Raw genomic sequence first — 71,007 nt, forward strand, 5'->3', positions numbered from 1 at the left:
CCTTCTCAGGTGGGGGTTGTCCTTGACAGTGCTGCCAGAGCCTTCGGGGGGGACGGCAGAGGTACCCAGAGCACGTCGTTCTCACCCTGCTGGACTTGCAGTGCAGTCGGCCCTGGGATGAACCCAACTTTTTCCTTGGCATTCTCTCACCCAGCAGGGCTCCAGGCCCCATTCCCAGGCCATGCATGATGCTCCTAATGGCTGGGGGCTTGGGTTGCTCTAAGCACCCAGTCTAACAAGCCCCCAGCCTCAGGCAGGCCCCACCTGAGCACTTAGCCCACGGCTATGGTCACTTGGCTTTTCTCCCTGGCTCAGACCTGTCAGAGGGGTGGAGAGTTATGGGGGTGTGGCCCCCACCCCACAGCCCATATCTAGAAAAGCCCTATGGAAAACCTAATACCTCAGTGGCCCCAAGGCAGAAGATAGGCTCAGACCCTTCCAGCTCCCACACCCCAAGATTCTCCATGTTGAGGCTGTGGGGGTGGCCCTCAGGTACCCTGTACTTCCAAGTCCAGAGACTTATGCTCTAGGCCCCTCTGAGGCTCTCTGCACCCCAGGCAGGGTCTGGCATCTGCATCAACAGACTAGCAGTCACAGGAGAACAGACAAGATGTTTACGGGTTTATTCATTCCTTCAGCCGACAGTTACTGAGCAACTACGTATGCTGGGAGCTGGGTATGCGGGCTCTCCTGGAGCTGTCTAGTGCTGGAGACCGATGTCTAAATGGACATGACAACACGACAAGTCCACGCTGTGGGAAACCAGAGTGAGTACCTTCTCCAGCCTGGGGGGCTTCCTGGAGGAGGTGCTGGGTAAGCCAAGTAGGCAGGAGAAAAGGTGAAGGTGTTCTTCAGAGAACTGCTTGTGTGGATAGACCCACAATGACACAGTGTCTGCAAGAAGAGGGTACAGGAAAGGGGCCCCCTTAGCACGGCATTCAAGACCCAGGTGCCATGTGGTCCCTGTGCCTCTGAGGGTCCCAGTCCTACCACTTCTAATTTTTGTACAAAGACATGTGAATTGCAATCTGTGTCTATCTCACCTAAGAGGCTGGAAGGTCCCTGAGTGACAGGATTCGGTCTTCTTCCTCATTCCATTCCAGTGCTTCCTGCAGGTCTGCACACAGCAGGTACTCCATGATGCTACTCCAAGTAGCCTTCCCCATCCCACAAGTCCATCCCTGGAGACTGAGCTGTGTGCTCCTGCAGCCCTTTGCAGTAGTCAGAGCTCACATTGGCCCAGCACTTTTCAGTTGCCAAAGCCCTTTTATACATTTGCTGCTCACACAAGCCCTGTGCAAAAAGTGTCATTATCATCACCATCATTTTCGTCATCAGCATGACTTGCCAGGAGACAGCTCAGCGTGGTGCTTTAAGTGTGTGGGCTCTGCATCTGGGCTGCCTGAGCTCAAGTCCTGGCTCTATGATTTACTAGCTGTGTGACCTTGAGCGAGTAGCTTAACCTCTCTGTGCTTCAATTTTCCCTCTGTGCTTCAAGACTGGAGTGACATAGAGTACGAAGAACACTACCTACCACATGGTCAGCACTTAATAATAATGGTGGCTATTATCATCCTATTCATACATAAGGACATAGAAGGTCAAAGTCAAGGCCACCCAGCTGTCTGGTGGAGCAGGGTTTTATCTCTAAGTCTTCAGACTTCCAATCTGGTATTTTGGGGTCATCACCTCACATTACCCCCTCTCCCCATATCTCCCTTTTCACCCTGTCTCCTAATTTATTTGTTAATGCATCTATCTGTCCTTCTAGGTAGAAGGCTCCTCCAGGGCAGGGACCTGGAATTCTTCGTCTGTATTAGCACTGTGGTTCCCTGCTGTCTCCCCAGTGCCTGGAACAGTGCCTGGCCACTGGAAAGCTGTATTGCAGGAAGAATGCCCTCCAGGCACCAAGCATCCTGCTGAGGGTTTCCCCATGAATTATCTCATTGAAGCTTTTAGACTCTTCTATGAGGTGCGTACAAACTCTCTGAGGTACAATCAACTGCACATAATATCAGTTTGGATATATGCATACACCCCGAGCCCATCACCACGGTGAAGATGACAAACACTTGATCACCCCAAATGCTTTCCTGTGCCTCTTTGAAATTCCTCCCTCTGTACAATTTGTAGATTTCTTCCCAATTTATAGAGGGGAACACTGAGGCACAGAAAGGTTAAATAACCTTCAAGAGACACTCAGCCAGCAAGTGGCCAGGATCTGAATCAAGGTAACCTGAGCCCAGCCTGCCTCTTAGCCACTGTGCCAAGCTGCCTAGGCAGTAATGGGGGGCCCTCCTCCACTTCACGTTTTATGAAGAGATAGTGGGTCTGACTGGCTCAGTGTCTAAGGGCGTGAGGAGTGAGCTGACACCCAAAGGGATGCATTTGGGTACCAAGGGCAGATGACAGAGACAGTGCAAGGGGGCGAGACAAAGGTGCCTTAATGCCAGGTGAGCAAGTGAGTTGGTGAGCCTTCGGGTCTTGTGGTGTGTGCTGGGTGCAGTGGGCGTGTGTGTGTGACTCCCTGACTGTGACAGTGTGACTGCTAAAGGCAGGGACGTAGCACCTCCCTCAGTTGGGCGTGGGAGGCGTGAACTGTGTCAGTGCTGGTTGGGGGGTGTGGGCCCCTGGGCCTCTGCTGAGGGAGGTAGTAAGCATCGGGGTGGCTGGAGGATCATGATGGCGGTCCCTGAGGATGCTGCAGGGCTGTGGGGGTTTGTGTGACTTTGCAGTTCAACGAATTCAAATTTGGCTAAGCCAGCACTGCCTGTTGTGTGCCAGGCAACCAGCTAGGAGGAGGAGACAGGGACTCAGCATGCTACAGGCTGCAGAGCTTGGTGTGTTCACCTTGTGGCTGGCTTGGCCTGGTGCTTTGTGCCCGCAATGGCATTTAATCCTTACTTAGAGGCTGGAAGGAGGCACACAGAAGGTAAGTGACTTGCCCAAGGTGACCCAGCTGCTTCTCACCCCAGCAGGATCTGAAGCCAAGCTGTCAGGAAAGCCAGAATTCTTCCACCATCCCTGTGCGTGGTGCAAATGTCTGGTCCTGCAGATGTCCGGCTGGAAGGGACCCCAGGCCCGTGGCCCTGGAGACATCCCCCCAATCACGTGGTCTTGAATCCAGTTCACGGTCACTGCGCTGAGCGGCGGGGTGGCTGGCCGCTGCTAGTTCTCCCTTTCTCTGGGCTAGATCCTTGGGCAGAGGGGCTGCCCAGCTCTAGGAGCCCCTAGCTCTCTGCCGCGCCCCAGGCCCTCCATGTGCTCCCGCTTCCCTCCCCTCCCTGTCAGCGCTGACTCCTGGCCAGAAGAGGAAAGGCTGTCTCCACCCACCTCTCGCACTCGCCGTCTCCTTTATAAAGGCCGGAACAGCTGAAAGGGTGGCAACTTCTCCTCCTGCCGCCGGGAGCGGCCGCCTGCCTCCCTGCCTGCCTCCCTGCGAGCCCGCAGCCTCCCCCGCCGCCTCCCCGAGGGCTCTCCTCAGGCCGCCAGCGCCCATCTTTTCATTCCCGAGATAGAGGTATTTTGCGCACACACGTAGACACGCGCAAAAAGGAAAAAAAAAAAAAAAGCCCACCCTCCAGCCTAGTCGCAAAGAGGAAGCCGGAGCAGCCACAGCTCACAGCACGCAGAGGACCCCCACAGCAGCAGCCAGACTGACCGACGGACTCGCGCCGCGTCCACCTGTCGGCGGGGCCGGGCTGAGCGCGCACACCGCGCGCGCGGTGCAGCCGTGCCCGCCGCCCAGGTCCCGCGCCAGGGCGCACACGCTCCGGCACCCCCACCCGGCCGGGGCGGGAGTTTGCACCTTTCCCTGCCTGGGTGCTCGGGCCGCCGCTGCAAAGCCAACTTTGGAAAAAGTTTTCTGGAGGAAGCTTGGGCTTTGAGGTGCCCAGCCCTGCGCTTTCCGATTTGGAGGACCATCCCAGAAAATGTTGCAAAAAAGATAAGCCGGCGGGCAGAGGAAAACGCCTTTAGCCGGCGAGTGAAGACGAACCATCGGCTGCCGTGTTCCTTTTCCTCTTGGAGGTTGGAGTCCCCTGGGCGCCCCCACACGGCTAGACGCCTCGGCTGGTTCGCGACGCAGCCCCCCGGTCGTGGATGCTCGCTCGGGCTCGGGATCCGCCCAGGTAGCGGCCGCGTACCCTGGTCCCGCGCCCAGGCCCTCCCCAACCCCCCAACGACGGAGCCCGGGCCGGGGGCGGCGGCGCCCGGGGGCCATGCGGGTGAGCCGCGGCGGCGGCTGCAGCGGCCTGAGCTCCTGATCATCGCAGACCCGCATCAAGCCCACCCCCTTCCTCAGCCCCCGCCCCCCGCCCTGGCCGCGGGGGCGGCGCGCTCGGTCCACGCGTCCGGGGCCCCGCGGGGCCGGGCCGGGAGTCGGTATGAATCGCTGCTGGGCGCTCTTCCTGTCTCTCTGCTGTTACCTGCGTCTGGTCAGCGCCGAGGTGAGTTGCGACGGCGGCTGGGGGCAGGTCGCTTCATTCATTACCCCACCCCCACCGGACGCCCCCTCCTTTCCATGCAGTGAACTTTGGACCCTTGCAGCCCTTGGGTCTGGCACCGAGCGCTGGGTGACCTCCGAGGGCTGGGACGCGAGGCCCGGAGAGTACCAGGTTCTCAGGGGAGGGGGCAGCGGTGGCTTTCTTTCTCAGGGGCGATTCCAGATTCCCCAGTCTTTCAGCGTTCGCGGAGGGTGTGTGTGGCCCTGCCCCCACGCCTCAGGAACCCAAGAATAAGCCCCCACCCAGCCGAGGGGAGAGGAGGTGGGGTGGTGCCTAGGGCGCAGAAGACAGGACGTCCCCCCAAGCCCACCTAGGCTTCTGCTTGGGTTTATGGGATGTCCAGGACCTGGCTCCCCCGGGAGGTGTGATCTCGCTCTCCACGCCGACCTTTGGCAGGGGTTCGGGCCCCACTCCGGTTCCCGCTCCGGGTTAGGGTGGGCGCCCTTGGTCCGCGGAGACCATGACCCGCCCTGGAGCGTGGAACACGAGCAGCTCGTGTCAGGGGCGCGGGGAGCCGAGAGAGACAGAGAGCAAGGTCTCAGGCACTCGGCCGCTTGGGGTAGGGGGAGAAGAGGGGTTCTGGAGGCATCCAGCCCCTGGGGCCGTGAGTGCCTGAGGCCTCACCATACCTGCGCCCGCACCCTGTCAGAGGAAGCACCTCTCTCCCCCGCTGCAGGGTGCGGAGCGCGTCCCCTGCAAAGGCCTCGCTGCAGGGGAGGTGGGGTATAAAAACGTCTGCGGGAACTATCAGGTTGGCTCCCTCTCCTCACCCCTCCCAGCCTCACGTAGCAGTGAGTTGGCAAGTCTATCCGGAATCCAGGTGGGAAAGGGGGCGGGGCAGAGAGGAGGCGCGAGGTGGAGGGAGGAGAGGGCAGCGGGAAGCGCGGCGCGCCTGGGTCCCGTCCCACCTCCACTCGGCCCCTGCCCGGAGACCTCACCTCGCCGCGCCTGGGGAAGCCGGCCCCTTCTTGGCCTCCCGCGAGGCGCAGGAAGGAGGCGGCGGCGGCGGCAAAGGGGTTAAGGCAGAGGACTCTCAGGCCGCGGCCGGGCCTTGGGCCGCCGCCAGCGCAGGTTGTTTTGACCACAGAGGAACCGTCGCCGTCTCCTTTTGTTCTCGGGGCTCCTCGAGGGCCGCCGACCGCCCGCCCTGGGGCCCCGCCCTTCCGCGGCCGCCCCCCGCGGCCCGCACACGGGAGGGAGGGCGCAGGATCGGCTGGCCGGCCTGCAGGCCCCTCCCGACGCCCCCTTCTCGCCTTGCCCACAGCCCCCCGGGCCGGGGCCAGCTGTTGGGGAGGGGGACCGGCCGGCCACAGCTGCCGCCTCGTCTCGCCGGGGGCCTGGGGGCTGGGCCCGGTGCCAAGACGTCCTGGGAACGGCGGCGCCCCCGCCGCTGCTCTCCGCAGCCCACCCCGCCCGGCCCCCCGACTCGCTCACTCACCCCACGCATGCACACTCCTGGCCAGAGGCAATGCTGCGCTTGGGCGGGCGGCGGGCGCGCAGAACAGCGGGCACGCACTACCGCGTTCGGGTCGCGCGCCCGCCGCCGCCACACCCGTGCACACGCGGGGCACCCGCGCGCGCTCCGCACACAAACGCACGCACGGCCCCTGCACACGCGACTGAGCACACGTGCACGCACACCCACGCACGTGCACAGGCACGCAAGCCGGCGCCAAGTGCCCGCCCTCGCGCAACAGGTGGGCCGCGGTGGCCCTTGGAACCTTTGCGACCCCATTGCCTTCCGGGGGGCCTATGAGGGAGGGGAAAGGGGCACCCACATAAAAAGCGCCGCAGCACCTCCACTCCCTACCCCCCCTTTTTTTTTGATCGTGGCAGCTCCATGCCCGGCAAACGTGTGTGAATGCTTTTTTTTCAACCAGCCTCATATGGCCTAAAATGGAGCCCTGCGATGTCAGAGCTATTTCTTCCTCCGAGATGGGAGACGCCTCGCACCAAGGAGGGCTCCGGGGGTACCTGGCTCCCAGCACCGAATATGGCGTTGCTGATAGAAGCACGCAGCTGGCGGCTGGAGGCGTTCTCAGGCCTCCCCTTACCATTTCGAGCTTCATCCAGCACCCTTCCCGTTTTCTACAACTCTGGGGGCCTGTGCGCTTGGAGGGGAGGTGATGGCACAGAACCACCGCCTGTCTCCTCACTTTAATCACGGCACCCTGAACATATGGCCCGCAGGAACCCGCCATGGATGGCGTGTGGTGCTTCGCAGTTTACAGAGCACTTTTTTGCTAAGTCTGAGTGAGCCCCTGGCCAGCTCCGGGGGAGGAGACCTTGGGAGGGAATGAAAGCCTTAGGGCTGTGAGTCGGAATCCAGGAATCCAATGGCAACTAACAACAATAACAACAACATCAATATGGGGGCCAGTCCAGGAAGGAGCTCTTAGTTGCCAGTGCAGGGATAGTTGGAGAGGGCTTGCTAGTGATAGAGCCCTGGTGGCACAGTGGTTAAGAGCTCAGGCTGCTGATGGTCAGCAGTTTGAATCCAGCAGCCGCTCCTTGGAAACCTTATGGAGCAGTTCTACTCTGTCCTATTGGGCCTCTATGAGTCGGAATTGACATGACAGCAACGGGTTTGGCTTGGTTTTGCTAGTGACAGTGGCTTTGGGGCAGACGGTGTCCCTGGGCATGCCTGGGCTGAGCCTTAGGTGGAGGCTTAGGTGACAGGGAAGGAGGGGTGGGCTGAGGGTCTCCTGAGGCCTCTGAGGGCCCTTTCCATCCGCTGAGCTGGCTTTCTGGTGGGTGACTCCTGTGGTCATGTGATGCTCTGGGCTTCACCCCCTTCTGGCGGGAAGGAGGAGAGGGCAGCCACAGCCTTTTCACCACCCAGCTCCCCCCAGTTTGCTAATGGCCTTGGGAAGTGGGAGAAGGACTTGCCGGAATCACTCAGCCCTGGAGGTGTGCAAGGTCAGGATCAAACTGAATTTGGAAGCTCTGCTACAAGAGCTGGGAACTGTGTGTCCGCACACAGATGTCTGCTCCATTGATTGATTAAGCAGGATCAGTGAGGAAACGTTTACCCTCCCTTCTCTCCCATTGTAGTGCCTTTTCCATGGCAACCAAGTTCAGTTTCTGGTTTATTTAGTTTTTTAGTGGTTTATTATCTGTCTTCCCCTCTGGAGTGTAAGCTCCATTGGAAAGCTTTGTATTGGTCACCACTGTCCCCCATGTGCAGAACGTGTTTATGGAAGGAGCAGACACATGTGCAGCGCCTGCTAGGTGCTTTGCCATCGTGGCCTCCTTCAATTCTCACTCTCAAGGGCAGCCAGGATGGCCGCCTGGCCCCCCAGCAGCCATCTGTCTTTCCAGGTCCCCCCACCCTGAGAGACAAACATGTCTTTCTCTTTGCTGTCTTGGAACTTGGACAGGACAGAGGGGAAGAAACAGAAGGAAAATCAGGCTGCAAAGGCTCTGTGTATCTTAAGCAAATCCTGTTCCCTTTCTGAGCCTCAGTTTCCCTACCTAAAAAAAATGAGGTTGGAGTTGCTCCAAGTTCCTTAGGAGCTACAGAATTGGCAATGCAGATTCCTGGGCTCTGCCCAGTGCTGGGAGTCAGGATGGGGGCTGTGATTCCAATGGACTGCCAGGATTGTAAACTGCTGGGCTGGCTGCTGCCTTCCTGCTCGGTGTGGGCCAGGCCAACATCAAGGAGGGGAGGCTGGCAGGAGGGTCCCTGGAGCAATAAGGGAGAGAAGTGCTAGGTGGGAAAGGCTGGTTCTAAATGGCTTCTGTGGTCAGCTCAGAGTGGCTTCTTCAAAGGGATTGGCTTTGGCATCTGATCTAAATAAGGCCTGAGCAGGCAGGCGCTGAGCGGCCTTTTTAGCTTCTTTCCCTGCCAGCCACGGACAACGCCCCTGGTTGCTTGGACAGAGCCTGTGTCTTCCTCTCAGCCTCTCAGCGGGAGTGGTGGGCGGGGTGTGGAGTGTCTATCTATGTGTGCGCTGGGGCCCAGGCGGAGGGTGGGGTTCACGCCCTTTTGATCTGCCAGCTGAGCTGGGAGCAGGTAATTCACCTGGCCTCACGCTCGTGCCCTTCCTACCTTCTGCAGCTGGCGTGGGGGGTGGGGTAGGGAGGCGGCTGTTTGCCTTGGCTGCCATGGCTGGCTTTGCCCCAGCTGCCTCCTAGCCACACCCGCGCCCTGCCAGGAACCCCAGGCCTGGGATCTGGGGCAGCTTCATCAGAGTGCCAGATCTCCTTACCTGTCTTCCAGGGACAGGAGCAGGGCCAGAGAGAGGAAGGGGAGCTGCTCACCTAAGGAAACTTCTAGAACCTGTGTGCAGGAAAACTAGGCTCTTGGCCTCTTACCCTTCCAGGCCAAGAGGAGCCACTGACCCCAAGCAGGTGTCCATGCAAGCCTCTCCCAGGGCATTGCATCCTAGAGCCGACCTCAGGCTGAAGTCCCCCACTCTCACCCACCTCCAGTACCGGATGGGACCCGCCAGCCCACACGGCCCCCAGCAGTGCCATTTCCTGTGGCCTAGCACAGGGGACAATGCAAAGTCACATTCTCACCAGGGGCAGGCTGCTCTCCACCCACCTGTTGCCATCCTCAGAAATGTCCTGTGTCTGTGTGCCCCTCGCTGCTGCCCTCGGGGGATCACATTGAAAGAATTAATGATGATGGCAATGACAACTCGTTGTGTGCCATCAAGTCCATTCGGGCTCCTAGCGAACCTATAGGACAGAGCGAAACTGCCCCATGGGGTTCCTAGGTTGTAATCCTTACAGGAGTACTTAACCATTGTGGCACCAGGGCTCCTTGACAGTTTGTTAACTCGCTGCCGTCGAGTCAATTCCAACTCATAGCAATCCTATAGGGCAGAGGAGAACTGCCCCATAGAGTTTCCAAGGAGCGCCTGGCGGATTCGAACTGCCCACCCTTTGGTTAGCAGCCGTAGCACTTAACCACTGCACCACCAGGGTTTCCTGACAGCTCAATATTTGCTGGCTGCTCTGCTAGGCACAATCACGCCTCCCAATCACTCCTGGGTGAGGTATTATTAGTTACCAAAACCAAACCAAACCCAGTGCCGTCCAGCTGTATCTTTGGATTGTTAAACAACTTGCTTAAGGCCACACAAAGGCAGGACCACAATGCACAGTCCATCAATAGCCACAGTCCTTGCTCTTTCTCTGCTACCGGGTTTCTCCACCCCGGCACTATTGACACTGGGGATATGGGAGGCAGTCCTGTGCCTTGTAGGATATTGAGCAACATCCCTGGCCTCTACCTACTAGATGCCAGTAACCAGTAACACTTTCCTAGCTGAGGCAACCAGAAATGTCTCCAGACACTGCAGCGTCCCCTAGGGGCCATAGCACTCTCAGCTGGGAACCTGTGCTCTCTATAACCTGTGCTCAGGGATAAAGAGTCAACGCGAACCACCACATGCCTGAAGGGCAGAACAGAGGAGTGGGGAAGTGGAGACCCTCCATGGGGGGGTGGGGCGATGTGGGTGTTCTGGAGCCTGGGTGCAACCCAGCTGTGCTGCTTACTAGCCCTGTGGCTCTGTGCCCACTTACTTAACCTTTCTAAGCCTCAGTTTCCGCATCTGGAAGGTGGGCACGAAAATAGTGTCAGGCCCTTGGGTTTGGTGGTTGGTAAAGCACATAGCTCAGTGTCTTGCTCGTAGGCGGCACTTAATATGAGTTAGCTGCTGTGTTGTTTTCAATCCCAGGGGCTGGTAGTGAGTCCTGGGTCTCTAGTGGCCACATTACCAGAAGTATATGAAGCAGTGATCTCCCAGCTTCAAATAAACTGGACCCTTCAGGAGGCAATTTGCTTGTGGGGTGTGGAGAGAATATCCCAGGTGGCCCTTCTGGTGGAGGAGGTGGGAGAATCATACCCAAGAGAACCCCAGGGAGAAGGGGGGTATCCTTCATGCATTTGGCCAATATTTATTGAGCACCTACCGCATGGTTCTCCAACTCTCCAGTCTCTATCCTGGGCTCTTCCGCACCCAGCCTGGTAGGGTCTGGATTCGCTTCTATAAGATGTCATCTGGACCTGGGTCTGGGGCGTCTGCTTTGGTCCAGTGGGGGTCTGCCTATGCCGCCACGTTGGCAGCTACAGGCCAGCTCCCCAGTGGGTCCAGGAGAGCGTGACACAAGCACCAAATGCCATTTGGTACTCTGTCTTTGGGCCCTTCCCTTTGGGGGTTACCTGAATCATCACTTCACAAAATTTACTGCTCCTTCTTTCTGAAGGAAACCGCGGTGGCATAGTGGTTAAGTGCTACGGCTGCTAACCTAAAGGTCAGCAGTTCAAATCTGCCAGGTGCTCCTTGGAAACTCTATGGGGCAGTTCTGCTCTGTCCTATAGGGTCGCTATGAGCTGAAATCGACTTGAGGGCAACGGGTTTTTTTCTTTCTGAAACCCTGGTGGCGTAGCGGTTAAGAGCTATGGCTGGTAACCAAAGGGTCGGCAGTTCGAATCCACCAGGTGCTCCTTGGAAACTCCATGGGGCAGTTCTACTTTGTCCTGTAGGGTCTCTATAAGTTGGAATCAACTCGACGGCACTGGGTTTGGTTTTTTTTCTTTTTGTTTTTTTTTCTGTGCCTGAGCTGGCAGGCACTTTCCTCCTCAGCTGTCCTTGCTGCCTCTCCTGCTGCTTCCAGGCAGAACTAGAATCGAATCAAATGCTCTTCAACTCCCTCCATTCACAAGTGAGAGTCAGGCCCAGCGAGGGCAAGGGACTAGCCTGAGGTCACACAGCAGTCAATAGCCATGCACGCAGTGGAATCCAGTTCTTGGCAATAATTCTGGATTTGCCAAAACTCACAGGGGGAGTGGCTTTCCTTGGTCTTAGTCGAGACCAGCCTCTCTATGGGTTGTGAACTGTGCGCACATTTAGAGGTCGCCAAAGGCTTGTCTCTCCTCTGGGGTTGGAGGAGTCAGCTTGCTTGGAGATGAGAGAGGAAGGTGAGGGCAGCTAAGCCGAGGAGCCCCCCGCCACTTCCTTGTGCATGCAGCCTCTGGCTACCGCTTGCTAGCTGTGCCACAAAGACACAGAAGGAGGGACCCCTACACTCATCCACGCCACTGCTGGGCCCCCAACCCAGCCTTTCCTCCCTTGAACCACCCATCAACCCAAGACACCAGCGGGCTCCTAAGCTCCATGTTCAGCCAAAGAAACAGGTTCGGGGGTCTCAAGGGACTAGCTTTAAAAGTAGAGTCCCTGGGTGGTGCAAATGGTTAACTTGTTTGGCCGCTGACTGAAAAGTTGGCAGTTCAAGTCCACCAGAGGTGCCTTGGAAGAACGTCTTGGTGATCTGCTTCTGAAAAATTGAGCTTTTGAAAACCCTGTGAAGCACAATTCTACTCTGACACACGTGGGGTCACTGTGAGTCAGAACTGCGGTCACCGTGAGTCAGAACTGGCTTGACGGCAACTGGTTGACTGTTAGTCAAGGGGAAACTGAGGCACAGAGTGGTTTAACCCAAGGCTTGACAGTGAGTAAATCAAGTCAGCTGATGCCCTGTCCTGGGCTCTTTTCACCATTTGTGTTGTCCTGAGTGTGTGCACGTGCACATGTGTGTGTTTGCATGTGTGTGTGTATGTTTGCAGGTGTGAGTATGGGTCTCAGCCCTTGGACACGTGGTGGCATCTGACCCAGTTTCTTGGCCTCTCGGCGGCTGGCTGTTGGATGGTGTGTCCCAGCCTCTCACCTGCTCCCCCTCTTTCTCGAGACCTTGACATCAGCCCCTCGCTCTCTGAGGCCCGGGAGGTTGTGGCAGTGACCTTCCAATCAGGCCGCTGTCATTTCGCTGTAGGACCTGTGGCTTCCCTGGAGGAAGCCTGGCTCTGAGTGGAGCCCGTTAAAGCTCTTACTAAGTTTCAAGTGTTTCTGGTAACAGGCCAGAGGGCCTCTAAAAATAGGGTTTGGCTGGGCATGGGGCATGGGGCATGGGTAAGCTTTCAGGTTTTCCGGCCCTGTCTGAGGATTCCCTTCACTCCTCGTTCTTGCGAGAGACTAAATAGATCTTGTTCATATGTGTGGCCTCCAGGGACCATCCAACTCTGCAAGCGTTTATTAAGCATCTGTCATACCTAGGCGGAAACCCTGGTGGAATAGTGGTTATGTATTATGGCTGCTAACCAAGAGGTCCGCAGTTCGAATCTGCCAGGCGCCCCTTGGAAACTATGGGGCAGATCTACTCTGTCCTATATGGTTGCTGTGAGGTCAGACTCGATGGTAGTGGGTTTGTTTGTTTGTTTGTTTTTGGTACCCAGGAGGCTGGGAGTACAGGCCCTGCAGTCAAAAGAACTTGGGTGGGAAGACAGCTTCTGCTGATAGTCAGCTGTAGGACCTTGGGCAAATGACGTTACCTCTTTCTCAGGCTCTGTTTTCTCATCTATAAAATGGGGATGAGAAGATCTGTCCTGATAAATGTCAGCTGTTATCAGCTGTCAGGTGCAGAGGGAGAAGCAGAGAGAAAGCAGACCGTTGGAGCCTTCTGGGAACCCGTAGTTTGACAGGGGGAACAGACATACAAAATCAAGTCTAACTTAAAGCAAGCCGGGGTTCTTGCTTGGAGGTGGGGGTGGGGTGCAGCATCTGGGCTGGGTCCTAAAGGCTGCCCTTGTGCTCCTGGTTGTCAGGCCCCATGTTGACCTCTGTCCTCACCCTGGCTGTGACCTAGAGGCCCTGTGGAACAGAAGGTTGGGAGTGTGTGGAGGTGGGTGAGGGGAGTGGACCAGGGCTGGGAAGCCCCGCTCCTGGCTCACTTGACCCCCGCCCCATGTCCTCCTGCAGGGAGACCCCATTCCCGAGGAGCTCTACGAGATGCTGAGTGACCACTCGATCCGCTCCTTTGATGACCTCCAGCGTCTGCTGCACGGAGACTCTGGAGGTAAGCTGTGTCCTGTTTAGTGCTCTGGCCCTCTGTGAGCCTGTGGCAAGCTGGGGGCACAGGGCAGGGGCATCCCTTCTTCCTTGACAACCAGAGAACTCGAGGCCCCTGGCAGCCCAGGAGGGCCTGGCTACACCTATCCAGGGCAGGGCTGAGAAGGCGAATGGGTTGGTGCCTGGGGCGTGGGGCGTGGCAGGAGAAGCACCCACTTGTGGCTCTGGCTGGTTGCAGAGGTTGGAGTATGGAAGGAGGGCGGGCGGGGAGAGGGTGCCCAGGGCATCTGCCGAGTGTGTATCCAGGTGTGGACCCTGCTGGGGAGGGCAGGGATGGAGGAGCCTTCTCCCTGCCCCCTTGGCTGAGGGCCTGCCTCTGAGGTCTCCCAGGGACACCTGGCCAGGACCAGCGGACCGCCCTGCCCGTGCCCGTGGGCGCTTTTGGCGGTGGGCACGTGCTCGGCACACACGTGGCAAGGCTGGCAGGCCAGGTCGGGAATGTATTTATAAACGCTGTCTTCAGAGCAAATTCCATTCTATTCTAACCTCTGGCCTGTTCCCTGGAGCCCTGGTCAGCACCCCCCCCGCACCCCTTCCCTCTGGGGTTTTGTCTCTTTGTCACTTTGTAATCCTTGCCCAGACGCTATCTACGGGGGACAGTATTTCCTGCCTTTGTTTTCTCTCCCCGTTGGGCCCTGGCTCCCTCTCAAAAGCATTCCCGGGCCCTTTCAAACCCAACTGTGCTGGAGGGTCGCGAGGCTGGCGGGAGGGGGCCCTAGCTGGGCCCACCTATTGTTCACTAGGCCCCCCACCCCACGTCTCCCACACCCCCACCCCATGCCCGGCTGGCCAGCCCTGGCCACACAATGGGGCAACTTCCAAATTTAGCCTTGCTACCGTTTCTTTCCAAGGCCCTGGTCCCCACCCTCCAGCAGCCCCTCCACACCCCGGGTGGGGGTCGGGATCTGCCAGAGAGGTTTTCAATAGCGTGCCTGTTTCGAGGCAACCATGTGGCTATTTTCTCCTAATCGACTTAACCTTTCCACAAAGCACATCTCTTCCCCATCTCCTCCCCACCAGGGACATTCCAGAGATGGCACGGAGAGAGGAAGGGAGCGAGAGGGACAGACGCACTGACGTGGGAGCAGTTAGGCTAGCTCGAAATGCATCAGCCACTACTCCCAGATGGGCCGCATGCTGCGAGCCAGAGCCTTTGTCTTTTCATAGGGGAGGGTGACAGGGGGCTCATTTCCCTGTACCCCTTCATTTATTTGCTGGCTCTGCACCCACCACAAAGATCTGTCCATGAAGTCAACATCAAGTTCAAAGTCCTCCTCCCCAACCTCACCTCTAGGCAGCCAGCTTAGGGCTGATCTCTCGAGAGGGGACAGGTCTCCAAGGAGAGCTGGTGGCGCTGACCCAGCTGCAGAGCCGCCCAGGCCTGAGAAGAGGACTGTCATTTGTGATCTCAGGATAAATGGATAGCTTGGGTCAGGCATGGGGCAAAGGTTAGAGAGCGGAGACACACAGAGACGCAATGAGAGGTGGAAAGATAGAGGGGAATGGGCCCAGGGCCTCCCCAGAGCAGGCCCATTCCCACCCCTCTCCTCTGCCTTCAGCTCCACGCCCACTGGCCAGCCCCCACCCTACAGGGCCATTGTTCAGCTCCAGAGGGGCTGCGGCCAGGGCAGGCTGGTCCCCCCGGGGATTCTGGGAAATTCTCCATTCAGCACTTCCTATGGGAAAGCTGGGTGGAAGGGGCATGGAGCCTGGCCTTGAGCTCACTGGGCCTCACCCCGCCCTGTGAGCCGAGGAGGGTTCCCTTACAGTAGCAAAGGGGAAGGCCTATTTTTAACTCCATTGACATGGGTTCTGGCCAAAAACGTGGCTGAAGAGCCCAGAGTGGGGCTGGGGATGCAGCCTACTACCCTTGAGCCCCATGGCTGCTGTGGGGTTGCCTGGAGGCCCCCTCTTCAGAGCCAGAACCTCAGGCTTACAGGGGGCTGGGAGGGCAGGCTGTTCTCTGGAGTGGGGTGCCAGTGGGGAGCTCGAGGCATGATCTCCCCACCCGTCAGACCCTCCACCCCATGGCTGGGCCAGCCAGCAGTTGCCCGCAGTGAGTCTGACCATGGCTCTTTTTTTTAGATGAAGACGGGGCTGAGTTGGACCTGAATTTGACCCGGTCCCATCCCGGAGGCGAGCCCGAGAGCTTATCCCGTGGGAGGAGAAGCCTGGGTAGGACTGAGAGTAAGAACGGCGGCCCCTCCCGAAATGGAATCCAGGGAAGGGAGGATTAGGGTGTACGGGGTGTACTGGGGCATACAGGTCCACTGGGACCAGCTCCATGGGTCATCTTAAAACTCCCCTTCCCCCCACACTTAGGGCTGTGTTGAACTAAGAGAACCTTCTTTACCCTATATTGAGGAGCTGAGTCATCACACTCCACCCCCAACATACACTATCTGATTTCTAAATATAGTGCTTTTCAACTCATTTGTTCCTTAATCCAACCCTGGAGGTAGAGATTATTAACCCCATTTGACAGAGTTGAAAACTGAGGCACAGAGACGGTAAAGAACAAGTCCAGGGTCACACAGCTAGGATGTAGGGGGCTGAACTCACAACCAGCTCTTCTCACCTGAACCCAGTGCTGTCCTTGGTGGACTGTGTGGCTCTGCTTGTGGCTAAGGGCTGTGGCCTGGTACATAGGAATAGGGCGAAGCCCGGGACCTGCCTCCAGCTTCATAGCAGGGAAAGCAGGAGGAGTAGGATGCGTCTTGAGGTACCAGGGGTGCCTTCCCAGTCCAGGCAAGTGGCCACTGTAAACCCCTCTGCTCTTTGCAGAGCTGCAGCCCCCTAACACTAGACAGAGTGGCAGGGGGAACCTCTGGACCAGACCAGGGTGATCTGAGCCCCAGCCTTTGCTCCATGAATGTGGACAGCCGAGTTAGTTTTCAGAGCCTCAGTTTCTCCATACGTGAAAGATGACAGCTGCCTGCTACATTGACTGAGTGCTTGCAGTAGGCCAGGCTTTGCTTGTATGACCCCTTTGGTCCCTACGCACACGTGTGAGGCGCAGGCACTGTTATCATCTCATTTCATAGATGAGGAACTGAGGCTCTGAATGAAGCAACGATGTAAACAGAAATCACAGTGTAAAACAAGCAGTATGCGAGTGGTTGCAAGGTAATATCCAGTGAAGGGCCACGTGGAGGGCAAACCTGTAGGTGTCTGAAACCACAGAATAAAATGCTTGTGGGCTACTGGAAGGAAATGAACCTTTTTTTTTTTTTTTTTTAATTGTGGTGAAAATATCATACATAGCAAAACACAAGGCGTCTCAACAATTTCTACTTGTACAATTCAGTGACATTGATGACATTCTTTAAGTTGTGCAAATCTCACCATCGTTTTCCAAATCATAGCACTACCACTGATATGAACTGAGTGCCCCCTAAGCAAAAACTTCCCCTTTCTCCCTCCCTCATGCCCCTGGTAACCACAAACAAGCCTTGGTTTCTGTATTATTTCATGTTAGTGAGAACATACAGTATTTGTCCATTTGAGACTGACTTATTTACTCAGCACAATGAGGACATGAATCTTTATTGGACATTTCCACTCTCTGAATGATCTCACATGACATTTTGGGTAGAGAGCTCATCATTCCCATTTTGCAGATGGGGAAACTGAGGTTTTGAGCTGCTCAGCCACCTGCCCATGTCCCAGGTTGAAACCTCACAGGGCAGCTCCAGGGGCTGGCCTCCTAGCCTCCATCCTAGGGGTTTCCATCTTTCTGCCAAGTGGGGGCTCTAGGCAGGCCTGCCCTCCTTACGGGTGCCCCCTCTTCTCCAGACCCCCTGGCCGTCGCCGAGCCAGCCATGATCGCCGAGTGCAAGACACGCACTGAGGTGTTTGAGATCTCCCGACGCCTCATAGACCGCACCAATGCCAACTTCCTGGTGTGGCCGCCCTGCGTGGAGGTGCAGCGCTGCTCTGGCTGCTGCAACAACCGCAATGTGCAGTGCCGCCCCGCCCAGGTGCAGCTGCGGCATGTCCAGGTGAGCAGACCCCACTGCCCTCTAGGCTGGGCCCGGCTGTGGGCAGAGGCGCCCTCCTGGGCTTGTAACTCTGACCAGGCTTCCACCAGGATTGGGGCAGGAGGACGGAAGGTGTCCCTGGAGTGCTCCTGGGCTCTGTCCAGATCAGGCCACTCTTGGGAAGCTCGTGTGGGCAGGTGTGCTGAGGCCTACCCTGAGTCCTTTCAGGCCGCCCAGATAGATATTCTCCAGGCAGGGCTGGGTGGGGGATGGGAAGGATGCTGTGTCCTTTACAGGATAAAACCCAGTGCCCCTTGAAGAGACATGTCTGCAAGCATTTCTTTGAGGCTTGGGATGTTCTGGGCACCTACTGGGTTTCCCTGAAGCGCTCCCCTATTCGGGCCCCTCAGTTCAGTTCTCTCCTGGTCCACGGAGAGAACAGCTCAGTTAGGTGCCTGTTTGTCTTTAACACCTGTTCCCACCCTTGACAGCACTGGGTACTGGGTTTTTTTTTCCACCCTTGATAAGCTGTGTCTTTAACCTGGAGGGTCCATAGAGACCCACCAGGTGACAGACATACCAGAGATGGGGCAACTCTCTTCCAAATAGCCAGAATGCTGAATACTCATCTTTTCCATAAGGGTTGGGTTTTCGTTCCGACTAAAGGGGAATTTTAGGGTCGAGGTGATCCCAGGATCTCCCCAGTCTCCTGCTGGGCAGGGTAGGGCCAGAGAAGCCTCAGCTATTGCTGATTCATGTGGAAAGGTCTGCACCCCTTGGGCTGGCCTCGCCCACACGCCGACTTGGGATGGCCCAAGCTACCGGGCACTTGGCACAGCTTCTTAGGGCCCAACGCCAGCTGGGAAGCACGGCCCTTGCCGAACACTCTGCCTGCCCTTCCCTGGTCAGCTCCAGGCCTTTCCTCCTGGTCACCTTCCCCACACCCACCAACTTCTATCCTGGCCTGGGTCCCATACCTGTGATTACAAGGTCACCCTCTCCAGCTGTCATGGTATCTCCTGCCCCCAGCGCTCCCAGCTCCATGGATGGCTGGCCACCCGACAGCTGACCTCACCCTTCCCGCCTCCCTTTCGATAAAGCCTGTCCCCACTTCCTTCCAGACAGCCATCTCCCGCCCTTGTCACAGACCCTGACCTTGGCTGGCGCTCCAGGAATGAGGACACCACAGGCCCCCAGCTCAACCGGAAATGCCTTCCTCCCCCTCCTGGGGGCACTGAGGGGGGCTGTGGCCAAGCAGGAGGCCAGGTCCAGAGGGTTGTTTTGATGGAAAAGCTAAGGGAAGGTCAGAGGGCAAGGTCCTGCTATTGTCTGGGCCAAAGTATTTGCCCTGCAGGCTGTCCTCTGGGCTTTCGAGGAAAGATTGACACCGGGGACTCTGAGGCTGAAAGGGTAGGTGGGATGGCTCCCTTGTGGCCCAGTGTGTCCTCTACAGAGGTGGTTTGGTGGTTCTGTCCTCCAGGTGAGAAAGATCGAGATTGTGCGGAAGAAGCCGACCTTTAAGAAGGCCACGGTGACCCTGGAGGACCACCTATCATGCAAGTGTGAGACAGTGGTGGCAGCCAGGCCTGTGACCCGGAGCCCAGGGAGTTCCCAGGAGCAGCGAGGTAACTGTCTTCCCACAGCCTGCCTCCTAACTGCTCAGCCTGTAGCTCCCTCCTCCTGCCGCATTGTGCAGGGGTCTGTTAGAAAATGAAAATTGGCTCAGTGCTCACCCGTGGTTCAATTTATCTGAGGTTTTCCACCTCAGAGAACAAGCCAGATTCCTCCCCAGCTTGCGAAGCCCCATATGATATATTCCCAGCCGCTAAGGGAAACCAATGCCCCTCATGTATGCTGTTCCAGCCAGGGCGCCCTCCTTGAGTGGCTGAACAAACTTCTGCCTCAGGGCCTTTGCACATGCCCTTCCTTCTGTCTGAGCCCACTTATCCCAGCTCTTCACAAGCCTGCCTCCTTTTCAGAAGTTGCCTCTTCCTAGAGATCTGCCCTGACTGTTCCTGTCCAAAGAAGCAGCCCCATCCCAGTCTCGCTAGCATGTACTCGTATTTTGTCATGTCAACTGAGTATGTGAAATGCGGGAGGGTCCAGGGCCTAGACAAAAAAAGGCACCATGCACATTATCTTCAAAAATTCGCAGACTTGTCCTGGGGCTGAGTAATCAAACTACAGTAAAACCTACGAAAGCTGGAGCCTGTGTAAGGCAGAAACCTGTCAGAGAAGGAAAACTCGAATACACTATTTCCCACTAAAACAAGTGATAAAAAAGCGGTAAGACCGCACTGTATCAAAGGCAGAAAACTTTCGAGACCCGGAAAACGAGGCAGTCCCACTGAGTTCCGGCTCTCACAGATTTCACTGTAATTTCTGTGATCTGTGGGAAGAACTCTAGGACCAGTGGGGAAGAGCCACCTGGAGAGAGATTTTGGCTTCATGTATGGAAAAGCTGGTGATGAGTTCTCAGATGGAATTTGCTGCCTTGTGAGGTAGTGAGCTCTCTGTCACTGGAGGTGTGCAAGTGAAGGCTGGGCAATCATGCAGCAGGGATGTGACAGATGAGGCTCTAAAGGCAGTTCCGCTCCTGTCCTTCGATTTCATGAATTCAGTCTCAGGGACACAGTTCGACTTAAAGAGAATAGGAAGAAGCCTTAAAAACATTTTTGTCCAACTGCCTCCCGTCATTTTATAGAGGAGGTGACCGAGGTCCAGAGAGGCTAAGGTCTTGCCCAGGGTCATATAGGAGTTCCAGGCAGGGGGTGGCTGGAATCCAGGTGTCCTGAAGTTCTGTACTTGACTCTTCTCTCACTCGACAGCTGCCACTGGCTGCCACCTGCCTTGTCATTTTTTAAAAATAATTTTTAAGTTTTAGAGCTAGAATGGACCAGAGATGGTCTTGCAACTCAACCCTTCAGTATTACTAACAGGACTGCTGGAGCACAGAGAGGTTAAGTGACTTAATGGAGGTTGCGCAGCTGCAAAACCCAGCCTGGAGCCTAGTTCTTGTAACGTCTAGTCCTGGGTTCTTTTGGCTGTATCTTGCTACCTTCTTTCTCCAATGTTTGCAGTGAGGATCAAAAGAAAAATATTAGATGAGAATAAGAAAAATCACACAGTGATAGTTTTGATTTTTCAGTAACTTTCTGTTGTCAGGGAACAGAATAATTTTCATTGTCTTCTCCTATTACCCCCCTGAGGACAGGGCCATTTCTGAGCCTCTTTGTCCCTTTCTCAGGGTGGAGCTCAAGCACCGGATGCGCTGGGAAGGCTGATAGTTCGACAGCTTCCAACCAACGTGTCGTAAATCATTTATAAAGTGTTAACATGGAGAACGATTTTCCTATCGAGGAGCAGGGATTTTCTTCTTTGCGTTTAGAGTAGGGCGACCTCGTACGTGTTTGGTTCATGCAGTTTTCCAAGCCACATTACTTGGGAGGCTCGTTAAACTGACTGATCTTTAGATACCATGCAAGTTCCTCCACTGCCATCTCAGCATATTGGCCCAGCATGATGAGACCTGTGGCAGCCGTCAGTGAGCCTGGTGAAGCCTCGGTGGTGTGACCCATGTGATATGGTCACGGTCGGACAGCCTGGGCTTATATCTCCACTCTGTCACTCATGGGCTGTGTAACCTTGAGCTTGTTTTGTCTTTGCTCAGCCCAGCATCCGGCTGGTGGCCTGGGCTCTGCGGTGGAAACTCCCTGGGCCCTTCAGTGGCCTTCCCAGGTGCCCTCCCCATGAGGGGGACCTGAGACCCAACCAAGTCCCTGAACTGCTAGAAAACAGGCCCATTTGCAGAGATGAGATAGCTGTGTCAAGGGAAGTCATGTGTGAGAGCTGCCAGGTTAGGTACCAACCCCAGAAGGCCCAGCAGGCTGGAGAGGGCTCGACAGTCTCCCATACAGAGGCTGGGGAGAGCCGGGCAGGGCCAGACTCATCGCCAGGGCGTCTAGCTGGAAGCTCAGAAGGGAGAAGAACACAAGAGCTAACCTTGACTAAGGCTCACTGGCACCCATCACTTACACCAGAGTGGCTGAAAGTATAGACTCTATAGGCAGATCTCTGGGTTCAAATCCCAGTCTCTCTGCCTCAATTTCCTCACCTGTAAAATATAGATAATAGTATCTGCTGTGAGATAAATCAGCTTAGAACGGCGCCAGGGGCCTGCTAAATGCCATCTAAGGATTTGTGACTGTTTCTACATTTTATCTCTAGACCCTAGGAGGCCAGGCTGCTGCTATCTCTGTCTTAAAGATGTAGAAACTGAGGCACAGAGGGTTTAAGTAACTTGCCCCAAAGCACACAACCAGTAAGTGGGAGAGCCAAGACTTGAACCCAGGTGGTCTGATCCACAACCCACTCTCTGGCCCGTTCCACTGTACCACCCCTCACAGTGGCGAATGGCAGATGGCCCATAGGCACAATCTGTGCTTAATGGCCCAAGCTCCATGGTGGGGAGTGTGGCTCAGGCCTGAAGTCTAATCACCCTCCCATCATGGGACCAGAAGGTGCTGGGAGACTGATGGGAGGAAATCCCAACTGGAGTCAAGCTGAGGAAGTAAGAAACAAGTGAGTCATAGCAGCTGCCGTTTGTTGGTAACTTCTTACTTGGAGTTTAGTGGCTTAAAACAGCCACCATTTTATCATCTTTTATGGGTCTGTGAGTTGACTGGGCTCAGCTGGGTGGTTTTATTGGTCCAGATGGTGGCTGGAACTCTAATCATCTGGAGGCTTATCTGGGACAGTGGGCCTCTTCTCCTCCCCCTGAGTCCCGGGGTCTCTCCTCCCCTGTGAGGCTCCTCCAGGGCAGCACAGGGCTCCCCGGAGTGCAGAGGTGGGAGCTGCCGGGACTTCTTAAGCCTTAGGCCTAAAACTGGTGCAACATCGTGCCTTTTACTGGTTGTTGCTCTTGTTGTTGTTAGGTGCTGTTCAGTTGATTCCAACTCATAGTGACCCCATGTGACAGAGTAGAACTGCCCCATAGGCTTTTCTTGGCTGTAATCTTTATGAAAGCAGAGTGCCAGGCCTTTCTCCTGTGGAGCTGCTGGGTGGGTTCAAACCGACAACCTTTTGGTTAGCAACCGAGCATTTAACTGTTGTGCCACCGGGGCTTTTTAAAAAATTGTTTAAACAGGCCCAATTCTACCCAGATTCAACATGTGGGGAAATAAACTCCATCTCTCGGAGGGATGATGACAAAGAATTTGAGGCCACATTTAATCTGTCACGATACTTTGTGCTAGGTACCATGCAAAGATCTTTGCAAGCATATTGTCATTTACTTCTCCCTGGGACACAGAGTGGGTCAGTGATTGTCCCCAAGACACACACAGCTAAGATTTAAGCCCAGAAAGTCTGACCCCAGAGCTCCTTCCTGCCCCTTCCCTTAGTCTAGAGGGTCTGGAGTGTTCTGTGGCAGGCCGTGGTCAAGAAGGACGGACCCCTAGTGGTTGTCCAGGTGCTGACAAGACCTTTCTTCTCTTGAGCAGCCAGGACACCCCAAACTCGGGTGACCATCCGGACGGTTCGAGTCCGCCGACCCCCCAAGGGGAAGCACCGGAAATTCAAGCACACGCATGACAAGGAGACACTGAAGGAGACCCTTGGAGCCTAGGGCCATCTGCAGGAGAGCGTGGGCAGGTGAGAGCCAGGCAGGGAAACTGAGGCCAGAACCTGTGTTTTCTTCTCCCTGATCTGTGGCTTGGGCTATGGATGGGGCTGGGGGAAAGACATTTTCACATACACAATCCAGGCTCTAAGCCTTGACCACTCTGCCCAGTCATCAGCTGAGGTCTCCCATGGCACAGGTTGGGTGGGGGCTTTGAAGTCCCCAGCCCAGCTGTGTCCCAGCATGTCCTAATAGAATGAGAGGCCTAAAGCTCAAATCTCTCAGCCCACTTCAGCTCCCCCAGTGCTGGTGGAAACCAGGATGGCTGGTTGACCCCAGCTCCCTGCCCCTGGCATGGGAAGCACAGAAGTGGGTGGACCCCCCCCCCAACCACCGGGCTGTCTCTGACTCCTGTGTCCCTCTCTGCTTGGCCTACAGGGTTATTTAATATGGTATTTGCTGTATCGCCCCCATGGGGTCCTTGGAGTGATAATATTGTTCCCCTCGTCCGTCTGTCTCGATGCCTGATTCGGACGGCCAATGGTGCTTCCCCCACCCCTCTATGCCATCTGTCCACCCTCTGCCAGTGCGTCTTCTCCGAGCGGCCTCCGGAGTCTTGCCCAGCAGCTCGAGAAGGACACGAATGACTTGAGCTCCGTCCCTGTCTTCCTCTTGGCTCTCGAGGATCTGGGATAAGAATGCAAGAGAGACTGCTGAGGCCACTGTTCAGGGAAAGGGGCTTCTCCCCACATCCAGCCTGACCACCCTGAGCGCTGTGGACTGGCTGAGGAGCCCTGCACACGGCCCGAGGACCTCTCAGCGTGGCCTGCCTGGTCCCTGAACCTCTGGCCAGCTCTCAGGGAGACATACCCAGGCAGACTGGAGTACTTCCTGTGGCTTAGGCCATGTGGGGGAGCACAGACTGGAGAAAACCCCTTCCGCGATGTCCATGCCCAGCCACCCCCTCTCCCTGGTTACTCCACTCGCAATGGCTTCTTTTCATTTTCAACGTATGAAATCTTTGAAGACGTGGACTCCTCAAGGCGGGTGAGGCCGGAGCAGCAGGCAGCCGAGTGCCCTCACGGGCGGGTTAGAGATGAAGCTCTCACTCTCAGGGTGGATGTAGATGGTGACCTGGGCACCCCCTGTCTCCTCTTGGCCTCTCTTCCTTCACTTCTTCCTGTGTCATCTCTCTACCTCCACCCAGTACCTTCCTCTAGTTCTGGCCATTCAGTTCACTCCACCAAGGCACTTTTGGACCCCTTATGCAGCCCCAGAAGACCCCAGTCACTGCTCTGTAGGGCAGAAGACCAGGGGCCAGGACAGCCACCCATCATATTCCAGCCCAGCCAAGACTTCCATGGATGGTTGTGCAGGGTGTGCACTGCACAAGGGCTCCACATGCAGGGGACCCTGTTCACAACAGAGACACGGTGATTCGTCTATTTATTATGATGGCTTTCTGGCAGATGGAAGTAAGGTGTCTTGAGGAAGGGGACCCTTTTTTTTAACTCTCATAAAGACTCCCTGTGGAATGGTTGGGTCCCTGCCCCAGCTGTGGCTTGGAGTGGTCCCACAGGAGTGAGCCCGTGGTGGGGGGTGGGGGAGGCAGTACTGTTGTCTGTCTGCCCTCCATTTCCCAGAGTCCTCAGCTCCAGCAGCCCACCTTCCAGGCAGGGGTGAGAAACCCAAGAGAAGACCCCCAAGGGAGGGGGCAGGCCCTTGCCCCACAGCCTGCACACCTCCTATCTTAGACACTTTCCAGGCTCACCTCTGGTGGCTTCTCCCAGAGCACCAGCTCATGGGCTGGGAGGGGGAGGAAAGGGAAAGGGTCCCTGGGGCTCTCTGTCGGGGGGGGGGGGTCTGAGCTCCTGCCTCCTTTCGCACCTTCCGCTGCACTTTCTCCCTTCCCCCTCTCCAAAATCTGCTTCCATCAGTTTGTAAAGTCGGTGATTATATTTTTGGGGGCTTTCCTTTTATTTTTTAAATGTAAAATTTATTTATATTCCGTATTTAAAGTTGTAAAAAAAAGATAACCACAAAACAAAACCAAACGAATCCGCCGGAGGTCTGTCTGTTGGCATCGCGCATGGCAATTAACCTTTCCACATTGGCAGGATTTGCCAACAGCTTGCTACGTGTTCCTCGCGCTCCGGGAGGCTCCGGCGGCGCGATCACACACACCCCTGCACCCACACTCTCACACATATACGTGTGCACACATGCACACAGACCCGCAGCTCTGGCTGCTCTGAGGGGGGAAGAGCCATACGGCAGCTCCTAAGGCACAGACCCTGTGTCCGAGCCCTGTGTCCATCCCTGGAGGTGACAAGAGGTAGAGTTCTCCAGCCTGAGGGTCTCCATAGGGAAGTGGACCTCCAGCATTGTGGGGTGGGACAGGCTGGGGGAGAGGCACGGAGTATGGGGAAGGTGGGATGAGGTCCCAGAGGGGCTGTGGGCTTTAGAAGGAAGCACAGCAGGAAGTTGGAGTGCCAGGTCTGGTCTTGGCACAGCCCATAGCCAGCTGTGTGACTTTGAGCAAGTAACCTCCCCTCTCTTCTAGAAACTCCTCCAAAACATGATAGGATGCCCAGGAGGCTTCTGGACTCCAAGGTTCAGCCCTGGGGATTTGTGCTCTCCCTCACTCATGAAGACTTGGGGACCATTCCATAGAAAAGATGTTAAATGTGCCTGGGTCCCACCTGCAGATGGACTGGGACCGATGGTGGAAGCCCAGGAGGTGGAGGACCTGATTTATCCCAAGGATGATGTTCTAAAACAAACCATTTTGCCACTGGAGGTAGCGACCTCCCTGTCACTGGAAGTGTGTAAGGGGAGGCTGGGTGAAAACTTGACTGAAGTTAGGCTAAATGACATTTGGGTTACCCACTGATTGATATTGATTCAGTCATTCAATTACTCACCTTCTTGGGCCCCTGATAAGGGTGTGGGGGAAACTGTTATCATCAAGTCAATTCTGACTCATAGTGACCCTAGAGGAGAGAGTAGAACTGCCCCGTAGGGATTCCAAGGCTGCAGTCTTTATGGAAGCAGACTGCCACATCTTTCTCCCATGGAGTGCTGGTGGGTTTGAACCACCGACCTTTCAGTTAGCAGCCAAGTGCTTAACCACTGCAACACCAGGGCTCTTTTCTCGCGTCCCTACCATGTGTCTTTCCCTGCCGGCATATTTCACAAGAATTCGATTTAAATTCATTCTGAAATTTCTAGCCCTACACTGGAGGAAGCAGAGTTCACCCATGGTGGTGGTGGTAAGGGAGTGCAGATCAAAAGAACTTACTGGAAATTCCTGTCCCTGCCTGCCTGCCTAACTGTTTGGCAAGACCCTCCCCTTTTCCCCGAATGCCTAGTGCCCAGTTCCCACGGTGCCAGGGAAGACTGGCTGGGAGCAGCAGGGGGACATCTCCACTAGGAGATGAAAACTAGAGGGTGGCCGAGGGCCCAGTATATGCAGCAACTCTGCAGCTACCAATAGCTGGGCTGATTCACAGACGGCTGCACAGACTTCCCAGGGGAAACAGAGGCAAAGCTGCCAACATTCCCCCCTTCCCTGGGTACCATCCTAGGCAGCCACAGTATTGAGTCTGTTGGCCTTCCAGGGATCTGATAGACCCTCTCTGGGTCTTAGAATCACCAGGCCAAAATGGCATTCTCCAAGAAACTCCTCTTCTGAGGAGAAGGCACCCCCCTTCTTTATCCCTTTCTCCACTGTGTAATAGAGAAATGATGTCTGGCACTCAGGCAGCTATTGTGAACCAAGAAGTGAAAGCCAAATACTGAGGTCAATGGAGCAAAATGTCCCGGACGGTGTGGAGCTGCTATACCAGCCCTGGACTCCCTAGCTCAGGAATTTTTTTTTTTAAAGTAATTTATTTATTTTTGTTGGGGGTATATACAGCAAGAAATATACCGATTCAAGTTTCTACATGTACAATCAGTGACATTGTTTACATTCTTGAAGTTGTGCAACCATTCTCACCCTCCTTTTCTGAGTTGTTCCTCCCCCATTAACATAAACTCACTGTCCTCTAAGGTTCCTATCTATCCTTTCGAGTTGCTGTTGTCAATGTGATCCCGTGTAGATAGACCTGAAAAGGGCATAATGCTCAAGGCAGACATTCTTTATTACTTAAGCTATTGTTTTGTTTTAGGAAGACATCAGGGGACGTTTTTGGTTCAAGGTTGAAAGATTATCTTAGGGCAAAGAGTTTCAGGGGTTCATCCAGTCTCCATGGCTCCAGAAAATCTGAATTCCAGGAGAATTTGAAATTCTGTTCTACATTTTTTGGTTTTTGCTCAGAATTCTTCTATAGAATCTTTGATCAAAATTTTGGTAATAGTAGCTGGGCACCATCCAGTTCTTCTGGTCTCATGGCAAAGGAGACAGTTGTTCATGGAGGCAATTAGCCACACATTCCATTTCCTCCTTCTCTTCCTGACTTTCTTCTTCCTCTGTTGCTCCAGGCAAATAGAGACCAATTGCTGTGTCTCGGATGTCCTCTTGCAGTAAGTAGCTCAGAATTTTTTTTGTGTAAGAAAGAAAGAAATTTCTTTCGTTCGAGTTACTCTTGTTTTGCATTTTTGATCACGGGCAACTGAACCAAATCCTAATAGACAGCCCTGGTCACTTTGGGGCCGTTTATGCTTCCGTAACCCTTGGGTGTTCAGCCTCTCCTTATGAACTCTTCCCTGCTGTCCAGTGTCTGGCTCACATCTCATCTGTCTGAGGAGGCTTCTCTGACTGTCCCCATCCTCAGCCTTCTAGTCCTCCAACCTCCACAAGAACGCGTAACTCTCTGTAGCCCTCTTTATAAGCTCAGCATTTGCAGCCTCCGTAAAATAACAAAACAATGAATATTTAGAGCTTATAAAGCAAAATATCCATGGGCTGTTAATACAAGACTGCTTTAAGGACAAGAGGAGACAATGAACAGCAAAAATGATGGCAAAGGAGCTAAGTGAGGGTGAGGACCTGCCTGAGATCTCGCAGCTGTTGTGTTCCTGGCGCCCAACTGCATTTCTCCACTGCTGATGCCATGTCTGGTGCATTTCTACTATTTTACAGTGTCGGGTCAGGAACCTCAGAACCCCAATGCCTTGTCTGTACATAGACCTGGGTTATAGTCCCAATTTAGCAGGGAGTGACTGTGTGATCTAGAAGTTATTCTCCTTCCAGATCTCTACCAGACTTGCCTCTGTGCTTTCTGTAGGCCTCCATTCAAGTGTTGACTCACCAGCAAATCCTGCTTGGTCCAGCCTTTCCAAAAGAGTAGACTCTTGCCCCTAAGCCCCCCCCCCCCTTTTTTTTACCTGTTCCATTTATCTGCATAACACTATTCCCATCTGGCTCACTAAATATGTCTCTTGTCTTCCTCCTCCCGATGGAAGCTCCATGTGGAGTTGTTTCATTCACTATTGTCCCCAGAGCCTAGAACAATGCCTGGTACATAATAGGCACTCAATAAATGCCTGTTGAATGAATGAATGAACACAAAGGTTTGTTATTGGTAGTCACAGCTTGTCTGGCTGGTCTTTTTCACACACACACACACACACACACACACACACACACACACACTATAGCGTGGCTGGAAAATTGCTAACTCTGACGGTGACACTAATTACCGACTGGGTATTTCTCAACTTCCAGGAGAGTTCCTTGGCTAGCATAGCATATTCCTTGATTGTAAGCTCCTCAAGGGTTGGGATCATGTTGAATCCATCTTCTAAGACTATCTGCCATTCATCTCTTCATGCTTCCGTATCTGTAGTTATCCATGCATCCATCCATGCATCCATCCATCCACCCACCCACCCACCCAACCACCCACCCACCCATCCATCCGTCCGTCCGTCCATCCGTCCGTCCGTCCATCCATCCATCCATCCCTCCATTCATGCATTCATTCATCCATCCATCAGTTCATGTATCCATCCGCCCAGCTACCCATCTAGCTATCCACCTATTCATCTATGCATCCATTCATCTGTCAATTCATCCATCTATACATCCTTCCCCCCACCCCCGCCACCAACCTGGCTAACAACCCATCCATCCATCCATCAGTTCATACTTTCATCCATGCACCCGTTTATCCATCAGTTCATGCACCCATGTATCCAAGCATCCATTCATCCATGAATTCATGCATCCATGCATCCGTTCATCCATCCATGCATCCATCCATCAATTCATGCATCTATCCATCCATCCATCCACCCACCCACTTAGCTATCAAGCCATCTATCCATCCATCCATCCATGTATCTGCCCACCTACCCACCCACCTATCCACCCATCCATCCACCTCCTTTATTCCCTCTCTATTTATCACCCTCATCATGTCAAGGCCCTGTACTCACCACTTCACCTTATTAATCTTTGATGAGGTTGGTGGCATAGTGGAAAGACCACGGGTTATTGGCAGAACACATCAAGGTCCCCGTCCCAGCATTGCTACCTCCCGCTTTGTGACCTTACAGAGCTATTTCATAAATTAGAGAGTGGTGTGAGGGCCAAACACTGTGTCTGACATGTACTTGACTCTCAGTCAATAGTTGGGGTTATTTTTTCCCTCCCAGCACCCAACGCATGGTTCATCATAGTACAGTGGAATGAAGATGGAAAGAAAGAACAAACACAAAATCACGAGGCATTAAAAATTCAGCTGCTGCCAATGCGCGTGTTTGTACTCCCGTTATTCTAGTCAATTATCCAACAGTCTTTTCAGGCAGATATTGTCTTTGTGTTACAGGCGTGGAATCAAAACTCAGCAAGGTTCAAGTGCCCCAGCCCCTTATGTCCCCATGCGCAGTTATCCTGTCAATGGCCAGAGTTCACTTTGGGGAAAGTCGGAGAGCTTCACAGGACAGGCTCAGGTCATAATGCTAGGGCTTTCATTTAGGGAGCTCCAGGTCTGGGAACTGACTTGGATTTGGGATTGAGAGGGAACACATGTCTCTTTCTTGGGGGGCTCAAGCCAGGCCTCTGTTTAATAGATCCAGACCTTTCTGGTTATAAAAGCCCCAACACCCGCTCCCCCCTCCCCGCCACCCTGCCCATTTTTTTTTTTTGTCCTGGGGACCTTGTGATCCATTAGCCCCACCAATCCTCCTGGTCAGCTCATTGGGTGGCCACCTGGTCCTGCTGCTTGTGACAGTAACATAGCCACCCCACCCCCAGGAGTCATAGCTGCCACTTGGCCTCTGCCACCTCAGGATCCTAGTGCCCACTCCAGAAATCAGGAGTTGCATCCCGGGCAGGGCTCCACACCTGGACACTATGGTGTGTTTTTATGGCTGTTGAGCTTCCTCCCCAAGGTGGTTCACACCATCCGGAAGAAGCGACAGAATTTAGAGCTCACATGGGGGTTGTACCTGAGGATGATGGGGCCACATGATTAACCTCCTCCTCTGTGGACCACTGTCGAGGAAGGCTTCAGTTCACCAGCCAACCAAACACCAGGCACAGAAACCTCTAGACCCACCCTAGCAGTGAAAGCTAGGCTGTCGGTACGGCCACATTAGTCAACTCAGCTGATAAAAATCATGTCCTCTCTTCCTTGGTAAGTGAGAATGCATTCAATGTCTTCAGCTTTTTGATGATATGAAAACAAAGTTTTGCACAGATTTTGGTTTGAGGTTGATATTTAAACCTCCTCCCCTCCCCCCACTGGACACCCTGGGACTCAACTTTAGTCTGAAGACAATGAGATGTGGTAGTGTATTGGGGGCAGTCATTATAGAGTCCCTATTAAGGCATGAGAGAGTGATGGTTCAGTGGTCGAATTCTTGACTTCCATGTGGGAGACCTGGGTTCGATGTCCGATTCCCGGCCAATCCACCTCATGCGCAGCACCCATCTGTCAGTGGAGGCTTGTGTGTTGCTAGGATGCTGAACAGGTTTTAGTGGAGCTTCTGGACTCAGATAGACTAGGAAGAAAGGTCTGGCCATCTACTTCTGAAAATCAGGCAAGGAAAACCATATGGATCACAATGGCCTGATCTGAAACTGATCATGGGGATGGTGCAGGACTGGGCAGAATTTCATTCTATTGCACATGCGGTGGCCATGAGTCAGAGACCAACTCTCGGCAGCCAACAAAACAACAACCTGAAGGCAGGGTTAGCCTCATCATGACGTAAGCATAGGTTGCTTCAGCTGGCAAGGGGTTCAGTGGGGATTAGGGGTTCAGAGCCATGCACATTCCTCCCTCATGGGCCCATGCCGATGTGCAGAGCTCCACTCATTCTCAATCCATGATCTAACTTCCACAGTGCTGAGCTAGCGAGGCCGGGGCATCAGCTCATGATGTCATTCTCCATGCTGTAGGCTCAAAACCTGAGCTTCATATTGACTATCTCAGCCTTGTGGTTGCAAGAGTTAAGACATACTTATAGCAATCATAGAAGTCCTTGGTTTTGACCTGAGTCTTGAGCCAAGAATTTAGGCATTGAGGAGACTGTTTTCTCTTCCTTTAAGTGTCCAGTGTGGTAAGAACCAGTTGAGATGCTTCAACCAATAGATGCAACACTGGAGGTGCTTACTCTTCTATGTCAAGAAATTTGGAAGACAACTACCTGGCCAAACAACTGGAAAAGATTTATATTTGTGCCCATTCCAAAGAAAGATGATCCAACAGGATGTGAAAACTATCATTAATATCGCCCCAAACCAAAAACCCATTGCCATTGAGTCGATTCTGATGCATAGCAACCCTATAGGACAGAGTAGAACTGCCTCATAGGGTTTCCAAGGAGCTCCTGGTGGATTTGAACTGCTGACCTTTTGGTTAGCTGCCAAACTCTTAACTACTACACCACCAGGGTTTCCGGTATTAATATCACAAACAAGTAAAATTTTACAGAAGGTAATTAAAAAAACAATTGCAGCGGTACATTGACAGGAAACTGCCAGAAATTCAAGCTGGATTTAGAAGAGGACGTGGAACCAGGGATATCACTGCTGTTGTCAGATGGATCCTGGCTGAAAGCAGAGGATACCGGAAAGATGTTTACTTGTGTTTTATTGACTATGCAAAGGCATTCGACTGTGTGGATCATAACAAACTATGGATAACACTGCGAAGAATGGGAATTCCAGAACACTTAATTGTGCTCATGACGAACCTGTACAGAAACCAAGAGGCAGTCGTTCAAACAGAAGGGGATAACTCATGGTTTAAAATCAGGAAAGGTGTGTGTCAGGATTGTATCATTTCACTATACTTATTCAATCTATATGCTGAGCAACTAATTCAGGAAACTGGACTATATGAAGAAGAACTCAGCATCGGGAACCCATTAACAACCTGCGTTATGTAGATGACACAAACTTACTTGCTGAAACCGAACAGGACTAGAAGTACTTTGATGAAAGTCATGGACTACAGCTTTCAGTATGGATTATACCTCAACATAAGGAAAACAAAAATCCTCACAACTGGACCAATAAGCAATATCATGATAAACGGAGAAAAGATTGAAGTTGTCAAAGATTTCATTTTACTTGAATTCACAATCAACGCCCATGGAAACAGCAGTCAAGAAATCAAACAATGCATTGCATTGGGCAAATCTGTTGCAAAAGACCTCTTTAAAGTATTAAAAAGCAAAGAGGTCACTATGAGGACTAAGGTGTGCCTGACCCAAGCCATGGTATTTTCAAATGCCTCATATGCATGAGAAAGCTGGACAATGAATAACGAAAATCAGATAAGAATTGATGCCTTTGAATTTTGGTGTTGGCAAAGAATATTGAATATACCGTGGGCTTTCAGAAGAATGAACAAATCTGTCTTGGGAGAAGTACAACCAGAATGCTCCTTAAATGCAAGGATGGTGAGACTTTGTGTTATGTATTTTGGACATATTATCAGGAGGGACCAGTCCTGGAGAAGGACATCAAGCTTGGTAAAGTAGAGGGTCAGCGAAAAACAGGAAGACCCTTAATGAGATGGACCGACACAGTGGCTGCAACAGTGGGCTCAAGCGTAGCAACGATTATGAGGATGGTGCAGAACCAGGCAGTGTTTTCTTCTGTTGTATATAGGGTTGCTATGAGTCGGAATCAACTAGACTGCACCTAACAACAACTGTAAGAATCAGTAGCCCATCCTTCAGTCCAATTCCTCATTTCTTTCATTTTCTTCTCAGGAAATGAACTCTCAGTTCCCAAGCCTTGCCTTCAAAGGGCTCTTTCTTCTAGGAGATTCCAGGTGGCAAATCTGACTTTCTGTTTCCCTCTGAATGCCATGTTGTTGTTGTTGTTAGGTGTCATGGAGTTGGTTCCGACTCATAGTGACCCCAAGCACAACGGAACAAAACACTGCCCAGTCCTGCATCATCCTCACAATCATTGCTATGTTTAAGCCCATTGTTGCAGCCACTGTGTCAATTCATCTCATTGAGGGTCTTCCTCTCTTTTGCTGACCCTCTACTTTACCAAGCATGATGTCCTTCTGCAGGGACTGTCCCTCCTGATAACATGTCCAAAGTAAATGAGACAAATTCTCACCATCTTTCCATCTAAGAAGCATTCTGGCTGTGCTTCTTCCAAGACAGATTTGCTCATTCTTATGGCAGTCCATTCATATATTCGACATCCTTTGCCGACACCATAATTGAAAGGCACCAGTAATTCTTTGGTCTTCCTTATTCATTGTCCAGCTTTCTCATTCATACGAGGCAATTGAAAACATCATGGCTTGGGCCAGGCACACCTTAGTTCTCAAAGTGATATCTTTGCTTTTTAACACTTTAAAGAGGTCTTTTGCAGCAGATTTGCACGGTGCAATGAGTCATTTGATTTCTTGACTCCTGCTTTCATGGGCATTAATTGTGGATCCAAGTAAAATGAAATCCTTAACAGCTTCCACGTTTTCTCCATTTACCATGATGTTGCTTATTGCTCCAGTTGTGTGAACTTTTGTTTTCTTTATGTTAAGATATAATCCACACTGAAGGCTATAGCCTTTGATGTTCATCAGTACGTACTTAAGTTCACCTTACTTTCAGCAAGAGTCCTCATACCATAGCTTCCAGAATCCAATCCCCTATTGCGCTCTGAATTTTCACTGCCTTGGGGCCTAAGCAGTTCCTACAGCCAATCCCAGCTTCTCTGGGTTTCCTCAAGCATCCATTGCCTGCCACCACTCCCGGCACCAGTTTCTATATAAGGAAACGTTCTTAATTGCAGGCCACAGATATCAACTCTGGTTAACTTAAGCAGAAAAGGAACTTATTCAAAAAATATCGGATGACTCACAGAATCACTGAGCAGCCTGGAGACCTGGGTTTGGGGTGTGCGCAAAGGATCCACACTCTCTGTTGGCTGATGGGGTCAGCACTCCGACCCTCCTGCTGGATGCTGCAGCCTCTTCAATCAGCGTCTCCACGCTGAACATCCACCACTGGGTATTGCTGCCCTGGGGCTCAGCCAGGGATACGGCTGCTTCTTTGCAGCACTGGTTTTTGTTTTTGATTCTTGGGTCGGTGGATCAGACTGGTGAGCCTCCAGCTTCAGGGGAGTCTGGGGAAGTGAGTGGCTGGTATTTTTAGCTGTTCCAGAGGGGGTGTGTCTCATCTTCTTCCAGGACCCATGAGGTGAGTTTAGAACATGGGCGGTCAAAACAACGACACCAAAGAAAAAGCTGGATGTCTGTTTTGTCTGTACTGCACTTCGACAGTCTCTCCTAGGCAGCACAGGGTGTGTCCACCCGCCCAGTGACCTGTCCCTCCTGAGTTATCATCTTCGTTGCTGTTGTTAGTTGCTGTTGAGTTGGCTCCAACTCGGATGACCCTAAGTAGAACAGGAAAAAACGTTGGGGAAAAAAAAAAAAAATCCCAGTCCTGCTCCATCTTCATGATCGTTGGTATGTTTGGGTCCGTTGTTGCGGCTATTGTGCCAGTCCAGCTCATTGAGGGTTTCCCGCATTTTCGATGAACCTCTACTTTACCGACCATGATGTCCTTTTCTAGCATTTGGTGCTTTCCCAATGATGTGTCCAAAGTAAGCAAGATGAAATCTCACCATTCTGGCTTCTAAGGAGCATTCTGGCTGCACTTCTTCCAAGACAGATTTGTTGGTTCTTCTGGTACTCCATGGTATGTTCAATATTCTTCACCAACATCATAATTCAAAGAGATCAATTCTCGGGTCTTCCTTGTTCGCTGTCGAGCTTTCTCATGCATACGAGGCGATTGAAAATACCATGGCTTGGGTCCGGTGCACCTTAGTCCTCAGAGTGACCTCTTGCTTTTTAACACTTTAAAGAGATCTTTCGCAGCAGATTTGGCTGATGCAATACTTCGTTTGATTTCTTGTCTGTTGCTTCCATGGACATTGATTGTTTATCCAAGTAGAGGCAGTAAGGCGTGTCTTTTTGCTTTCTGAGTGGCTGTAAACTTGAGGACGGAGAATTACAACTATTTCACCTTCTATTGGATCTCAGATCCTAGCATAGTTTGAGATGCACCACAGGCATACTGCAAATGCTGTTGAATGATGAATAAATCTGTTCTACAGGGCCAGGATTAGGGTGAGACAAGCGAGGCACTTGCTTCAGGTGCAAAATTTAAGGGGGTACCAAAACACTCAGTGATCAAGGTAAATAATACTTTCATGCAATATTAAAAACATCAAAACTAATGTAAAAAAATTGGTGATGAACCAAGTATCAAAATTTTAAATAAAGTTGGGGACCTATCCTGTGCCTGTGTGACTCCTCTCACTTGGCCTCACCCTTGTCTGGGCCCTGCTGCCTTGGCTCCATCTTTACCATTCTTCCTTTTGTGACTTTGGGCTCAGGTCTTCAATCATTCTTGCCCCAATCTCCAAGAACCATCTCCTGCCCCTACCCTCCCCAGAATATCCCTCAACTGCCCTGTTGGGCTCCCTGAAGGCAGAGCAGTCAGGTTCCTTCTTTGCTTAAAACCTTCCGTGGCTCCTCTGTTGCCAGCAGGGCTCATGCATATGAGCAGGATGTGCAAAGCCCTCTGGAGCCTGTCCTGGTCCTTGATCCAGCCTCTTCCTCACTGCTGCCCACATACACTCTGCCTTCCTCCTCTCTGTTCAGGTGCACCTTCTCCCCTGCGTTCCTGTGAGGAACATCTTTCCCCACATCTAAACCCCACTGACCATCTTCAAGGTCAACCTCAAACTCCCTGTGAAGCTGCCCTGGAGCTCTCCTGGCCTGAAAGGAGCCTTTTCTCTTTTAGCCGCCTCCTTGAATTCAGAAGGACTGGGTGGCGAAGTCTGTCTTTGGGGGCAGGACCTGTGCCTGAGCCAACTATCTGTTTCCTATCAGGCCTAGCTTGGCGTGTAGCTCAGGCAGATGTTGGCTGGATGAAGGAACAAGTCACAGAGGCTTAGCTCATGGCACTGGCCAGAGCTCCCCGGCACCCAGACCAGCTGTGAGCTCTGTGAGTACTCATGCTGCCCCCTGCCCAGACACTGGTACAGACACCTGTCAGTACCTGAGCTTTCAGGTACCCCGACCCTGCACACCCAGAGCCCAGGGAGGGCAGGTGTGTGGTGAGGTTGATGGAGAGCAGGGCCTGAAGATGGTTCCGTAGGACAACTGCCTGCCTTCCTGGCATTTGAGGCCCTCCATGACCTGGCAGGCTGGCAGAGTGGTTAAGAACACAGGTCTTGGGTTAAGCCCTAGCTCTGCCACTCACTAGCTTTATCGCCTCATCTGTTAAATGGGCATAAAACAGTCTTTGCTTCTTAAGGTTGCATGAGGATCAAATGAGATGATGTATGCAAACCACTTTGCTCAGTGTCTAGGGGACCAGACCCAGCCTCTCACCTTCCCAGTGGCTATCTTTCTCTTCTCCCACTAAACAGAACTCTGACCTGTTTGTAGAGTCAGCAGAAATCAGCCCCAGAGGATGAATTGTGATTTGTCTAACCCAGTCATGGGTATCCAATTCCCCTGGACCAGTGTTTGGGTTAAGTGTGGCCATGCGATCCCATTCTGGCTAATGAAATGAAATAGGAAGTCTGCTGAGTGTAGGGGAAGGGAGCCAATGAGGAAATCTTTCTCATTAGAAAGACAGAGACTTTCAAAGACACCAAACCAAAAAAATCAAACCCAGTGCCGTCAAGTCGTTTCCAACTCATAGCGACCCTATAGGACAGAGTAGAACTGCCCCATAGAATTTCCAAGGAGTGCCTGGCAGATTTGAACTGCCGACCATTTGGTTAGCAGGCGTAGCACTTAACCACTACGCCACGAGGCACAACACTTTCCTATTCTCCCTTCCTGCTTTGAATGCAGATGCAATGCTTGGAGGATCTGCAGCCATTTTGCAGTAATGATGCCAAGATCAAGGGAAGAGCAGAAACTCCAGCCCTGACATTGTCCAGTCACTGAACAATGCCACAGTTACTACCTCCTGATTTCTTGTTGTGAAGGAAGGATAAGCCGTATTTTTTAAACAACCATAAGTTGGATTTTTCTTTTACTTGCAGCTGAACGCATTCCTAGAGCATACATTGTCACATATGCCCAATAAATGTTAGCTTTTATTTGACTTCATGTTCTTTTCTAATCTTGGGTAAGATGCAATGCCTCTCTGAACTTCCTCATCATCTATAAGATGAAGATGGAGATGCCTGTCTCCCACGCTGTTGTGAGGATTAAATGAGACACAGGCTGTGAAATTACTGTGTGGACTGTGAAGGCTTCAGCTGAGAAGTAGGGCTGTTAGGGGCCTCTCGCCTTAGTGAGGAATGAGGTAACTGCAATGAGACAGGAACGTGTGCCTCAGAACAGAGCCCTAGTCACAGATGGTGGGGGACCCCCCATTTCTGGTGAGGGCAATTTCATTACTGAGGGGCAGAATGTTCTACTGTTTAAGCACTCATGATCTGGGGCCAGCTGTCTTAGGCAGGTTGTAGCCTCTCTGTGCCTCAGTTTCCTCATTTGAAAAATGGGAACCTAGTTCACAAGGTTGGTGAATTGAATGAGAAAATGCATTAAGTATCCAGTAAATGTTAGCTGTCTTAGTTATTGCCACACTAATGCTGTGTAACAAAGCTCCTCTGTTATGGATTGAACTGTGTTGACCAAAAATGTGTCAACTTGGCTAGGCCATGATTCCCAGTATTGTGTGATTGTCCTCCACTTTGTCATCTGATGTGATTTTCCTATGTGTTATAAATCCTGCTTCTATGATGTTAATGAGGCAGGATTAGAAGCAGTGATGTTAATAAGGCAGGACCCAATCTACAAGGTTAGTTGTATCCGGAGTCAATTTCTTTCTCAATATAAAAGAGAGAATCAGCAGAGAGACAGAGGTACCTCCTGCCACCAAGAGAGCAGAGCTGGAAGCAGAGTGTGTCCTTCCTTTGGACCCAGGGTCCCTGTGCTGAGGCAGTCCTAGACCAGGGAAGATGGATGACAAGGACTTTCCCCAGAACCACCAGAGAAAGAAAGCCTTCCCCTGGAACTGGTGCCCAGAATTCGGACTCCTAGGCTTACTAGACTGTGAGAGAATAAATTTGTTAAAGCTATCCATTTATGGTATTTTTGTCATAGCAGCACTAAACTAAGACAGAATTTGGCTCTGGAAGAGTGGGGTGCTGCTCTAACAGATGCCTAAAATGTGGATGTAGTTTTGAAACTGTGGATAGATAGAGGCTGGAAGAGTTTTAAAGCACCTAATAGTAAAAGTCTAGATTGCCTTGAAGAGACTGTTGGTGGAGTTATGGACATCAAAGGCAATTCTGGTGAGGACTCAGAAGGAAGTGAGGGGAGTTGTTATGCTGGAGATGGTGCAGATGGTGAGAGGCAGCAGCAGAGAAACAGCTGCAGCAGAACTAGGAGACCAGCTCTAGATAGCACTGGAGCCAACCCATGGAGCTAGAGAGTTGAGTGTCTTTGACAGGAGGCTGCTGGTGGAGTGGGGTGCCCTCAGGAACTTATCAGTAGAGCTAGGTGGAGCCAGGCTTGCCGACCCACAGAGCAAGAAAGCTGAGTGCCTTCCTGACGAAGTTTACTGGCAGAGTGGGGTGCCCTCAGGCACTTATCAGTGGCGATAAAGAGCTTTGGAAGCTTGCCCCAGCAGGACAGATGCAGGCAACAAGGCCTGAGGGGCCAAGAGTCCAAGGAACCAGGAAGCAGAAGCTGAAAACACAAGAAACATACGAAGCTGAGCTGAGTATCAAAGGGCCACAACCTCTGGGGTCTCAAGGGGTGGAGCCATGGCCTCTGGCGTCTTAAAAGGTGGGGCCATAGCCTCCTAGGTTTCAAAGATTCAAATCTTCACCAACTGGGTTCCAGAGTGTGGGGCTGCGGTTCACTAGTGCCAGCAGGATGGGGCTGGATCCGCTGCCCAGAGCCAAGGGTATTGGGCTGCCATGCCCAAGGGGCAGAAGAATGGGGCCTGCCAGGGCTGAGGGAATGGGGCCGCCACTCAGATGAACTAGGAGAACGGGGCCGCCCAAATCCAACAGGACAGAGTTGCCATTCCAGTGAGCCTGGAAGGCAAAGGCAAAGCCCAGGGCCGAGGGGCCTCCACTAAGAATTAGGAGAGTGTGGCCAACACCCAGAGTCTGGAGGGCAGGGCCATTGCCCAAATGGTCTCAGAGAACAGAGGATTATTTTCAAGCCTTGAGAACTAATGTAATATGTTCTGCTGACTTGCTTGGTCCTATTTGTAATGGAAATATCTAGTGTGTGCCTGTTCCACAATTGTACTTTGGAAGCAGATAACTTGTATTCTAGATTTCACAGATGAAGAAGGATTTTTGGATTTTGGACTTGGAATTAATATAAGACTTTTGCTATGATATGATGTGGTGAATGCATTTTACATGTGACAAGGACATGAATTTGGGGGGGCCAAAGGGTGGAACGTTGTGGATTGAGTTGTGTGCCTCGAAAATGGGTGTCCATTTTGACTAGGCCATGATTCCCAGTATTGTGTGATTGTCCACCATTTTGTCACCTGATGTGATTTCCCTATGTGTTGTAAACCCTACCTCTATGATATCAATGGGAAACCCTGGTGGTATAATGGTTAAAAGCTACGGCTGCAAACCAGAAGTTCGGCAGTTCACATCTACCCAATGCTTCTTGGAAACTCTATGGGGGCAGTTCTACTCTGTTCTATAAGGGTCGCTATGGGTAAGAATCAGCTTGATGGCAAGGGGATGATATTAATGAGGCAGGATTAGAGGCAGTTATGTTAATGAGGCAGGACTCAGTCTACAAGGTTAGGTTGTATCTTGAGTCATTTTTGAGATATAAAAGAGTGAATCTAGCAGAGAGACAGAGGAACTTCCTACCACCGAGAAAGCAGAGCTGGGAGTGCAGTGTGTCCTTTGGACCTGGGGTCCCTGCGCTGAGACACTCCAAGACCAGGGGAAGATTGATGACAAGGACCTTCGCCCAGAGCCGACAGAGAGAGAAAGGCTTCCCTTAGAGCTGGCACCCTGAATTCAGAATTCTAGCCTACTAGGTTGTGAGAGAATAAATTTCCGTTTGTTAAAGCCATCCACTTGTGGTATTTTTGTTATAGCAGCACTAGATAACTAAGATAGCCTCCAAACTCAGTGAGTCGTGTACAGCAATGAGCACGTATTTCTCTCTGAAGGGCCTGAGGGTCAGCTGGACTCAGTTCCATGATGCATATTGGGTCCAGGTTTGCTCCACTTGGCTCTCATCCTTGACACCAGCAGCTACCTGGTCTCCTCTGGAGAAAGGCAGGGCTCAAGAGGACGAGCCCGATCATACAAACACATTTCTGCTTTGCTCATGTCCTTGTGTTGACATCCCACTATCCAGAGAAGTCCCTGGGCCAAGCCCACATTTGGGGTGAGGGGAAGCCATGACAAGGCTGCAGTGGGCAGCCCTACTGCGGGGCAGCAAGAATTGAGGCTGGCATCCAGTCTGGCACATTTGCTGTTTAATGAAAAGCACATAGTGGACACTTGAATAACGAGGAAGCTTCTGGTTACCACATGAGGCACTGCAGGACACCCAAGATGGTAAAGATACCATCTCCCTGCCCATCCCTGAGGACCTGCCATCTAACATTAATTTAATCTCATTATGTGCCAGGCCCTGGACCCCTGGTGGCGCAGTGGTTAAGAGCTTGACTGCTAACTAAAAGGTTGGCAGTTCGAATCTACCAGCCGCTCCTTGAAAATCCTATGGAGCATTCTACTCTGTCCTATAGGGTCACTATGAATGGAAATCGACTTGACGGCAGTGAGTTTGTTTTTTGGGGGGTTTTTATGTGCCAGGCTCTGGGCTAGGCCTGGCTGGTGCTGTGGGCACAGAGGTCAATATGACAGTGTCAGCCATGCCCACGAGAAGCTCATGGACCACAAGGGTAGACAGGCAGGTAAACAGCCTCAAGACGGGGTACAAGTGCTTTGTGTGCAGATGGGAAACGGTGGAGTTTGTGGGAGCATTGAGAAGAACCATCTCTAACTTTGCTAAAGGATGGAGGGGTTAGAGACAAACTCAGAGAGAAAAAGCACCTAGGCTGAGGCTTTGGGGGACAGGGATGGAGGGAGGTGGATGGAACGACATATGCAAAGGCACCTAAAAATGAGAGCAGAGGGCCCTTGTTAAGGGTTGAGTGTGTCTCCCAAAGAGATACACCTATCCCTCACTTATCGACTGTCTTGTTATCTGACATTTCACATTTATGACAATAGTAAAAAATCTACTCTCTTACTATTGTTTTTTCTTACTATTTTGCACATTAATGACGTATGTTTAGCTGTAATGAATGCTGAGTTGTGAGGCAAGAGTAACGCTGGCTGATGGTTAAGGTTATGTGTCAACCTGACTGGACCATGATTCTCAGTTATGTAACGATGTAATTTGGCAGTTATATAATGAGGTAGTTATCCTCCGTTTTGTGATCTGATGTGATCATCCTCCATTTTCGCATAACACCGATTTTCACATAACAATCTGGTCTTTGGAACCTAACCGTGTTGATAAGTGAGGAGTGGGTGTATGTTGAAGTCCTAAGGCTGGGTACCTGTAAATATGATCTTGTTTGCAACTGGGGTCTTTGAAGGTGTTATCAGTTAACATGAGGTCATATTAGAGTAGGGTGGGCCCTAATCCAATCTGAGTGGTGTCCCTATAAAGAGGAGAAAAGACACGGCAAGACAGACACAGAGGGACACAGACACACAGGGGAGAAAAGGCCAGGTGAAGACAGGGGCAGAGATTGGAGTGATGTATTCACACGCCAAGGAAAACCAAGGGTCTTCAGGGACCACCAGAAGCTAGGAACAGACAATGATGGAGCTTTCCCTAGAGCCTTCAGAGGAACCATGATCCTGCTGACGCCTTGATTTCAAACTTCTAGCCTCCAAAACTGTGAAAGAATAAATTTCTGTTATTTTAAGCAATGCGTTTTGTGAGGATTTGTTGTGCAGCCCTAAGAAACGAGTCCAGGTGTGTTCCCGGAACTTGGGGGCACAGAGTTCTGCATGGCTGGAAGACAAGATCCAGGGAGAAGAGGCGGGAGAATGCAGGGAGTGCCCTCTGAGGTGTGAGCACACGGGAGCTCCTCGGGGGCCCCCCATGTCTCCTATGCTATCCCCCACCATCATACTCATCCTCACCCCGCGTAGTCACTGCCTGTCTTCCCTAAGGCTTCCGGAGACAGGGCCTGAGGGTGTCCTGTTCACTTCTCACCCAGCACAGGTGCGGGGGAATTGGGAGCCTGGAGGGAGAGACTGGCATGGCCCAGGTGATTGGGATTGGGGAGGCGCCCTGAGGGAGGGGAGGTGAGGTGGCCTTGAGACTGGCAAGGGGATCTGTCCTGCAGGGGAAGTGAGGAGGCTAGGTGCAGGAGGTGGAGTGGCAAGGCCATATCCTAGGGGAGGGATGGGGTAGGCAGGGGAGGACAGGAAGGGGTTGTGGGGTCAGATGGCGGCACCTCCGAGTCAGGCTGAAAGAATTTTGGCCTTTCTTTGAGCCATGGGTGAGGGCAGAGGGTCTGGGGTGCCAGGGAGGTATTGGGAGGATGGAGAGGTCACAGCTGCACTTCTGGGACAATCAGGCAGCTATAAGAGAGTCTAGCTGGAGGCCTGAGCCCAGTGACTGCAGGCGGGGCCTGGGTGGGGCTGCCCGGCTAGTCACGCAACAGACAAATGTTTATTGAGCACTTACTATTACTATGCAGTCGCTATGAGTTATAATCGACTGGAAGGCAACGGGTTACTATGGGGCTGGGTGCTCAGGCACAGCTCTGACCCAGACATAGACCCCGTCTGCGTGGAGTCATATCCTCGTGGGGGAAGAGGGCAGAGGAAGTGGGTGGAAGAAATTAGTGCAGTCCACAGCAGGCCCAAAGGCAACAAGTGTGCACCTACTGTGTGCGAGGTGCAGAAAGTATCTCTGTCTTACAGGAGCTCAGCCTCGTGGGGGACCCAACTGGGTATGTGTGTGTACTCACAACCTTCTCTGTGGGTGTGACGACTGGTCTGTGTGTCTGTCTGGGTGTGTGCACAGCTGTCTGTGGGTGTGGCTGTGAGCGTCTGTGTCTGTGAGTGTATCCGTGTTTGGCTGGCAAGTCTGCACATTTCTGTGTGTGTGTGTGTGTGTGCAAGGAGGGAGAGGTGGTGAGAGCTGTGAGTCAGACCCTCCCCCGCTGTGGCAGAGAAGCTGAGGTCTGAGGGTGGGTGGCTTCTCCACACACCTGCCTCCTTGGCTCTGTAGAGGGAGTGGGGGCCCTGGGAGCACCCGGCTCTGTGGGAAGTAGGCCCTTGCGGAGGCCCGAATGTGTTTGTGTTTCCTGGGTGATTAAAGACGGACTCAAGGGACAGGCATCTTCCCATGACAGATGCCGGAATGTTTCTGCTAATCAAGGCAGAAAGTGGGGGCATGGGGGCTGCCCAAAGCCTCCCTTCCTGCCCCACAGCCACCTGTCCAGGGCCTGGGAAGCAATGGGGCTCCCGGACCAGGCTGGCTCCTCTCCCCACCCCCTGGGGTTTCGTCACCCTGCTCCCACGGTGAGTGAGGACAATGGGGTCCAGGGTTCAGTTCAGATGATGATCCTTGATATGTTGGGGGCTTTGAGTGGGGGAGAGGGGAGACTGGAAGCCTTTCCCCAGCAGCTGGGTGGGGGCAGGGAGGGGAGGTGCCCATTTTCCAAGGTTCCTCCTCATGAACCCTCCCTTACCCACCCAGCCAGAGGCAGCCTGGAAGCCTCCCTGAGTCGTGGGTATCATAGAGCCCTAGAGCAGTCAGTGATGGCAGGAAATGATCCCAATGGGGAAACTGAGGCATGGTTGGGGTGCTGACTTGGCCATGGTCTCACAGCAAGGTGGTGGCATGGTTGTCCCAACCCTAGTGGTCCTGACCCCAGGCCCCCAACTCTCCTAGCCCACTGGCTGTCCTCACCTGGTCCAGTCTCTCCACAAATACTAACCAGGGCTGTTGTGTGCCAGGCTCTGGGCCTTGGGACAGGGGTCATGATGGGGGGGAGGGGTGGGAAGAAGGGGACATGCAGTGTTCCTATCTCATGCAGCTTACTTACATCTTAGGTAAGGCATGAGTAGAAGGGCACAAATAAGCACAGAATCACCAGAGCCAGTGTGGCTTTACCTCTGGGACCCCCTCTGGAACTTTCCAGAAGCCAGCAACCAGAGTCCCAGCCCCTTCCAAAATTTTAAGTCCTGCCTCTGCCTATAATGTGTTTGGCTCTCCCCTGCCCTGGTCTTCCCATCTGTGAAGTCCAGCAACTCCTCCTGCCCTGTTTACACAAACCTCCCTTAGGCTGCAAAGAACCGCCTGAGGCCCTGATATGTAAGGGCTTTGTAACTGTGAGCGACCCACCAGGTTGGAGTGGGGTGGTGGGTCCAGGGGGCTATTGGTAATTGTTGCCTGCCAGTCTGAATGACTACCACTCCTCTGAGAATTCATCAGGCAGTTGAGTGGGTGAGTGGTGGGTGTCCCAAAGAAGGATGGGCGTGGCTCTCTTACCCACTGCCGTTCCCCATGCATCCTGGTGACTACCTCAATTTCCCCATCTATGAAACTGGCTGGGCTTAGTCTGGAGATCAACATGGTCCTGGTGGGGGCTGGGACCAGGGCCAGCAGGGCCCAGCTGCTACAGAGAGGGGAGGGGAGAGTTCCTTCCAGCTGTGGAGGACGTGGGCTTGTGAGGGAAGGAAGGACTTGGTGGTGACTACTTGTTTTCCAGGCTAGTACAGGCAGGACACCCTGGATCCCCAGACCTGGCCCCATCCTTGACCTTGGCTGGGTCAAAAATCACCTTAGATTTGACTCTGAAACAGCTCCTTGAGCTCCCCCCCTTTCCCAATCTTCCCCCTTGAAGATCAGGAAAACAGGGATATGCCTGTGAGTCATCCTATGACTCACCGGAGACATAGCCACAGTCTGGTGTGTGTGTGAGCGTGCACGCGTGCGCGAGCGTGCATGCGTGCGCGCTCAGGCAAGTGTGCCTGTATGTGTGTGTGAGCTGGGGTGAAAGGGGAACCTGCCTTGGTTTTCTTGCCATTAAAATAGTCTTTAAAATAGAGCTTATTGCAGCTGGCCCCCCACTGAAGGGCCACTTCATCACAGCAAGGACAGGGCAGTCATCTCAGCAGATGAGTAAGGACTGGGTAACTGGGTCTGTCTCGGAGCAGGCTTCCAGGCTGACCAGGTCGGGGTTGACCCTGTATACTGGGAAGCCCAATAGCTGCTTGGATAGTTGCCTGGGGAGTAGTGGGTTCATTGCCAAATGGAAGGAATCTAAGGTGTTAAAATTCACCTAACAAATATTTGACTGATTGATTCATTGGTTAATTAAACGAAATGATTCGGCTGGTGTTACGGATTGAATTGTGCCCCCCCAAAATATCTGTTGGAATCCTAACCTCTATACCTGTGGTTATAATCCCATTTGGGAATGCGTTGTCTTTGTTATGTCAATGAGGCAGGATTAGTATATGGCGTATCTTGAGTCAATCTCTTTGGAGCTATAAAAGAGATTAAACAAGCAAGCTAAGAAGCAGAGATGGGGGAAGAGAAATGCCAAGTCACACAAAGATCATACAGGATGAGAAGCTTGGAAGAGACAAGGACCTTGCTCCAGAGCCAACAGAGACAGAAAGCCTTCCTCTAGAGCTGGGGCCCTGAATTTGGATTTCCAAACTCCTAAACTGTGAGAAAATTAATTTGTGTTTGTTAAAAGCACCAATTTGTGGTAATTCTGTTATAGCAGCATTAGATAACTAAGACAGCTGGCTAGGGGAATTCCAGAATTCTATGCTATAAGACAGCTCCCCTCAAACTTTAATCTGCACAGGAATCTCCGGGGATCTTGTCAAAATGCAGACTCATGTTCAGAAGGATTGAGATGGGTCTGAGATCAAGCATTCTAACAAAGTCTCAGGTGAAGCCAGTGCTGCTGGTCTGGGAACCACAGTTTGAGAGGCCAGGATATAGGAATGCTTGGAAGGAAAAGCTCTGGGTCAGCTCAGCAAAGCAATTGGCCCTGAGCTAGTCATGAAGCTTCTGTGCAGATCCTGGACCAGACCACTCCTTCAGTTTAGGAGTCCTGGCCCAGGAGCCATGAGGTGGCTAGAGTTGTTCCACAGCTGAACCCCAATAGCCAGCAGGGTCAGTCACTTGGAAATAGTGTGCCCTCCACATGTTTCTTAAAGACCAACTATGTGTATCTGAGGGGCATGAGTTGGGGGGTGTCCCCAGACTTTGTCCTTAGGAAGCTGAAATCCAGTAGGGGGAGGCCATGGAATCTAAGTGCTGGAGGGGACCTTTGAGTTCACCACCTGCTCCCATTTTGCAGATGGTGAACCTGAGGCCATCAAGTGGAGGTAACTGATTCAGTCTCATGAGTAATCAGCAGGGTCAGGACTTGAAGTCTAAATCACCAGGAACCAAGGTGGGTTCTCTAAACAGTCATGGTGGCGGACCAAACATTTGGGTTTGTATAGGGCCACCTGGTCAAAGAACCCAACGTTCAAATGCTGTACTAAAACCTGTACACGCAGGGTCCCTTGCATTTGCTTGGATGATGTCAAGCTCACAGGTTTATATTCTCTGGTGTCAACATTTCCCCTCTTTTCAACATCTGATAAGACATTTGCCTGCCTTTGGCGTCTGGCTCCAGTCCCATTCTCTAAGTTTTCTCGAAGATGGTGGTAGTGGTTCCAGTGCCCTGTCTCCCTGGTCACAGCTAGGCTCTCTTGGTGGCAGCTCGGTCCTCAGGAGCTGGGCATCAATGATAGTTTTCATCACAGCAGGAGTGGCATGGGGTGGGGGGGCTAAAGGGAAGGGAAGAGAGAGCTATTTAATTAAATCTTTTTTCAAATTAAATCTTTTATTTTGACATAATTGTAGATTCACACATCGTCTTAAGAAATAATACAGAATGACCCTGTTTCTCCCAATGGCAACAACTTGCAAAACTGTAACACAATATCACAACCAGGATATTTACATTGATACAATCAAGATACAGAACTTTTCCATCATCACAAGGATACCTCACGTTGCCCTTTATAGCCTTACCTGCTTCCCTCTAATCCCTGTTGTTGTTAGTTGCTGGTAAATCTGCTCACACTCATGGCAACCTTCCACACAACAGGGTGAAACATTGCTTGGTCCTGTGCCATCTTCATGATCACTGGTATGTTTGAGTACATTGCTGCAACTATTTGTGTCAGTTCATCTCAGGAGGGTTTCCCTCCTTTTCACTGACCCTCTACTTTACCACATATGATGTCCTTTCCTAGCAATTTGCCTTTTCTGGTGATGTGTCCAAAGTCAGTCAGTCAAAGTCTCACCATCCTTGCTTCTAAGGAACATTCTCATATATATTTCTTCTAAGACTGACTTGTTCGTTCTTTTGGCTCCAGTCCCTACCCCCTCCTTAACCTCTGGCAACCATCAATCTGCTCCCCATTTCTGTGATTTTGTCATTTCAAGAATGTTATATAAATAGAGCTATACAATAATATACAACATTTTGGGATTGGCTTCTCTTGCTATAGGTAGTTGTGTGTATCAATTGTTTGCTCCTTTGATTGTTGAGTAATATTGGATAGTATGGATGTACTATAGTTTGTTTAGCCATTCAGTCATTGAAGGACATATGGGTTGTTTCCACTTTTAGGCTATTATGAAAAAAGTTGCTATAAACATTCATGTACAGGTTTTTATGTGAACATAAGCTTCTGTTTCTCTGGGATAAATGCCCAGAAGTGCAATTGCTGGGTTGTATGGTAGTTGCATGCTTAATTTTTTTTTTTTTTTAAAGAAACTGCCAAATTGTTTTCCAGAGTGACTGTACCATTTTACATTCCCACCAGCAATGCGTGAACAATCCAATTTTTCCACATCCTTGCCAACATTTGGTGTTGTCACTATTTTTAATTCTAGCCATTTGATAGGTATGTAGTGATGTCTCGGGGTTTAATTTGCATTTCGTAATGGTTAAGATGTTGAACACCTTTTCAAGTGCTTATTTTCACTTGTATATGTCCTTTGATGAAATGTCTCTTCACGTCTTTTGTCTGTTTTCTAATTGGAGTGTTTTTTTTTGTTGTTGTTCTTTGTTTTTACTCTTGGGTTTTGAGGGTTCTTTATATGTTCTAGATATTAGCCCTTTGTCAGGTATGTTGTTTGCAAACATTTTCTCCCAGTCTGTAACTTATCTTTTCATCCTTTTAACAGGGCCTTTTGCAGAGTGAATGTTTTAAATTTTGATGAAGTCCAATTTATCAATCTTTCCTTTCATGGATTATGCTTTCAGTGTCAAGTGTGAGAACTCTTTTGCCTAACTCTAGATCCTGAAAGTGAAGAGGACTTGAAACACTTACTAATGAAGATTGAATTGCACCTCAACATAAAGAAAACGAAAGTCCTCACAGCTGGACCAATAAGCAACATCACAATAAGTGGAGGAAAGATTGAAGTTGTCAAGGATTTCATTTTACTTGGATCCACAGTCAATACCCATGGATGGAAGCAACAGTCAAGAAATCAAGAGACCTATTGCATTGGGCAAATCTGCTGCATAAGACCTCTTTAAAGTGTTAAAAAGCAAAGATGTCACCTTGAAGACTAAGGTGCGCCTGACCCAAGCCATGGTGTTTTCAATCGCCACACGGGCATATGTTAGCTGGACAATGAATAAGGAAAACCAAAGAACTGAAGCCTTTGACTTGTGGGGTTGGGTAAGGGTATTGAATATACCATGGGCTCCCAAAAGAATGAACAAATCTGTATTGGAGGAAGTACAACCAGATTGTTCCTTGGAAGCAAGAATGGTGAGACTGCATCTCACATACTTTGGATATGTTATCAGGAGGGATCAGTCCCTGGAGAAAGGCTTCATGCTTGGTAAAGTAGAGGGCCAGTGAAAAAGAGGAAGGCCCTCAACGAGATGGGCTGACACAGTGGCTGCAACAACAGGGTTAAGCACAACAAAGGATTCTGAGAACGGCAAAGGACCAGGCATTGTTTTGTTCTGTTGTACGTAGGGTCACCATAAGTCAGAACCGACTCAATGGCACCTAACAACAGCAGATCCAGAAGATTTTATCCTATTTTTTTTCTTAAAAGTTTTATAGTTTCACATTTTTCATTTAAACCTGTGACCTATTTAGAGTTAATGTTTGTATATGGTACCTGACTTAGGTTGACATTCATTTTGTTTACCTACGATGTCCAATTGCTCCAGAACTATTTGTTGAAAAACTCATCTTTCCTCCATTGGGTTGCTTTCGCACTCTCGTCAAAAATAAATTCAGGATATTTGTGTGGGCCTGTTTCTGGGTTCTCTACTCTGTTTCATTGATCTATACGTCTCTCCTTCTGCCAATATCACCTATCTTGATAACTGTAGTTATATAATAAGTTTTGAAATCAGGTAGACTGGTTCTTCCCCCTTTATTATTCTTTTTCAAAATTGTTGAGCTTTTCTAGTTCATTTGCTTTTCTATATAACTTTTAGAATAATCTTGTCTATATCTACAAAACATCTTGCTGGGATTTTGATAGGATATGTGTTAAACCAATATATCAATTTACAGAGAATTGATATCTTTTCTATGCTGGGTCTTCCAAATAATGAACACGGTATGTCTCTCCATTTATTTATCTTCTTTGATTTCTTATATCAGCATTTTGTAGTTTTCAGCATACAAGTTTGTCTTATGCAGGTTTCTCTAAAGAAGCAAAACCAAGGAAACTCCCCTTATAACTGATTGGCTGATCACATCATGGAGGTGACTACATTATATCACAAAATGGAAGATAACTACATCATTACAGAACTGCAAAATTACAATATCATGTAACTGCCAAACCACATCATTACATAACTGCCAAACTATTGAGAATCAATAGTTGACACACAACCTTAACCATGACAGTTTACCCCTTGTCAACCTGGCACCTGCACACATCTCCTTAAACCATACACAATCTCTAAATAAAGAGAATTACAAAGTCATACTTGCACCTAACATGATACAACTAACATGCATGCAACCAAAAACACACTAGCCCCATTTACATTTTATATAAGTGAAGAAAACAAAAATATTTGATGCACTCATACAAGGAAGGAATACTCATAACAATTACAGTCCCCATTTTTGCAACTGGTCACATGGTCGTAACTGGTATTTATAACTACCTTCTTCCATCACCCATTCTGTATTCCCTTTGCCCTCAGCAAGCAACTCAGCTGGCTGTGGTTCTTTGCTTGGGGAGTGGGGGGTGTGTGTGTGACTCAAACCTTCATTCTTGAAGGGCCTGGGCCATTAGGAGTCATGTCAGAATTGGATTGCTGTAGTTTTCTGTTGATTTTAATCACAGGGCATGGTAGTACTAAGAGATGCCTTAAAGGATCTCCTGCGTTCCAGACATACTCTTCTTTACCTCCATTGTGTAATATCAATCCAATTTTCTCTTGGTAATCAAGATCACTCACATCAGCCAGTATTGTAACTCCCTTCTTTGCCTGTTGATCCAGAAGCATAAGGAGCCCAAAGAACTCAGGTGGCGTTCCTAACTTCCAGTTCAATTGAATTCGTGTTGTGTCTCCAGGTGGGAACATTTCTCCCTTTGGAACTAAGACCTCTATACCTCTAGAGTACAGCATAGCGGGGACAGGAAACAAAGTTTTTGTGAGTGTGTCATTAGGGGTAATAGTGAGTGGTGCTATTCCCATTTTCACCGCCTGATTCCTGGACCCCATGATTCCTGGCTATGGGAGAAACAGCACCATATATTGGATGCTGGTTTAGAGCATATACAGCTTCCTGGAGAACATTGTCTCAACCTTGCAAGGTATTGCCACCTAGCTGGTGCCATAAATGTTTCCTTAGAAGGCCATTCCATCGTTCTATCTAGCCAACTGCTTCAGGATGATGGGGAACATGGTAAGACCAGTGAATTCCATGAGCATAGACCCCTTGGTGCACTACATTTGCCGTGAAGTGAGTCCCTTGATCCGAGGTGATGCTGTGTGGGATACCATGACAGTGGATAAGACGTTCCGTAAGTCCACGGATGGTAGTTTTGACAGAAGCACTGCATGCAGGAAAGGAAAATCCATATCCAGAGTGTCTACTCCAGTAAGAACAAAACACTGCCCTTTCCATGATGGAAGCAGTCTGATGTCATCAACGTGCCACCAGATTGCTGGCTCCTCCCCTCAAGGAATGTTGCCGTAGTGGGGACTCAGTGTTGGTCTCTGCAGCTGGCAGATTGGGTCCTCAGCAGTGGCTGTAGCCAAGTCGGCCTCGGTGAATGAAAGCCCATGTCGCTGAGCACATGCATAACCTCCATTCCTGCCACCATGGCCATTTTGTTCAGGAGCCCATTGGACAATGATGGGAGTGGCTAGGGAAAGAGTATGACTGGTCTCCACAGAATGTGTCATTCTATCCACTTGATTGTTATAAAATCTTCCTCTGCCGAGGTCACACTTCGGTGAGCATTCACACGAAATGCACATATCTTCACTTCTTTAACCCATTCTGAGAGGTCTATCTACATACCTCTTCCCCATACCACCTGGTCTCCAATTTTCCAATCATGTTTCTTCCAAGTCCTTGATCATCTAGCCAAATTATTGTCCACAGTCCATGAATTCGTATATGTCTTAGTTTAGGTTCTCCAGAGACATAAAACAAGTAAGACATATAAATATATATAGAGAGAGATTTATATAAAGGAAATGGCTCATGCAGTTGTAGAGGCTGGAATGTCCCAAGTCCTTGGGTTAGGCTGGAGGCATCTCCTGATTCATGTAGTCACAGGGCTGGCAAGCCTAAGATCAACAGGTCAGAGAGCAGTGCTCTTGCTCACAGGCTGTGAAGACCGACAAAACCCAAGATTGGCAGGCAAGACCACAGGGAAGATGCTGGCTCAAATCCCAAGAACCACAGCTCAGATGAACAGGAGTCAGCTGCAGGATCCAGAGTGAGCAAAAGCCCATCAGTCTTGTCAGAAAGTCTACTTACATATTTGACGTAGGCCACACCCCAAAGGAAACTCCCTTTCAACTGATTGGCTACTCATAGCAGATCCCATCATGGAGGTGATCGATCACATTATATCAAATCTCATCAAGGAAGTGATCACATCATACGACTGCCAAACTATACCATAACTGCCAAACCACTGAGAATCATGGCTCAGCCAAGTTGATACATAACCTTAATGATCACAGTATACAATTACACATCTGGCCATTTCTCCTTCCAAGCAGAGTGAATCACCAGGCGCACTGCTCAAAGTTTTGCCCATTGGGAGGATTTCCCTTCACCACTATCCTTCAGGGAGGTCCCAGCAAGGGGCTCCAGTGCCGCTGCTGTCCTCTTTTGAGTGGTGCCTGTATATCACGCAGAACCGTCTATAAGCCAGGCGTGAGTTTTTTCTTCTTCAGTCAACTAATCATAAGGAACTCCCCACGAGGCCATAGGTGCAGACTGGGAGAGGGCAGGAAACGTGACAGCAGTAGAGACCATGGGCATTTGGGCCATTTCCTTATGCAACTTACTTGTGACTTCAGGTCCTGCTTGGACCCAATCTTGTATATACGACTTCCGTTTAATAATGAACTGCTGCTGTGCAAATTTATGGCTCTGTGGGTCGGAAAACCCCCAGTTCATGTTGGGCAGCTCAGGCCTCATGATGACTTGCCACCCATGGTTAAGCGTTCAGTCTCTAATAAGGCCCAGTAACAAGCCAAAAGCTTTTTCTCAAAAGGAGTAGTTATTTGCAGAGGGTGGCAGGTCTTTGCTCCTAAAACCTAAGGGCCTGTGCTGTGATTCACATAGGGGCCTGCCAAAGACTCCGCACAGCATCTCTGTCTGCTATTGATACTTCAAGCACCATTGAATCAGTTGAATAATGTGGCCTAAGTGGCAGAGCAGCTTGTATGACAGCCTGAGTCTGTTGCAGAGCCTTCTCTTGTTCCGGGCCCCACTCAAAACTAGCAGCTTTTTGAGTCACTTGATAAAAGGCCGAAGTAGCACACCCACATGAGGGGTATGTTGCCTCCAAAACCCAAAGAGCCCCACCAGGCAATGTGCCTCCTTTTTAGTTTTGGGAGAGGCCAGATGCAGTAACTTATCCTTCACTTTAGACGGAATATCTCAACATCCCCCACATCACTGGACCCCTAGAAATTTCACCGAGGTGGAAAGCACCTGAATTTTTGTTGGATTAATTTCCCACCCTCTAGCACACAAATGTTTTACCAGTAAGTTCAGAGTTACTGAAACGTCTTCCTTACTAGGTCTAATCAGCATAATGTCATCAATGTAATGGACCTGTATGATGTCTTGTGTAAGGGAAAGGCGATCAAGGTCCCTGAGGACTAAATTATGACATAGAGTTGAGCCCGAGTTAGGAGAGTGAAGGTGTATTGCTGGTCTTGGCCAGCTGAAGGCAAACGGCTTCTGGTGTTCCTCTGAAACCAGAAAGGAGAAAAAGGCATTGGCCAGATCATCAGCTGCATACCCAACCCAAGCAGGAGATGTGTTAATTTGCTCAAGCGATGAAGCCACATCTGGAGCAGGAGCTGGAATGGAGTCACCACCTGGTTAAATTTACAATAATCCACTATCATTCTCCATGATCCACCTGTTTCTTGCACAGGCGAAATAGTCAAGGTGAACGGGAATGTGGTGGAAATCACAGCCCACGCATCTTTCTAGTCCTTGCTGGTGGCGGGAATCTCCGCGGTCTCTCCAGGACTGTAGTACTGATTTTGGTTTACTATTTTCCTGGGTAGGGGCAGTTCTAATGGCTTCCACTTGGCTTTTCCTACCATAACAGCCCTTACTCCGCTTGTCAGAAATCCAACGCGGGAGTTCTTCCAGTTGCTGAGTATGTCTATTCCAATATGCATTCTGGAACTGGGGAAATCACTGCAGGGTGGGTTAGAGGACCCACTGGACCAGCTGTAAGGTAAACCTGAGCTAAGACTCCATGTGCCCCCACTCTGACTGGTGGGCCCTAGTGATGTTTTGGGTCTCTTGGAATTAGTGTCAGTTCAGAGCCTGTATCCAGCAATTCCTGAAAAGTCTAATTATTTCCTTTTCCCCAATGAACTCTTGTAAAAGGTCATAGATTGCTTTGTGGAACCCTGGGAGAAAGACTAATGTTATAAATTTTGGACACTGTAGTGGGATCCTTCCTCTAGGGAATCTGGCCTCCCCTTCATTCAAAGATTTGTGGGTCTGTAAACTGGCTCAAGTCTGGGAATTGGCTGAGGGGCTATGACTCTCTATTCTGGTGATTTGAGTTAGACAGCTGTTTACTGTACCTAGAATTCTTCTGCTTGTACAGATCAAGTAAATATTTAGTAAATCTCCAATCTATTTCACTCCTGGGGACACCATGACTAAGTAGCCAATGCCACAAGTCAATATAGGTCAGACTATTCTGATTACTGGTCTGACTCTGCTGTCCATTATGGTAATCAAGCCCAGCTTGTCTTTGTCAATTGAGTGCCACCACTTTGTCCCTACCATCATGGGGCCCAACCAACCCCATTGAAGTTAGGTGTCTTAATTCAGTTAGGACAGTTCCCACTGTCAAATCTGAATTACATATAATAGCAATCACAGTAGTCTTCAAGGATGATGGGGCTCCCTTCACAAATTTGTTCCTCACTATTGTGGTAAAATACGTGTCCTCTGTCCACTCCATGTGTGGGTCTGTCGGTCTAAATTGCTAAATCCACTCCAGCATGCCAATTTCCCTAAGTCTTTGGATACCTTCTTCTACAGTATATCAAGGCAGGTCTGCTACTTCAACTTGATTTATTGTAGGCCACCCCATAATCCATGTATCAGCGAATCAAATAAGCTATTAGCTCCTTTCCTATGCTCTTGAGCTGGAACTTTGAATGAAGAATCTGTGCTTAGTTGGCCCATAAACTCAGATTAATCCATCTTTATGTTCCTTGCACCATTATCCCACACCCTTAATAGCCATTCCCACACATATCCACCAGGTTTCTGTTTGCACATATTAGAAAAGTCAAGCAGTTCTTTTGGAATGTAACATATCTTCTTCTGGGTCACATTTTGTACTTCCCCTTTTGGGAATCACTGGGATTTAAGTCTAGTTATAGATATAGCAGCAAAAATGGGTGGTGGGGATGTGTTCTGAGAACATTCAGCAAAGTCTTGTAAGGCATCTACCTCCGGGGATACCCCAGGCAATGACCCAGATGCCTCCCCAGGGGATGACTTAAACGAAGGCTCTTCAGACACAGCTGGGTCATTCTCATCAAATGGGGGTGGAGGGGCTAGTGGTTTTACTGGGGAGGGTGGCTTAGCAGACAAAGATGGAGTAATCTCTTCAGATGGGAGTGAGAGGGCTGGTGCCGTTGGCAGGAGTGTTTCAGTGGAATTCAGGGGCTCAGTGTCCTCAGCTTCCTGAATATCTGCCCGTATATTCCCATCCCAAGTTTTGGGAACCCATTTCTTCCCAATCAATGCCCTCACTTTAACTTCAGACACCTCTTGGGGTTGGCAATTGAGTTGGCATTGTAGTTCAGCCACCCTTATGATAAGTCATTTACACAGTGCTTGAGCTGTGACCCTGAAGCCCTGAGCTCATCTTTTTCTTTTAACCCTTTGTCTAGTGAAAGTAGGACAAACCAATCAACCTCTTTATACTTCTCATTCTGACAAAATTGTAAAAAAGTGTCAACATGCCATCACTCAGAGCATCACCTCTCACCAATATTTGATCTATTGGTGGTGATATTTTGCACGTTTCTATTGTCACCTCATGCCATGGATTAGCAGTGCCCTCTTTACTACTGGAAGCAGAGTCACTGACATTTTTTAAGGCTAGTCAGACTCCAGAACCAATTTAGAAAACTTATCCTTATAATTTAGTTTCTCTAGAACCACTCTTGGAACCAAATGTCTTAACCATCACAAAATCCTATATGTGTTTTGCTAAATTTACAACTAAGCAATTTTTTTTGACTGATTGTAAATGGTATTGTATTTTTGGTTTCAGTATCCATGTGTTCATTGGTAGTATACAGAAAGACAGATTTTTGTACGTTTATCTTGTATCCCCTGATCTTGCTAACTCACTTCTTGGTTCTAGGAATTGTTTTGCAGATTCCTTGCGGTTTTCTACATTGACAATCATGTCATCTACAAATAGGGGAAGTTTTATTTCTTCCTTTCTGATTGGAATGCTTTTTATTTCCTTTCGTTGCCTTATTGTACTGGCTTGCACTTCCAGCACTATGATGAATAAGAGTGCGTGAGCGGATATCCCTGCCTTGTTCCTGATCTTAAGGGGAAAACATTCAACCTTGCGTTATTAAGTATAAAGTTGGCTATAGATTTTTTTTTGTAGATATTCTTTATCAAGTTGAGAAGTTTCCCCTCTACTCTTATTTTTCCAAGAGTTTTTATCACGAGTGAATGTTGAATTTTGTCAGCTGCTTTTCCTACACCAATTGATATGATCATGTGAGTTTTCTTCTTTAGCCTTTTAATATGGTAGATTACATTGATTGCTTTTTGAATATTAAACCATATTGCAAGCATCTCTGAAATAAACCACGCTGGTTATAGTATATAATTCTTTACAAATATTACTGGATTTTGCTTGCTAATATTTTGTTAAAGATTTTTGCATCTACATTCATGACTTATATATTGGTTTGTAGTTTTCTTCTTTTGTACTGTCTTTGTCTGGTTTTGGCATCAGGATAATACTAGCTCCATAAAATGAATTGGGATGTGTTCAGTCCTCTTCTATTTCCTGGAAGAAATTATGCAGAATTGGTGCTAATTCTTTTTTTTTTTTTACATATTTGGTAGAATTTTCTGGTGAAACCATCTGGACCCGAGATATCTTCTTTGGGAGCTTTTAAATTACACATTCAATTTCCTTAATAGTTATAAGGCTATTGAAAATTTCTATTTCATATTGGGTGAGTTATGGCCATTTGTGTTTTTCTAGCAATTGGTCTATTCCATCTAAATTGTCAAATTTATGTATGTAGAGTTGTTCATAGTATTCCTTTAATAACATTTTTATGTCTGCAGGGTCTGTAGTGATATCCCCTGTTTCATCTTGATATTGAAAATTGATCTTCTTTTCTTTGTCAGTCTTGCAAAAAGGCTTGTCAAGTTTATTGATTTTTTTCAAAGAAGCAGCTTTATTTTCTTGATCTTCTGTATTATTTTTCTGTTTTCAATTCCATTAATTTCTGCTCTTACCTTTATTATTTCTTTTCTTCTGGTTGCTTTAGTTTTACTTTGTTCTTTTTCTAGATTCTTGAGATGGAAGACTTTTACTCTTTTCTAAGCGTGCACTTAATGCTATAAATTTCCTTCTCATCCCTGCTTTATCTGTGTCCCACAAATTTTTATACGTGGTATTTTAATTTTCATTTCATTCTGTGTATTTTTGGATTTCCCTTTGGGCTTTCTCTTTGATAGGTAGGTTATTTAGAATGTGTTATTTCATTTTCCAAATGTTTGGAGATTTTCTTGTCTTTCTGTTAATGATTTCTAGTTTAATTCCATTGTGAATGGAGAATGCACTCTGCATGATTTCATTGATTTGAAAATTGCTGTGACTTGTTTTATGGCCAGAGATATGGTCTACCTTGGTATATGTTCATGTGGGTGCTTGAAAAAAATGTGTATTTTGCTGTTATTGGGACAAAAGTTGATCAGAACCCACTGGTTGAGGGTGTTTTTGAGTTCACTGTCTTTGTCGATTTCCTGTCTAGTTGTTCTATCAATCATTAAGAAAGGGGTGTTGAAGGCTCCAACTATAACTGGGGATTTGTTTATTTCTTCTTCCAGTTCTATCAGTTTTTTCTTTGCGTATTTGCAGCTCTGTTGTTTGATGAATACATATTTTGGATTGCTATGTCTTCTTGGTGTATTGACCCTTTTATCATTTTATAATGTTTCTCTGTCTCTGGTAATTTTTTTATGCTCTGAAGTAATATTAATATAGCCACTCCTGTTTTCTTCTGATGAATGTTTACATAATATATCTTTTTTTATCCCTTTTACTCTCAACCTACCTATATCATTACATTTGTGGTGAGTTTCTTGTAGAAAGCATATAAAACCAAACAACCCATTGCCATCAAGTCCAACTCGTAGCAACACTATAGAGTTGAGTCATATATTTTAATTGACTTTGCGAATCTCTGTCTTTCAATGTAATGTATTTATAACACTTACATTTAACGAAATCAGTGATATTTTAGGGCTATAAGTCTGTCACTTTTTGTTTTCTGTTTGTTCTGTTTTTCGTTCCTCTTTCCTGCCTCTCTGTGGGTGGCTTGAACATTCATTAGAATTCCATTTTGATTTATCTACAGTTTTTTTAAGTGCACATCTTTGTATAGCTCTTTTAGTATATTCTCTAAGTGTTACATTATATACGCACAGCACACCACAGTCTACTGGTGTCATCATTTTACCTGTTTTGGTGAATTGTAGAAACCTTATTTTCCTTTACATTCCTTTATCCTTCTCCAATTAATTGTCTTAAATATTCCCTCTAAATACGTTTCGAGCCAGTTTTCTAATTTTGCTTTAACAATCAAACAAATCCTTAATAATCTTGAGAAAAGTCAAGAGGAGAAGGAAAGTCTATTGCATTTGGTCATATTATTTGCTTATCCTGTGCTTTCATCTTTCCTGGTGTTCCAGGATACCTTCTTTCATCATTCCTTTTCTCTTTAGAGAACCCTTTCCTAGTTTTTTGGCTAGACAGAGAGCTGGCTTTTTTTGTTAAAAAATTTTTTTTTTTAATTTTCTGCCTTGCATTTCTGGGTTATTAGGTTTTTCAGCTTCAAGTCTGGGAAAAAACCCAAGGAACTCACTACCATATTGTTTCTTGGGTCAGAGGTTTCTAGTTGGTCTGCCTTCTCCTTTCTTTCTTTCAGAGTCTTCTTATGTTTGTTTTATAGAGAATGTTCTGGGTTTTTTGTTGTACTTAGTAGGAGGAATAGGGAAAAGTACGTCTACTCCATCTTCTCAAAGGTGGTAAACTTTTACAAAGTTTTATTGTACTTTCACTTCAAGTAAGGATTGTCGTGTTAACTATGTCCCTCAGTTCTTAATACCCTTTCATTGTCCATGCAAGGCCCCCTCTTATTTTATATAAAATATGTGTATGTGTATGACCTCAATCTTTTTCCCCCCAAGGGCTTCCACTGTAATGTACACAATATATGCCCTTAAATATGTACCCATCCTCAAGTATGTAGCATTATTGCTTGTGCGTTTTAAATTTATATAGCTGATATCATGCCAGATATCTCATTTAGTTTTTTTCTTCCTTTGCTCAAAACTAGACCTTTTTTGGCTTGATCCACACTGCCCAACAGATGTCTGGGCTGCTTCTTCTAACCACTGTGTGCATCTACCCCTTTTTACTTATCTGTTTCCCTAGTGGGGGAACATCTAGGTTGTCTCCAATGCACAGCAGCTGCAAGCATTGCTGCCAGGAACATCTTAGGCATGTCTCCCTGAAGGCTTGGGTGCTCTGGGATTTACACCGAGGAGTGCGGTTTCTGGGTCATGACACATACTTTCATAATTACTGTGAATTCTGGCATATTACTTTCAGAGAGGGCAGTATCCTGTTATATTCCTGCCAGCAGTGTCTGGGAGAATCCATTGGGAAGACTAATTAAAAGAACTTTGGGAAAGATTATTCTGGCTAAGTGAGCAACTGTCCACTAAATCATGTTTAGGCTTGTAAATAACTAGTCAGTGTATTCCAAGTTTCCCCTGGGTTTCCCCTGGTGCTCCGGGGAAAGTCAGAACTGGTCGCATGGAGGAGAACTAAGATATGGGGCAGGGAAGCATCTAGAAATGGAGAAGAGGCTCAGACCCCAGAAACCACAGGAAAGTAGCCCGCTGAGATTTGGCATGGGTGAAAAGTCCCTAGTACAGGCATATAGTAGATGCTTAATGAAAATTTGTAGAATGAAGGAAGGAAGGAAGGAAGAAATGATTGTCCTGGGCCTCTGAACACTTGCTGAGAGTCTATGCTGCTGGAGAGTCCAACCTCAGCTGGGCATGCACACCTATTGTTATGGATTGAATTGTGTCCCCCAAAAAGATATGTTGAAGTCCTAACCCTTGATACCTGTGACTGTGACCTTGTTTGGAAGTAGAGTCTTTACGATGCTGTCAGCTAAGTTAATGTGAGGTCATACTTGTGTAGGGTATATTTTAATCTCATATGATTGGTGTCTTTATAAAAGAGTAGAAGAAACACAGACACAGAGACACGGAGGGAAGACGACCTTGTGAAGATGGAGGCAGAGATTGGAGTGATGCATCGACAAGCCAAGGAACGCCAAGGTTATGGGGAGCCGCCGGAACATAGGAAAAAGGCATGGAACAGGGACTCCCTTGGAGCCTCAGAAGAAATCAACACGGCCAACACCCTGGTTTTGGACTTCTAGCCTCCAGAACTGTTGAGACAATACAATTCTGTTCTTATAAGCCACTCAGCTTGTGGTACTTTGTTATGGCACTCCTAGAAAACCAATACACCTGTGAAGGGCAGCCTATGTCCCTGAGGTCCCCAACCCCTGTCTATGATCACCTTGCCCTTCTTGTTCAGCCTCCCATCATTCATGCATCTGTAAAATACTCCTAGGCTACTAAACGTGCTAAGACCCTAAAAAAAAAAAAAAAAAAAAAAATTGGGGGACTGAGAAATGAAGTTCACAGTTTAGTGTTCTCAGTTCAGTGTGATTCCCTGAATCTGGAGAGTACGCCCCATGTGCTCTTGGTCTGGCTCCCTTCTGTTCTCCAGGTCTCTGCACTGAAGACCCCTCCCTGACCTCCCGGTGGAAACCATCCCCCTCCTCTGCATTATTCTCCATGTGATCACCTGGGGTTCCCTTTCCGGGCCATTTATCACAATTTGTCAGTATTTATTTGCGTAAGGAGCCCTGGTGATGCAATGGTTAAGCCTGTGGCTTCTAACAGAGAGGTTGGCAGTTTGAGCCCACCAGAAGCTCTGGAAGAAAAGACCTGGCAATCTGCTGCCGTAAAGATTTCAGTCTAGGAAATCCTATGGAGCAGTTGTACTCTGTCATACAGGATCGCTATGAGTCAGAATTGACTCAACAGCACATGACAACAACATTTATTTGTGTAATTATTTTAAACATTTTTATCTAGCCTGTAAACTTATGTGTGTTTTATTAACATCTGTATGTGCCTGGCACATAACAAAACCAGCTGCTCTCGAGTTGATTCTGACTCATGGCGACCCCGTGTGTGTCAGAGTAGAACCGCGCTCCATAGAGTAGAACTGCGCTCCATAGAGTAGAACTGCGCTCCATAGAGTAGAACTGCGCTCCATAGAGTTTTCAGTGGCTGATTTTTCAGAAGCAGATCACCAAGCCTTTCTTCTGAGGCACCTCTGGGTGGACTTGAACCTCCACCTTTTGGTTAACAGCTGAGTATGTTAACCGTTGACACCACCCAGGGACTCCAGTACATAACAGGTGCTCAATAAATAGTTGCAGAGTGGCTGTCAGACAACTAAAGGCTGAAATGAAGGCACACATGGCTTCCCAAGGAAGGAGTGACCCCCTCCATCTGGGGTTTGGAGGGAGGATTCCTGGCAAAGTTGACCCCAGAGCAGAGCATTTGCCACCTGGCTAAGGAATTTCCAGGCATGTCCTGCATGGCACATCCCAGAAGGCACAGTGATTCTGGAAGGCTCTGTAGATAACACAGTAGCAACAAGCTGGAGGGAGCCACCGTGAGAACTTTGTGATGGGCCCTGTAGATGGAGATTTAAAAAAAAAAAAAAAATTATCGAAGAGTAATAATACATGTTCATATGCTGAGTGTGCCAGTAAAATGAAATCCTTGACAACTTCAATATTTTGTGTTTATCATGATGTTGCTCATTGGTCCAGTTGTGAGGATTTTTGTTTTCTTTATGTTGAGGTGTAATCCACACTGAAGGCTGTGGTCTTTGATCTTCATCGGTAAGTGCTTCAAGTCCTCTTCATTTGCAGGAAGCAAGGTTGTGTCATCTGCATGTCCCAGGTTGTTAACAAGACTTCCTCTAATTTTGATGCTGTGTTCTTCTTCATATAGTCCAGCTTCTTGGAATGAATATTCCAGCACACAGAATGAATAAGCCTGGTGAAAGGATACAACGCTGACGCACACTTTCCTGGCTTTAACCTACACAGTATCCCCTTGTTCTGTTTGAACAACCGCCAGGTCCTTCATGAGCACAATTAAGTGTTCTGGAATTCCATTCTTCACTATGTTATCCATAATATCCACAGAGTTGAATGCCTTTGCATAGTCAATAAAACACAGGTAAACATCTTTCTGGTATTCTCTGCTTTCAGCCAAGATCCATCTGACATCAGCAATGATATCCCTTGTTCCATGTCTCTTCTGAATTGGCTTGGATTTCTGGCAGTTCCCTGTGGATGTACTGTTGCAACTGCTTTTGAATGATCTTCAGCAAAATTTTACTTGTGGGTGATATTAATGATATTGTTCAATAATTTCCACATTCTGTCAGATCACTTTTTTTAAATGGGTACAGGTATGTATCTTTTTCAGCTGGTAGGCCAGGTAGGTGTCTTCCAAAATTTTTGGCATATATGAGTGAGCACTTCCAGCGCTGCATCCATTTGTTGAACCATCTCAGTTGGTATTCCCTCAATACCTGGAGCCTTGTTTTTTGCCAATGGCTTCAGTGTAGCTTGGACTTCTTCTTCCAGTACCACTGGTTCTTGGTCATATGCTACCTCCTGAAATGTTTGAACATCGACCAATTCTTTTTGGTATACTGACTCTGTATTCCTTCCACCTTCTTTTGATGCTTCCTGAGTCGTTTAGTATTTTTCCTGTAGAACTCTTCGATATTGCAACTCAAGGCTTGAAGTTTTTCTTCAGTTCTTCCAGCTTGAGAAATGGCAAGTGCGTTCTTTCCTTCTGGTTTTCTATCTCCAGATCTTTGCACATGTCATTATAATGCTTCACTTTGTCTTCTCAAGCAGCTCTTTGAAATCTGCTCAGCTCTTTTACTTCATCATTTCTTCCATTTGCTTTAGCTACTTGACCTTCAAGAGCAAGTTTCAAAGTCTCTTCTGACATCCATTTTGGCCTTGTCTTTCTTTTCTGTCTTTTTAATGACCTCTTGCTTTTTTCATGTATGATGTCCTTCATGTCATTCCACAACTCATCTGGTCTTCGGTCATTAGTGCTCAATGCATCAAATCTATTCTTGAGATGGTTTGTAAATTCAGGTGGGATATACTAAAGATTGTGCTTTGGCTCTTGTGGACTTATTCTAATTTTTTTCAACTTGAACTCAAACTTGCGTATGAGCAATTGATGGTCTGTTTCATTGTCAGCCCCTGGCCTTGTTCTGACTGATGATATTGAGCTTTTCCATCATCTCTTTCCACAAATGTAGTAGATTCGATTCTTGTGTGTTTCATCTGGCGAGATCCATGTGTATAGTTGCTGTTTATGTTGTTGAGAAAAGGTATTTGAAATGAAGAAGTGGTTGGTCTTGCAAAATTCTATCATGCGATCTCCGGCATTGTGTCTACCACCAAGGTCATGTTTTCCAACTACCGATTCTTCTTTTTTGTTTCTGACTTTCACATTCCAATCGCCAGTAATTATCAATGCATCTTTATTGCATGTTTGATCAATTTCAGACTGCAGAAATTGGTAAAAATCTACAATTTCTTCATCTTTGGTCTTAGTGGTTGTTGCATTAATTTGAATAATAGTCATATTAACTGGTCTCCCTTGTAGGTATATGATATTATCCTATTCACTGACAGTATTGTACTCCAGGAGAGATCTTCAAATATTCTTTTCGGTGATGAATGGGACACCGTTCTTCTTCAATTGTCATTGTCAGCATAGTAGACCATATGATTGTCTAATTCAAAATGGCCAATACCAGTCCATTTCAGCTCACTAATGCCTAGAATATCGGTGTTTCTGTGTTCCATTTCAGTTTTGATGATTTCCAGTTTTCCAAGATTCCCATGCATCTGTCGGTTTGTTTTACTGTGGGGCTTGTGTGTTGCTGTGATGTTGGATGCTATGCCAGTGGTATGTCATATTGTCTATTGAATGGTGTTCCCTCCAAATGTGTGTCAACTTGGCTAGGCCATGATTTCCAGTATTGTGTGATTTTACACCATTTTGTCATCTACATGTTATAAATCTAGCCTCTATGATGTTAACGAGGTGGGATTAGTGGCAGTTATGTTGATGAGGCAGGACTCAATCTACAAAATTAGGTAGTGTCTTAAGCCAATCTCTTTTGAGATATAAATGAGAGAAACAAACAGAGAGAAAGGGGACCTCACACCACTGAGAAAGTGCCAGGAGAAATGCACTTCCTTTGGATCCTGGATCTCTGCGCTGAGAAGTCCCTAGTCCGGCAGAAGATTGATGACAAGGACCTTCCTCCAGAACTGACAGAGAGAGAAAATCTTCCCCTGGATCTGACACCCTGAATTTGGACTTCTAGCTTACTAGACTGTGAGAGAATAAACTTCTGTTTGTTGAAGCCATGTACTTGTGGTATTTCTGTTATAGCAGCACTAGATGACTAAATCACCTGTGATGGACAGGTTTCAGCTGAGCTTCCAGGCTAAGGCAGGCTAGGAAGAAGGAACTGGTGGTCTACTTCTGAAAAAAGTTAGCCAGTGAAAACCTTATGAATAGCAGTAGAGCATTATCTGATACAGTGCCAGAAGATGAGCCACTCAGGTTGGAAGGCTCTCAAAAGATGACTGGGGAAGAGCTGCCTCCTCAAAGTAGAGTCCACCTGAATAACTTGGATGGAGTCAAACTTTTCAGACCTTCATTTGCTGATGTGGCACGACTCAAAATGAAAAGAAACAGCTGTAAGCATCCATTAATAATTGGAATGTGGAATGTACAAAGTATGAATTAGCTTTAGTAAATAATGCTAAACAGTTCTCTAAAGTCATTGTGCAATTTATACCTCCTCCAGCAGTGTTTTTGAGAGTTCTAGGTGCTCCATGTTCTCACCAACACTTGATAATTTCTTTAATCATTTTAGTAATTCTGGTGTGTATGTAGTAGTATCTCACTGCAGTTTTACTTTGCAGTTCCCTGATGACTAACAATGTTTTCATACATTTATGGGAGAATATCTTCCACGAAGAGCCTTTAGAAAGTCTTCTGCCCTTTTTCTAGTGGTTTTATTGATTTGTAGGGGTTCTTTATATATTCTTAATATATAAGACAGATATGTGTTTTGCAAATATTCACTGAAGGATTCTAAACCAACACAGTTTAATTTAACCAACATGGTTTCTGAAAAATCCCTTGTCTTAGCTATAATGGAAATACCATAAGTGGATGGCTTTAAGAAACAGAAATTTGTTCTTTCACAGTTTTTGAGGCTAGAAGTCCAAATACAGGACACCAGCTCCAGGGGAAGCCTTTTTCTCTGTTGTCTCTGAGGGAAAGTCCTTGTCATTAACCTTCACCTCAGTCTAGGAGCTTCTCAGTGCAGGGACCCCAGGTCCAAAGTGTGTACTCCACTCCTGGCTCTTCTTGCTTGGTGGTAATGATGTCCCTCTCCTCTCTACTTGCTTCTTTCTTTCATGTCTTAAAATAGATTGATTCAAAATAAAAGTTAATCCTGTAGAATGTGTCCTGCGTCATTAACATAACTGCCTCTAACCCTGCCTCAGTGACAGCATAGAGTTAGGATTTACAACACATTGGAAAATTACATCAGATTACAAAATAGAGGACAACCACATAATACTGGGAATCATGGCTTAGCCAAATCGATGCACATTTTTGAAGGACACAATTCAATCTGTAACATTCCACCCTTTGGCCCACCAAAATTCATGTCTTTGTCACATGTAAAACACATTTACCCCCATCATATCATCCCAGAAGTCTTAAATCAACTCCAAGTGCAAATGCTATCCTGGGGAAAAATTCCTCTTCATCTGTGAAATCTAGAATACAAGTTATCTGCTTTCGAAGTACGATGGTGGAACAGGCACAAGATAGGCATTTCCAAATGGGAGAAACTGGAGGGAAAAAAGGAATAATGAGCAGTAAGCAAGTCAAAAACCCAGCAGAACACATTACATTAGCTCCGAAGGCTTGAAAATAACCCTCTATTCACTGAGACCATCTAAGCAGTGGCTCTACCCTCCAGACTCTGGGTGTTGGCCTTGCTGTCATGATTTTGAGTGGAGGCCCCTCAGCCCTGGGCTTCAGATTTGCATTCCAGGCCCAGTAGGATGGCAGCTCTACTCCCTCAACTTTAGGCAGCTCCATTCTGAGTGCATGTCAAAGGTTATTAAGCTGAGGGTTTACAATCTCTTCAACGCAATAGTTTAGGAGGCTGAAGTCCAAAGTCAGGGCACCAGCTCCAGGGGAAAGCTTTTTCTCTCTGTCACCTCTTGGGGAAGGACCTTGTCATCAATCTTCACCTGGGTCTAGAAGCTTCTCAGCACAGGGACCCCAGGTCCAAAGGACATGCTCCACTCCTGGTTCTTCCTGCTTGGTGGTAATGAGGTCCCTCTCTGCTCACTTCTCTCTTTTATATACCAAAAGAGATTGACTCAAGATACAACCTAGTCCTGCAGATTGTGTCCTGTCTCATTAACATAACTGCCTCTAATCCTGCCTTGTTAACATTGTAGAGGTTAGGATTTACAACACACAAGGAAATCACATCAGATCACAAAATAGAGGACAACCACACTGTACTGGGAGCCATGGCCTAGCTAAATTGATACGCATTTTGGGGGAACATAGTTCAACCTGTAACACTAGGGCAGTGGCTATGGTGGTGGACAGGAGAAGCTGGGGTCTAGAGATATTTTAGTGCTAGAATTGACAAGATATGTGTGGTGACAGAGAAAGGGGACAACAAGGCTGACTTTCAGGTTTTTCTGGCTGGCTAGTGTACTGACTCACACTCTGCCTGCCTGGATGCTGGGAGCCAAAGGCTGCTTTGTCCTCTACAGTCCCATCCAGGCCTGATGGTCAGAGAATCTCTGGGGTCACCGTTGGGACACTGGAGAGAGCACCCAGTGTAGAATCTGGGTCTCTTGTGGCAACTGGAGGATAAACACCCCCGCCCCCGTGGCCAGCTGGTCCCAAGAAGATCCTGTGCTGCAGATGGGTTGGCAGCTGCAGGATCTCAGTCCAGCAGGCTGGACAATGACCCCCTGTCTGCAGCCTCCTCAACTTGACTGGGCCTGGGCTAAGGGAATGAAAGTCCTGTCCGGGTCCCCAGGCAAAGGACGGAAACAGATTCTTCAGTGCCTAGGCCTCTGCCAAGCAGTAGGGCAGCACTAGAGTTGGATCTGAGTCCCTCCCAGAAAGTAAAGGCTCCACCACTATTCACAAAAAAAGAAAAACCAAACCAAACCAGTTGCCATCGAGTTGATTCTGACTCTTGGCAACCCCAGGTTTTTCAGACTAGAACTGTACTCCGTAGGGTTTTCAATGGCTGTGGTCTTTTGGAAGTAGATCACCAGGTCTTTCTAACGAGGCACCTTTGGGTGGATTCTAATTGCCAACCTTTTTGTTAGCAGAGGAGTATTTAAGTATTTGTGCTCCTCAGGGACTCCACCCCCCATCTACAGCCCTGGTCCATTTCTTGACAAATGCCCCCCTCCACTGTTTTTTAGTGTTTAGTTGGAAGATTTCCCTGATCCTCCGGATCTCATAACATTGGATTCAGAGGTGTATTACCACATGATACGGTAATTAAACTTGAAAAACACATTCCTTCCATTATAGGAGAAATATAACATTTATTATGTGCCACAGTATACTAGCTGCTTTACGTACTGAAAAAAAAAAAAAAATAGAAAAAAAAAAAATTGCCATTGAATATTTTCCAACTCATAGCGACACTATAAGACAGAGTAGAAATGCCCCATGGGATTTCCAAGGCTGTAAATCTTTATGGAAGCAGATTGCCACATCTTTCTCCCGAGGAGCTGCTGGTGGTTTCAAACCGCTGATCTTCTAGTTAGCAGCCAAGTGCTTAGCCACTGCAGCACCAGGGCTCCTTCTGCTTTACCTGTGTAATGGCAATTACTCCTCCTAATGACATCTGATAGAAGTATAGTTTATTCACTTCGCAAATGAGCAAGGGGAGGCTCAGAGTGGTTAAGTAGTTTGCCAAAGTTCATACAGCCAGAGGGGCGGAGGCAGGATTTGAACTTGGGTCAGTTGGACCCTAAAGCCTTGTCTTGGTCATCTAGTGCTGCTATAAAAGAAATACCAAGTGGATGGCTTTAACAAATAGAAGTTTATTCTCTCACAGTCCAGTAGGCTACAAGTCGGGATTCAGGGTGCCCGCTCCAGGTAAAGGCTTTCTCTCTCTTCTGGCTCCTCTCTTTTATATCTCGAAAGAGATTGGCTGAAGATACTATTTAATCTTGTAGATCTCATCAATACAACCGCCACTAATTCTCTCATTACACAGGGAAATCACATCAGTTGGCAAAATGGTAGACTGTCATACACTCATACAATACTGGGAATCATGGCCTAGCCAAATTGGCAGATATTTGGGGGGACACAATTCAATCTATGATAAGCATCTTCTATGTGTCCCTGCCTCTCTGACAGTGCAGATCATGGAGGGATTTAAATGCCCTCCCAACCAATGGTGATGGGTGTCTTAACATCACATTATCCTGTGTGTCAGATTGGGGCCCCGACTCAAGTGTTATGGTAACGTGAACAGGGGAACCTTCTTGAAAGAGCTTGGATGTGTGCCCCAGCTTTGCTGTAACTCACTGGATGGCCTTGGTTGGAGCACTTCTCTTAGCTCCCCATCTGAGCAATGGGGTAGCTCTACACGGCCTTGTTCCCAGAGTCCTTGGGGGAGGATGCGTGTGGAAGTACCAGCATAGCTGAGTCCAGATGTTCTTATTGTTGGCATTTGCTGTTGAGTTGACTCTGACTCATGGTGACCCCCACGTACAACAGAAGGAAATGCTGTCCAGTCCTGCACCATCTCCACGATTGTTGGTATTCTTGCATCTATTGTCGCAGTCACGTTGTATTTTGAGTGCCTTCCAATTTAGGGGTCTCATCTTCCAGCACTATACTGGACAATATTCTTTTGTGATCCACAGGGTTTTCGTTAGTTAATTTTCAGAAGTAGGTCACCAGGCCTTCCTTCCTAGCCTGTCTTAGTCTGGAAGCTCAGTTGAAACCTGTTCACCATGGATGACGCTGCTGTTATTTGAAATACTGGTGGCATAGCTTCCAGCATCACAGCAACATGCCAACTACCACAGTACCACAAACTCACAGAGGGGGATGGGATCCCAGGTGGAAGGGGCTATTTTCTTCTGCTAACTGCCTCTTTTTTGATCCCTCCTGGTACCTAAGCTGGGCTAACCCTTTCTATTCCCTTTTTTGGTGTTGGGTCAGTCAGGTCTCTTCCCCGCCCCAGTCCTCTCTGGCCTGCACTTTTCCCAGCTTAATCACTTTCTAGCTGCCCAAGTGTCCCCAGCAGGGCCTGGGTTCCGGCCAGTGTGGTGGCCACCTCCATCCCGGGGCTCCAGGCTGGCCAGAAGGGCAGCCAGCACTGGTGGCTGGAAATAGCCCTGATGAGAGGTTCCCTCCCTTTCCGGTGCTCAACCACTTCCTCTCTGACAGAGCACGCAGTCTCCTGAAGATTCTGTTGGGTGGACCCAGGGACTCGCCTTGGAGATGGCGTGGGTGGACGGACCCCAGATGGGCAGGGTCCTGGTCTGCTATTCTCTAATGTGTCTCATAGGAGGAGATATGGGGGAGCTGTCTCCCTGTTATCCATTCCCAGCCTGTGGTTGGGTGAGGTAGACACCGCTGGTTTAAGTCAATTACTCTACGTCATCCCTTGGCCACTGTGATTGGTTCAGAGATAGGCACATGACCCAAGTAAGACCAATCGAAGCCAAGGACTCTTATTCTTGCTTCACTGTCTGAGCTCTCATGGGGGTAGACTTCTCTGTTTTCACCGGATGTGAACAGAAGTCCAGAGACACAGGGGCTGCTGGGAGCCCTCCTGAGACCCCCAGGGGAGAGCTGGCTTGGGAAAGGGCAAAAGCCAGGACACAGAGCCGAGGGATGGAGGCAGAGAAACCAGGTCCTGTCAGCTTGTATGCACGGCTGGATCAAGCTTCCTTGAAACCCAAATACCCCTGTGCCTTTCAGTTTATGGCTCAGTCTATAAAGTTCGGTTAGCCAGGTTGAGTTAGGCTTTCTGTTACTTGCAACTCAAAAATCCTAAAAAGCCCCTGTGGTATAAGGTGGGCCAGGCCTCCAGTCCTGTTCCTCATTTCTGGTCAGCAGGTTGCTGTCTTCTCGTCTAAGCAGGGCCCAGCACACACTGCGTTCCCAGTCTCTGCCCTGACCACAGGCACTGCTC

General features: G+C 49.1%; 1 protein-coding gene across 3 annotated transcripts; it reads left to right on the plus strand.

Moving 5' to 3' along the window:
- The first annotated feature begins 4,318 nt into the window (after positions 1-4,318).
- Positions 4,319-28,495, plus strand: PDGFB (platelet derived growth factor subunit B). Of its 3 annotated transcripts, none has more exons than XM_003419756.4 (7): positions 4,319-4,448; positions 13,274-13,370; positions 15,509-15,598; positions 17,219-17,424; positions 18,884-19,028; positions 22,905-23,055; positions 23,462-28,490. In XM_003419756.4, the coding sequence occupies exons 1-6, from the start codon at positions 4,386-4,388 to the stop codon at positions 23,027-23,029; spliced, it is 726 nt and encodes a 241-aa protein (XP_003419804.1). In that variant the 5' UTR covers positions 4,319-4,385; the 3' UTR covers positions 23,030-23,055; positions 23,462-28,490. The 3 variants fall into 3 exon arrangements, with proteins under 3 accessions (XP_003419804.1, XP_010597628.1, XP_023415680.1); XM_010599326.3 differs by having other exon boundaries at positions 15,509-15,610; positions 23,462-28,489; XM_023559912.2 differs by lacking the exon at positions 15,509-15,598 and having other exon boundaries at positions 23,462-28,495.
- The last annotated feature ends 42,512 nt before the right edge of the window (positions 28,496-71,007 follow it).

The sequence above is a fragment of the Loxodonta africana genome, chromosome 4, assembly GCF_030014295.1.
Source record: "Loxodonta africana isolate mLoxAfr1 chromosome 4, mLoxAfr1.hap2, whole genome shotgun sequence".
NCBI lineage: Eukaryota > Metazoa > Chordata > Mammalia > Proboscidea > Elephantidae > Loxodonta > Loxodonta africana.

Coding starts and splice junctions, on each gene's coding strand:
- PDGFB (XM_010599326.3), top strand. CDS start 4,386: ATGAATCGCTGCTGGGCGCTCTTCCTGTCTCTCTGCTGTTACCTGCGT. Junction 13,371..15,508: donor GCTGCACGGAGACTCTGGAG/GTAAGCTGTGTC, acceptor TCTTTTTTTTAG/ATGAAGACGGGGCTGAGTTG. Junction 19,029..22,904: donor GAGTTCCCAGGAGCAGCGAG/GTAACTGTCTTC, acceptor TCTCTTGAGCAG/CCAGGACACCCCAAACTCGG.